The sequence below is a fragment of the Lactuca saligna genome, chromosome 3 (assembly GCF_052625555.1).
Source record: "Lactuca saligna cultivar CGN05327 chromosome 3, ASM5262555v1, whole genome shotgun sequence".
NCBI lineage: Eukaryota > Viridiplantae > Streptophyta > Magnoliopsida > Asterales > Asteraceae > Lactuca > Lactuca saligna.
In genome coordinates, this window is record NC_136419.1 from 53,542,294 (window position 1) to 53,614,382 (window position 72,089).

General features: G+C 35.2%; 3 protein-coding genes and 2 non-coding genes across 7 annotated transcripts in view; 4 read left to right on the plus strand and 1 right to left on the minus strand.

The window, feature by feature from the left end:
* The first annotated feature begins 20,144 nt into the window (after positions 1-20,144).
* Positions 20,145-35,724, plus strand: LOC145036585 (ABC transporter C family member 10-like). 2 transcript variants are annotated; one of them, XM_078985045.1, is made up of 13 exons: positions 20,145-21,499; positions 21,563-21,663; positions 28,712-29,032; positions 29,097-29,183; positions 29,269-29,850; positions 29,926-30,090; positions 33,470-33,764; positions 33,853-34,067; positions 34,156-34,461; positions 34,537-34,600; positions 34,682-34,921; positions 35,157-35,269; positions 35,450-35,716. In XM_078985045.1, the coding sequence occupies exons 1-12, from the start codon at positions 20,206-20,208 to the stop codon at positions 35,267-35,269; spliced, it is 3,783 nt and encodes a 1,260-aa protein (XP_078841171.1). In that variant the 5' UTR covers positions 20,145-20,205; the 3' UTR covers positions 35,450-35,716. The 2 variants fall into 2 exon arrangements, with proteins under 2 accessions (XP_078841171.1, XP_078841170.1); XM_078985044.1 differs by having other exon boundaries at positions 20,145-21,663; positions 35,450-35,724.
* Positions 35,725-35,754: 30 nt separating this feature from the next.
* LOC145036586 (Metallo-hydrolase/oxidoreductase superfamily protein) lies at positions 35,755-39,260 on the minus strand. 2 transcript variants are annotated; one of them, XM_078985048.1, is made up of 13 exons: positions 38,859-39,260; positions 38,235-38,376; positions 38,007-38,161; positions 37,749-37,931; positions 37,582-37,657; positions 37,394-37,471; positions 37,224-37,309; positions 37,060-37,133; positions 36,941-36,986; positions 36,753-36,862; positions 36,494-36,668; positions 36,282-36,390; positions 35,902-36,130 (listed from the first exon to the last, which is right to left on the minus strand). In XM_078985048.1, the coding sequence occupies exons 1-12, from the start codon at positions 39,123-39,125 to the stop codon at positions 36,325-36,327; spliced, it is 1,458 nt and encodes a 485-aa protein (XP_078841174.1). In that variant the 5' UTR covers positions 39,126-39,260; the 3' UTR covers positions 35,902-36,130; positions 36,282-36,324. The 2 variants fall into 2 exon arrangements, with proteins under 2 accessions (XP_078841173.1, XP_078841174.1); XM_078985047.1 differs by lacking the exon at positions 36,282-36,390 and having other exon boundaries at positions 35,755-36,130.
* A 4,640-nt stretch (positions 39,261-43,900) lies between these two features.
* Positions 43,901-43,982, plus strand: TRNAS-UGA (transfer RNA serine (anticodon UGA)). The gene has a single exon. It is a non-coding gene; the product is annotated as a tRNA-Ser (tRNA).
* A 1,586-nt stretch (positions 43,983-45,568) lies between these two features.
* TRNAS-UGA (transfer RNA serine (anticodon UGA)) lies at positions 45,569-45,650 on the plus strand. Its single transcript has one exon. It is a non-coding gene; the product is annotated as a tRNA-Ser (tRNA).
* Positions 45,651-71,785: 26,135 nt separating this feature from the next.
* The window catches only part of LOC145036587 (chaperone protein dnaJ 15-like), a 3,508-nt gene continuing 3,204 nt past the window's right edge, over positions 71,786-72,089 (plus strand). The window contains exon 1 of the mRNA XM_078985049.1: positions 71,786-72,089. This exon is cut by the window's right edge and continues 257 nt beyond it. The gene's annotated coding sequence lies outside the window, so the exon portion shown is untranslated.

A 72,089-nucleotide genomic window follows, 5' to 3' on the forward strand; every position in this document is an offset into this window, starting at 1 on the left:
TGATATTTAATTGATTTAATCATATAAGTATTTTACACTTATAAATAAGTATTTGGTGGTTATAGGTGATGAGAGATAGTGATGATAGATAGGTAATGATAAATCGGTGATGGTAAATAAGTAATGATAAATAGGTGATGGAGATGAGATATGATTAGGAGATGTCATAACCTTGATGTGCGATATTATGATGTAGTCATCTACCAGAGTATAGATGGTGGTTACACACTATTCTATACAGTCCTGTAGAACACTATTGGGTCTAAAAAATGGTTTATACTTTAATTTTCTAAGCAATTGTAGTTTTCGGTCAAGGACCAAAAATACCTTTGGGTTTACTTTTCTAAGAAATTGTTGTAAACGTGTTTATGATTGTAAATGTGTTTACGAATACTATTCCCTATAAATAGTGTTAGTAGATGCTAGATGGAAGAAGTCGTTTATAGTCGTATGTGCGTGTTTCGAGTCCATTGTACCTGATGTTTGCAACCAATATAAACATGTACAATTTGGATCTTTCTTGCTTCTTCTACTTCTTGTTTTATCATTTTAGCTTGTTCTTTGTATTGATCACTAGCTGGTTCTTAGTTTTTGGGGACTTACAATTGGTATCAGAGCTAAAATGATTCTACTTCGTGTGCAGGTAAAGTAGCGGAAGATGAGAACAAGGAGAACACTATTGAAAAACCCAATGTCTCCTTGAACTCTGATTATGTTGCTTCTAACTCGGTACTTATGATGAACGTGTTGTTGGTAAATACAGGCCACCAAAACAAGAGAAATAGACGACTTGTTGTATGTGTGCATGTGGGAACAATCAGAGAAAAGACAAGTACACGCCACCAGGGGCAGACAGAAACAACTCCTACATGAAGAAAACAAAATGTTTTCATGGTGGAACACCTAGACACATTGTCAGAAATTGTCCAAATTGTGCATACGTTCCCTACTATGCACAAGGATGGCAGAACGCATCAAGAAAAAGATTCTCCAAAGGAAACCCTTCAAGGTCACAATCGTGCAATAGTGACTGGAACGCGCAAAAAGACAAGATTCCAACTCCCAAGGTCAAGAAGGGAATGTCGTCCAAGAAGCCAAGCTCAAGAGATGCTCCAGTGAAGCCAAGATTGGTTAGGTAAAGTCATCTCGAAGGTCGACTTCAAGTTCAAAAACAAGTACTGAGCCACCCATCCGATCGAACAAGAAATGGGTTAAACCCAACTGCATATGGGTACCAAAGGTTCATACTCCTAAATCTTCTAATGATCCTAACATTTCTCATCTTTTGTTTGTGATAAACAAGATATGTCATGGGAGATAGTACCTTACAAAGATGACAAAGGTCAACCCAGTTTCGAAATGTACTGGGTTCTAAAGACCAACTAATCCCACACTCTGTGTTGGATCAACTATGGAGGCATATCGTCAGACTTCGGTTTGTTGGTAGTGGCTATTCCAAGCACATGATAGGGGACATCTCTCAACTGTACAACACTCAGGACTTTAAGTGAGAGTATGTGTCCTTTGCAGGAAAGGAAGAAAGGAAAGGATCACACATGGTGTTTGTGCTTAAAGATGTGAAAAATTTTCGGATCTATTATGATATTGAAATATATGTGATGTTCTCAGACCTTCTGGATGTAAATTCAATTGATGACTTACGGTCTGAGTTTTCTTCACAATACTCTTGAGTTTTTCTTACAGTGATTCGTTTTGAGAAGACAATCTTTTATTTTCTTATAGTTTTTCATTTGTAGGTATTGTTAATGTGGAAGTGATACTAAGCAAGTGATAATGGGCAATCTTGTAACGCCCGTGTTTCTAAGCTAGGCATTAACACTGATATATTAGTCTAGGTTAACCTTTGTAACTCGTTTTGAATTAATAAAGAATGTATTATTTGAGTATTATGTGTTTATTGCTTAATTGTGTGATTTAAATGAATTAAGGATAAAAAATAAGCGATAAAATAAAATATTAGATAAGCCCAATATCTATGAAGGAAGTTGTAGTGGTCGTGGCAAGGTTTCCGAATATATAAAGAATGCCGAAATCCAAGTTATAACGAAGAAGTTATGACCTGTCGAAGTTTCGCGACAGAATCGGTACGACACTACGTGACGTAAATAGTGAATTTACGATAGAGTGATAGTTAGCCTTAGTGATCTAAACGAAAGTCATAGAATACGTTAAACCGAGAGCATGCATAAAAAGAACATCTAAATCTGATTTTGTAAGAGGGAGTTATGATTTTTCGAAGTTTCGACTCAACAGTATGCATCCCAAATCTCAAAATTGAGATCCAATGATATTTGACCAAAACAACCTAAACGAGAATCAAAGATCTCGTCGATAGTAGTCCAACGGTGAAAAGACAGACGAAAACGGACGTCAGATGAAGAAGTTATGAATTACTAACGGAGTTTTCCTGTCCCGGCCTACTAAAAAATAATATAATAAAAATAGATTCAAAATTAGCCAACGGATTCTAAATGAAGGTTGTAGAGCATTGTCTCACATACACGTGGATATAAAGAACGTCAAAAATGGAGATCGTATGCAAAAGATACGAATTTTTGAAGTTTGGGAAATGGGAGTACGCCCAACGTACCCGTATGCATGAACTGAAATGGGCCACGTCGACTTGACCCAATACTCCAGTGCATGAGTCTATAAGCCATGACGCATTAGGCCTGATCCGAAGCGTACGCCCAGCATACTGCTTGTGGACGGAGTACGCCCAGCGTACTCTGAGATTACGCACAACGTAATCCAATGTTCAGCCCCCTATAAATAGAGGTCATGGGCAGCCGAGTTTTTTTGCTCATTTCTTCCTTTCTCTTCCATTTTACCTCGTTTTATGTGCAAGCTTTACCCCCGAAGCCCCGATATCATTCCCGAGACCCGAAGAAAGTCCCGAAGCCCCGAGGATCCTGACAAGTAAAGTTTCCAGGCCGAGACTATGCCCTCGTAAAGCCTGGTTTTGGAGAAAACGTCCTGGTTTTATCGGAAAAGATTGTTTTAAGAGATGAGGTGCTGTCCGATCATCGTTTTATCAAGTGAGTGTATAGTTACTTTCTTATAACACATAAATACGAAATATTCTCTACAAAATACATGCTATGTGTTTATATGTTATGTGTTATTTGAAATGAGTATTGATTGAATGTTTTATACATGTTTTATGTTGTGTGTGTGTGTGTGTATATATATATACACACACACACACACAAAGATGTTGGGTAGAACATGGGTAGATAATGGATGTGTGATGAAATAAAATGATGAGAGGCCTCGATGTTGTTGTTGATCTAGTCATCTAGCGGAGTATGGATGACGACCACAGACTCTTTCTAGATAGTCCAGTGGAACGCTGGAAGGTTCATAACCTGTAGGTGTTGTGAACGATGTGTTCACCGGTGTACTCTATCCCCTCATGGTTGCCTTTAGGACATCTATTGTTAAGGAAACCCCTTTGCAATAATGTCCGTCCTAATGAAAATCCTAGATTAGGTCCCTGGTAATAGATGTTGTTTTAGGGACGTAAAGTGAGAATAATGGGAATGGGTAATTGGGTTATTGTTGGTTGGTGAAATTAAATATAATTATTTATTATGGGTTGAAAACCCTATATGCACACCAGGCTCCCAAGACTGACGCACTCATTCTTATTTGCATTACAGGTAGTGGTGTGAGGGCATAAGATGGATGAATCATCAAGTTGTTTTGTTTATAGGCCTATAGTTGTATATAACTATTGTAAGGCTTATGATATGCCGTTTATGCTTTTGTGTCTGTATTGGAACATGACATCCCGAGTTTTGATTATCTAACGAAAATACATTTCTTTACGAAATGATTTGATAAATATTAGTTTATCATATTTTGTTTGGGAACAAATTCCACAACTCTTATAAATCAATGGATTTACTCTGAAATTATTTTAAAAGCATAAATGAAACCGGTCTTTTCTGGCCGTCATTTTGGGGATGTCACAGTTGGTATCAGAGCATTAGTTTAAGGGAACTAGCAATTTGTAGGATTTCTAGACTTAAACTTAGAATGCTATGTGAAGAATGTGAGGTAAGTGTCTATTATAATTTAGACACGAGCACTGGTTTATTTTAGAAAAGATGCCTAAAATGCTTTTATGTGCTAAATGTTATATACATGTCATATATGATACTATTTGTTCAGATCTACGGTTTGTTGCCAACCAGATCTAGAGACCTTATGTGTTTAGGATTCTAAGCGTATGAAGACGGTATTAGAACTAGCATGTAAACATTTCAGAGTGATAAGGACGATTTAATTGTCTATTATGATCGAGGATCTAAATTCACCTTATTCAACCACCTGTGATTGAACGAGTACATGTTGTAGCAGCAACACCTGAGAAAATGACAATGGTTGGTGTACAAGAGATGATCCAAATGATGTTGGATCGTCTAATGGAAGAAACTAGGCGTCCTCTATGGTAGAATCGTGAAGAACCTTCAATGCCAATTGAACTGCCCGAATTGAATGAAGGGCATTGGAAGGAGGAAACTTCATTGGGACTGTTGGTCAAGCCAACCCACCGATAGTTAGACAAAACAACCAGGATGGTTGAAATGATGGACAAGGATGCAAGTACAAAGATTTCATCGCATCCAAACCACCATGTTTATCCGGAAGCCCGACACCGGTAGAAGTTATAAACTGGATCTCTGAAATGGAGACAATGTTCGAGAGTTGCGAATGAAACAACAAGCAGAAGACTGCTCTGGCGATCCCTCTGCTCAAAATCTGGCGTGTTGAGTTGGTGGAACCTGTTAGCTGACTCGATACCCAAGGGAGACACGAGCAAAATGTCTTGGGAAGACTTTGTGGTGTAACTCAAATTTCAATACTGCTCCGAGCAGGACCTTCTAGAAATCAATAATGAGTTTCGGAATTTGAAGAAGGGTAAAATGAGCGTTACTGAATATGCTGCTAGTTTCATGGAAAAGATGAAGCTTATTCCATATTTAGTTCCAATTGAACTCTCTAAGGTCAAAAAGTTTGCCCTCGGAATACCAGTGGACTATAGTCCAATGGTTAAGCAAAAAACCACATTGAAAGCCGCCATCTGGGCAGCTATGAATGTTGAGACTCAGATCAGGGAAAAGGGTCTGGAGAGGTCAAAGGTTGGTGAGAAGAAGAAATTCTACCGATCCTCAGGGTCTAGCAAGAAGGGTAAATTCTTGAAATCCGGTTCGAGAGGAGGTGGAGGATGCGAAGTGAAATGGTGAGACAAATGCAAGAAGAATCATCATGGGAAATGTGGTGGGGAAGCCACATGCTTGAAATGTGGAAAGCCAGGGCACTATGCCAACGAATGTACCCTTACCAAGAAAGTCTGCTATGGGTGTGGTGAGGAGGGGCACATCTCGAGGGAATGTCTGAAGAAGAAGAAGGAGGCAGAAAAGCCCAATATTCCACCAAAGCCAAAGGCAAGAGCCTTCCAGATGACACTGGAAGCTGCTAAATATGAAGCTGATGTCGCTTCAGGTACCTTTCTCGTAAACAAATTGCCTGCCCAAATTTTATTTGATTCTGGAGCCAACTACTCCTTTATTTTCCATGAATTTGGTAGAAACCTAGCTTTGCATGTTGATATTCTAGATAATGTTTTATTAGTCGAAGTTGCTAGTGGCAAGTTTGTACCTGTTAGCCATCATATGAAAACCATCTTAATTGACTTGAATGGGAATAAGTTCCACGAGGAATTATTTCCTATTGAGCTAAATGGTTTCGACATCGTGCTGGGGATGCATTGGCTTAGCGCCAATGATGCCGAAATACTTTACAAGAAGAAGATTGTAAAAGTAAACCCGCCAGGAAAAGAGTCATTTATAGTGTATAAGGACAAACACAGAGTAAATTCTAGAATCATTTCACTAATGAAAGCCAGAAAGTGTTTGGCCAAAGGATGTACATCATATTTGGCATTAGTAATTGATGCAAAGAAGGAGAAAAAAGAGATGTAGAGCATTCCTGTGGTGTGTGATTATTTGGAAGTGTTTCCCAAAGATCTTTCCGTATTACCGCTTGATCGACAGGTAGAATTCCGTATCGACTTGTTACCAGGGACGACACCAATAGCAAAGGCACATTACCGATTAGCACTGACGGATATGAAGGAGATGATGATGCAACTTCAGGAGTTATTGGACAAATGTTCATAAGACCTAGTTCATCATGTTGGGGAGCTCCGATGTTATTCGTGAAGAAGAAAGATGGAAGTATGAGAATGTGCATCGATTACGGAGAGCTGAACAAGGAAACAATAAAGAATAGATATCCGTCGCCGAGGATTGATGACATGTTAGATCAACTACATGGTTCAAGTTATTTTTCAAAGATCGACCTTTGGTCAGGATATCATCACCTGAAGGTGAGAGAGTAGGATATCGAGAAGACTGCATTCACAACATGATATGGACACTATGAGTTTTTGGTTATGTCGTTTGGTCTAACCATTACTCCAGCAACTTTCATGGATTTAATGGGCAGAGTTTGTAATCCGTTCCTTGATAAGTCTGTGATAATGTTCATAGATGACATTCTAATTTACTCGAAAAGCTAAGAGGAGCATGGCAGTCACTTGCGAGAAGTGTTGGAAGTCTTGAAGAAGGAGAAGCTGTATCCAAAGTTCTCCAAATGTGATTTTTGGATTCGAGAAGTCAAATTCTTGGGTTACGTGGTCTAACAATAAGGGATAATGGTTGATCCAGCAAAGATTGAAGTTGTGATGAAGTGGGAACAACCGAAAAGTCCCATGGAGATACCAAGCTTTTTAGGATTAGCCGAATATTACCGAAGGTTTATCCAAGGCTTTTCTTTGATCGATACTCTATTAACAGATTTGACTCACAAAGGAGCTACTTATGCTTGGAGTAATAAACACAAAGAAGCATTCGAGTTGCTAAAGAAGAAGCTATGTGAGGCACCGATTCTTTCTCTACCCGATGGAGTTGAAGACTTCGTTGTCTATAGCGATGTGTCTGGCGTTGGATTGGGTTGTGTTTTGACCCAAAGAGAAAAGGTGATAGCATGTGTGTATCGACAGCTAAAGGAGCATGAAAAGAACTACCCCACTCATGATTTGGAGTTGGCAGTGGTTGTATTTGCTCTAAGAATATGGAGGCATTACCTCTATGGCTGGAAGTGCAAACTTTCCACTGATCATAAGAGTCTCTGATATCTCTTTAATCATAAATAATTGAATATGAGGCAACAACGCTGGCTAGAGTTACTTAAGGAATACGACTGTGAGATACTTTACCACCCTGGTATAGCAAATGTTGTCGCTGATTCTCTCAGTCGGAAAGTCAATCTTGAAAGAAAAAGGCCAAGAGCGTTGAGAATAGAAGTTGTCTCGACCATTGTGGAGAGTAGAAAGAAAGCTCAAGAAGAAACTTCTGAGAAGAATGACCAAAAGGGAGAATGTTTGGGGAAAATGTTAGTGTTCGGTACAAACGGTCAAGGACTGAAGGTATTCCAAGATCGAATTTGGGTGCCTAAGTCAGGAGGAATAAGAGATCTTCTGATGGAAGAAGCTCACAAAATCATGTACTCAATTCATCCCGGTTGCACTAAAATGTATAAGGACCTAAAACCTTACTATTGGTGGCCGACGATGAAGCTTGATATTGCAAAGTATGTGGCCGAGTGTGTGACATGTGCAAGGGTGAAGGCACGACATCAGAAACCATACAGAAGTTTTGAACCTTTACATGTGCCTATGGGTAAATGGGAAGACATTGTTATGGATTTTGTCACTAAACTGCCCAGAACAAAGAATGGTCACGACATGATTTGGGTGGTCGTTGATTGCTTCACTAAGAGATGAGCATTTCATAGCAGCCAATGAGAAATGGTTTATGGATAAGCTTGTGAATTCTTACGTGAAGGAAATTTTGAGGCTTCACGGTGTTCCGTTAACGATTGTGTCAGATCGTGACAGCCGTTTCACCTTGTGATTTTGGAGAAGTTTACAAGAGGAATTGGATACCAAGTTGTGTTTGAGTACATCTTACCATCCACAGCCTGATGGTCAGAGTGAACGAACGATACAAAAACGTGAAGATATGCTGAGAGCATGTACCATGGAATTCCAAGGCAGTTGGGATGACCATTATCAAGCTATGTATGAACAAAAATGTCGTATGCCATCTTGTTGGCTTGAGGCTAGGGAAAGAAGTTTATGTGACCGGAGATAGTCCATCAAACTGCTGAAAAGTTGAAAATAATTAGGGAGAGAATGTTAGCAGCTCAGGATCGTCAAAAGAGCTATGCTGACAACAAGCGAAGACCAATGACTTTTGAAGTTGGAGATTCAGTTTCTCTTAAAGTCTCGTCGTGGAAGGGACTTATAAGATTTGGTAAAAGGGTAAAGTTAAGTCCAAGGTTTATGGACCGTTTAAAGTTCTTCATAGGATTGGGAACCAAGCTTACAAGCTAGAATTACCCGAAGAAATGAATGGAATTCAGAAAACTTTCTATGCGTGTTATTTGAGGAAGTTCACGGGAGAAGTTCCCAATATAACTCCAATTTCTGAATTAAGAATTGATGAGAACAAAAGGGTGATTGAAGAACCAGAAGATATCGTTGACCGAAAGACTAAGAAGTTGCGACGTAAGATGGTTAAATTAGTGCTTGTCCGATGGAAACATGCGAATGGGCCAAATCTCACATGGGAAATGGAGAGTGACATGATGAGTCGCTATCCACATTTGTTTGTTAATGTGTGATTTCAGGGACGGAATTATCCTACAGTGGAGAGAATTGTAACGCCCGTGTTTCTAGGTTAGGCATTAACATTGATGTAATAGTCTAGATTAACCTTTGTAACTCGTTTTGAAATAATAAAGAATATATTATTTGAGTATTATGTGTTTATTGCTTAATTGTGTGATTTAAATGAATTAAAGATACAAAATAAGCGATACAATAAAATATTAGATGAGCCCGATATCTATGAAGGAAGTTGTAATGGTCGTGGTAGGGTTTCTGAATATATACAGAATGCCGAAATATGAGTTATAATGAATAAGTTATGACCCGTCGAAGTTTCGCGACAGAACCGCTCCGACACTGTGTGACGTAAATAGTGAATTTACGATAGAACGATAATACGTTCAACCGAGGGCATGCATAAGAAGAACGTCTAAATCTGACTTTGTATGAGGAAGTTATGCTTTTTCGAAGTTTCGACTCAGCAGTATACAGTCCAAATCTCGAAATTGAGATCGAGTGATATTTGGCTGAAACAATCTAAACGAGAATCAAAGATGTCGTCGATAGTAGTCCGACAGTGAAAAGACAGACGAAAACGGACGTCAGATGAAAAAGTTACGAATTTCTAACGAAGTTTTCCTATCCTGGCCTACTAAAAAATAAAATAATTAAAATAAATTCTAAATTAGCCTACGGAGTCTAAATGAAAGTTTTAGAGAGTCTCACCTACGTGTGGATATAAATAACGTAAAAAACGGAGCTCGTATGCGAAAGATACGAATTTTTGAAGTTTGAGAAATGGGAGTAAGCTCAGCGTACCCGTATGCATGAACTGAAATGGGCCATGTCCACCTGACCCAATACTCGAGTGCATGAGTGCATGAGTCCGTAAGCCATGACGCATTAGGCCTGATCTGAAGCCTACGCCCAACGCACTGCTTGTGGAGGGAGTACACCCAGCGTACTCTAAGATTACGCCCATCGTAATCCACTGTTCAGCCCCCTATAAATAGAGGTCGTGGGCAGCCGAATTTTGTTGCTCATTTCTTCCTTTCTCTTTTGTTTTACCTTGTTTTACGTGCAAGATTTACCCCCAAAGCTCGGTATCATTCCCGAGACCCGAAGCAAGTCCCAAAGCCCCGAGGATCCCGACAAGTAAAGTTTTCGAGCCGAAACTCTACCCGCGTAAAGCTTGGTTTTGGAGAAAACGTCCCGGTTTTATCGAAAAAGATTATTTTAAGAGACGAGGTGCTGTCCGATCAATGTCTTATCAATTGAGTGTGTAGTTACTTTCTTTAACTTATAAATACGAAGTATTCTCTATAAAATACATGCTACGAGTTTATATGTTATGTGTTATTTGAAATGAGTATTGATTGAATGTTTTATACATGTTTTATGTTGTGTGTGTGTGTGTGTATATATATATATATATATTATCTACAAAGATGTTGGATAGAACATGGGTAGATAATGGATGTATGATGAAATAAAATGATGAGAGGCCTCGATGTTGTTGTTGATCTAATCATCTAGCGGAGTATGGATGACGACCACAGACTCTTTCTAGAAAATCATGTGGAAAGCTGACAGGTTCATAACCTATAGGTGTTGTGAACAATGTGTTTACCGGTGTACTCTATCCCCCTGATGGTTGCCTTTACGATGTCTATTGTTGAGGAGATATACTAAAAGTTAATTATCTAGAACTGTGGCTCAACCATTTCCTCGATGTATGGACTCATGTCCTTAATTCTGGTACTGATAGGGCGACCGGCAGTTCTAATAAAGTAGGTCTGTAGGAAATTATTTTCTTGCTTTCTATCTGTTAGCCATATGTTGCCTCTTTTACGCGATTGGAATAGATTTGACCTGGAATGCAACATATGCAACTCTATTTCTATGCATCTCCGTACCTATGCAATTCTTTTTATCTGTTAATCATATGTTGTCTCCTCTGCGTGATTGGAAGAGATCCGACCTGGAACACAACATATGCAACATTCTACTCCTGAATCCTTCTATATTAGTAAGCCATATGTTGTCCCCTATGCGTGATTGTAAGAGATCCGACCTGGGACACAACATATGCACCTATCACTAAATCTGACTTCTTTCTTAATGATTGAATACTCACCTAAAGTACGGAGTTCTTTGGAAGTTCTTGATTATCGGGGTATATCGGGAAGTGGGAAACACGCTCTAGTGCATCTAAAATTGAACAATTTAAGAGGTTGTCTGTAGACCTCGCTGCTGAATTTAAGTGGACAACAATATCATTGGTCGTCGTCAGCCAAATGCTCCCTTTAGGAATATTATTTAGGTATATAGGGTCAAAAGTCTTGTCACTTATAATTTGTCCAAATTATCAAATATCCTTTGTGTTTAAGTGGACCACAATACCGGTGATTGATCAGATCTAGACATGCAGACGTGTGTTGATAAACGATATTGAATTGCTTGACAACTTTGATCCCAAATATTTTGTTTTTGTTAAAAATTTTCATATTTTTCCTCTATGCACAAATTTAAAGGGGAAAATTTTAAAAAAAATCCAAAAATATTGTATGCTAAATTCTCTTATGCTTTTGTTTTTATCTCAAATTTTTCTTTGTCTTGAAAAGTGAATTCAGATGTAGATGAGACTCATGAAGACTATATCGAGAATTTCTTAGCCAATGCTTCATCCGTGATCATTGAAGAATTCTCATTCGAAGGAATAAGAAATGAAGATTATTCTTTCAACATTCAATCTTTCAACCCCAGAAGCAAGGTGAAGCTGCACTTGAAGATTATGTGACAGATTGCATTGAAGCCTCCTCAATCAATTAACTGCTATCTATGTACCTGCTGAAGTGATCCAGAAGATTCGTTCTCTGTTATTTTCTCTAAAGATTCTCAAACTGAAAGCGCCAATTTTCAAGAATCTCTACATGAAGCCTCCACACCCAATATGCGTTCAGAGTCAAATTTTGAAGAGAAGCCTAGATGTTCAAGATGAAGTCATTCACATAGAAGATTCATTTGTTCACCTTGAAGCTGTGAAAAAATCGAAGATAAACACTGAAGCCAAGCTCTCAGAGTGAAGACTGAGAAGAAATGCAAGCCACAATCCTAGAGGAGTTTGTTGGGTAAAAAATAAAAGCAAGTTACAAACCAAGGGGAAGATTGATGGGTCTAAAATATGGTTTATACTTTACTTTTTTAGGCAATTGTAGTTTTCGGTCTAGGATCGAAAACAACCTTGGGTTTACGGTTGTAAACGTGTGTTACGGTTGTAAACGTGTTTACGCCTACTGTTCCATATAAATAGTGTTAGTAGATGTTAGATGGAAGAAGTCGTTTACAGTCGTATGTGTGTATGTTTCAAGTCCATTGCACCTGACGTTTGAAACCAATGTAAACGTGTGCAATTTGGATCATTCTTGCTTCTTCTCCTTCTTGTTTTATCATTTTAGCTTGTTCTTTGTGTTGATCACTAGCTGGTTCTTAGTTTTTGGGGACTTATAAACACTGACAGGTTCACAACCTGTAAGTAATGAATTACAAGTTCAGGTGATGTACGAACTACGTATTCATGCGATGATACTCTAAACCCCCTTATTGACACGTATTGGAGGAGAAATCCCTAAAACAATATTGTCTATGTGATGATCCTTAGGAGAGATCTGCAAAAGAGATTACATGTATACATAAGAATAACGGGGATGATAATTGGGTTAATGGTTTGATAAATAAAGATATTAACTATATTATTGTGGGTTGAAAACCATATATACTCACCATGTTTTCCAACCGGACCCACTTAGTTTCTTTGTATAACAAGTAGCGTACCAAGTTACATGTACGATGAAAGATTCAAGGAGATGTAGACTGTTAGTATAAGATACTGTAAGACTTGTTTATGCTTATGTTTTGTATCAGTTATGACATTACAAGCTTTTTATAAATCAATGAAAAACATTTCTTCAAAAATACTTTTACGGGACCAACTTCCGCATTTATAAAATAAACTTTGTTTTAAATAATAATAAATAAAAAGATTTAAAATGGTCGTGAAAATGTGTCACATATGTATTAGAATATGTTTATGTGCTTAGTTGGTCATAGGTGTTCTTTAGCAATGGAGGTCAATGCAATTTTTATAAATTCTTGATAAATTGTTCGGTTTGGGTTTCTGTGGTACACAAAGGCCACGATGATGTTTTGAGTTGAAAATTGTGAAGAAATCTTGATTCGGAAGTGATGGTGCGTAATGGTGAATTAGTGATTTGAATTGAAGATGAAAATAACTTGAAAAAGATAAAAGCAAGTGATTTCTCATTAAAGAAGAAAAGGGGATGGATAGGATGTAACTAGGGAAGGGGCCTATATAATTTTCTAAAATTGTTAGTCATTAACAAATAAAAACTAAATTAGAAAAAAAAAACTAATGTGGTTAATAATCTCTTTTTAGATCGGGCAGAGGCTAAAACGCACAACAAAAAATAAACAATAAGGGCGAAACAAGTTTTAAAAAAAAATTAAGGATCAAATACACAAATTACCCTACACACGATCATTCCTATAATTTACTCTTAAATTAAAGGGAAAATGACTCTTGAGGGTAATTAACTTTTGCGTTTGTATTTATTTGGTTCCTTTTTTTTGTATTCAATATACCATCGAACTTGTTGTTTGCGTTCACCAAAACCCTTTTGACCGGCTTTTGACCAGTGATAGCCGGTCAAAGGGTTATGGTGAACACAAACAACAAGTTCAATGGTATATTGAGTACAAAAAAAAAGGAAAGAGACCAAATGAGAACAAATGCAACAGTTGGTTACCCTCCTGATTCATTTTCCTTTTACTCATTTACAGCAAATTCCACGTCATCCCCTACTGATATTAATGACTTTATGAGATTCATTCTTGCTTCTCTTCAAAACATAACCCACGAAAGAACATTATTCATACATGTACAACTTTGTAATGCACTTGAATATTTATTAGGAAAATCTTGACTAAGCAGACGCATTTCATGACTAAATTTACATTTCCAATCAAATGATTTATCGTATCATGGATTCTAAACAAGTCTACAAGCGAGTGGAATCACAAGTGCCGTGATTTTTGAATTTACTTAGCTTTAAGATCGAATTCATGGGATAAGATACAACATCAATATGTATAATATCATGCTGCTTTTGTAGATACACCACCATAATATACCTTGAGATAAACGTTTATGCTGATAAATATGTCTCTCATACACAGTCATATCCTTTTGCAGAGATGTGTTGACAGCTAACCACAATAAGCATAACGTAGACCATGTTTTAACAAGGTTACCCCTTTGAAACGCTCTTCATATACGTTATAACCAAAGAAGGTTGCAATCTTTGATAATTTTGCAATTTTAATTTCATTTAAATTTTTGGGAAAAATGATTCAAGAGGGTAACCAACTGTTGAGTTCGTTCTCATTTGGTCTCTTTTTTTTTTTTTTTTTGTACTCAATATACCATCGAACTTCTTCTTTGTGTTCACCATAACCCTTTGACCGACTAACACAGGTCAAAAGGGTTATGGTAAACGCAAACAACAAGTTTGATAGTATATTGAATAAAAAAAAAATCAAATGAGTACAAACGCGAAAGTTAATTACCCTCAAGAGTTATTTTTCCTAAATTAAATTACTTCCACTTCATAAAACAAGTATGAAACTTAAAAATGATAATCAATAGTTTTCCAATACTAAATCATTAAAGTCAATCGGATAGGGTTATAAAAAGTAAAAACCATGAAAAGAGGAAAGAAGATGCCTTGCTGTGACCTATTTTGGAGTTATATGAATTATTTACTTTTCGAGTTTCACAATCGAGAAAAAAGGTTTTCTTCTTCTCTCTCTTTTATTTTAATAAGATTTTCTCCTTTTAGATTTTAATAAATGAAACAAACTAAAAGTCAATTTTATTGGGTGGTTAAAAACGCCAATTTTTGTTATTACTGCTTTTTATGTTATCTTTTTCTTTTCTGTAGCTTTTTACTAGTCTAATATAATTCAAACGTTTAAGAAAAAAAATACCAAGTCATAAAAGTATTGAAATTTAGGTCATGAGAATGATGAAATGGAAATAGCAACAAACAAGCAAATGAGGATGTTTGTTAAATATGAACTTGAAAGCAATGCAAATGCCACGTGTATATAAATGATGGGGTTGTTGGTGGCCAAGATGAAAGTGCACTTGTTGTGGTATCCACGTTACAAGGTGCCATGCTTTTTAGTGCATGTACACAAACGTCATATTTGAAAACAAAATCTTTTAACTTATAAATATAAAACACACACACACACACACATATATATATATATATATATATATATATATATATATATATATATATATATATATATATATATATATATATATATATATATATAACCAAGTTATACAACTTAATTATAGGATCACATGAAAATAAATCATATTCGTTTGTGAACATATGACATTTTTATATTCTTACATAAATATATGTAATATGTTTACATATGACATTTGAACCATCTATATATAAACTTTGTTTGAAGCTTGATCCATCTTTTTATATTTATCTAATAACTTAAGAGTGTGAAAAATGATATACAAGCTAAATATGAAATCTACTTATTGATTGTTATTTTTATGTTGCTAGAAGAAATATGCATAGATAAGACTTATTACAATAACATATGATCGAAAGTTTGTTTTATATTTACTTTGTAACGAACTCAATGTAGATCTTCTATGCTTGATCAGATAAATGAGTGTTATCACTTAATATATTTGTTTTTAAATATAAATAATAACTTTTATTTTAAGTTATGGATGATTAGACATAAAACTTTTTTTTCCAAATATTCAAATATTATTTATTTTACTTTTTATCAAAGTCTATATGTTAATTATTGAATATTCAAGAAGGGAAAGTGGATTCTCCATGAAAGCTCCTCCTGTTGGTTGTTGTCTATGGAATTATGATTCCGATTTGTTTAATGAAAGGAATCTCTTTTCTTAGCCATTTTCATATATCTATTAGTGGAATGAATCATTTTTCCGATTTGTTTAACTAATATTTATCTTTTCCATGTGTATATTTAATGGCGCGTAGTTCTATAAATAATAATTCAATTAAATTTAAATACAAGAAAACATGTAGTGATTTCATATAAGCAAATACCGATTTTAGTTTCTGATCCGATAAAACTTAATGGCAAAAAAATGGTTATAAGATGTGTCATTGTTATTTTATTACGTTTAATTATATATAATTGCTTTGTTGGAATTGTGTATAAAAATAGACATATCATTTGTTAGAGTGGGGATCAATTTTGATGATGGTACCAAATGTCCCCTTGGTTATTTTTATTTGGGGACAACGTTTTTTGTTTATAATATTGCTATTGCACAACTAAATTATCCAGCAATTAGTAATCATTATATATTGCTTAAGTTGCTTATGATCTAAAAGTACTCTTACTTTTAATATAACAAGAAATATTTGAAGTTCTTGATTGTTAGTAAAAATAATCATATATCAAATCAAACGTCATTTTTTTCCTTACAGAATATGTGATCTAATTGATGAAATAGAGTGTCTTAGCAAAAACAATACAAGATATTTCTACCAATTTACCAATCTAATTAACGTATATTTCAACTATTTAACGATAATTGTAACAAAGTGAGAAGACAATACTGTGGACAAGTCTTTCAATTCTCTGTATGTATTATTGATTTAGGATACACGTATTTATATAATAAGAGAACTAACAACCTAACTATGATGCAACCAATAATCTTGGATTAGATAAAATTTACATGAACAAACTTCCTGGACTTGCTCTCATTAACATTCTCCCTCAAGATGGAGAATGTATATTCATCATTCCCAACTTGTCAAGAGAGCTCTGAAAATTCTCTCCCACATATTGCTTTTGCCAACATACAAGCTAGTTGCTCTTTCGACAAAACATGTGGAAGCTCTACCATATGTCAAGTTCCAAGAACACTCGTCGAGTCGATGTTGTCCAAGTCTTGTTTTCTCGATTTCTGATGTACAACACTCATCCAAAAGATAGATCTGAGCTTCTAAAGTCAATCTAGCACATAAAGTTACGAATTCACGTGCATGCATGGGAGTATAAGCTTAATGGACCCAAAAATGGAGTCTAAAGGGGTGCATGGCCTATCATGGCCATAAAGCTTGCATCATTATGCCATGTATTCGATTCTAAGAACTAGATATGAGATATAAATCGATAAAACTGCTTCATCCCTAAGAATTCATGGTTTTTGAGCTCAAAACCATCAATTTAGGGAGTTTGAAGATCTAAAACATACAAGGGTCAAGTTGAGAACTTGATTACCAGAAAAGGTGGAAAAAGGAAGATGGCTTTTGGATCTACTTTGCCCCCTTCGAATCTTCAACCTCTCTTTTCTTCTTCTAGCTTTTAGATGCACCAAAAATCCTTCACAAAGGTGAGAAACACTCAAGAACACTTATATGGAGACTAGGGTTTTGGAAGGAACATTCTAGGGGTGATGGGGGCTGGTTTAAGGCTATAATGATGTTTAAATATGGTGCAATCCCTCAGATTTAGGGTTTTGTCCAAACAGCGCCTACTCGTCGAGTCAGCCCCCGACTCGTCGCGTAGGTCACTTAACTTCCTGCGGATCCTGTCTCTAGTCGACGAGTTGGGCCATCAACTCATCGAGTCCTAGAGAAAATACATAAAATTCTTAAGTAAAATACATACCAGGAAATCGGTGTTACACTTGATTTTTGGGTCGTTACATATGGTCTTCCCCTGCAGTGCCTTGGCTGCCCAAAGGTCTTATACAAAAGTTTCATTAGCTACCCCCATGGTCTTTCATACAAATGTCACGGGCTACCCCTTGGGTCTTTCATGCAAGTATCACATAGACAACTAACACCTACATAGTATAGTGATAAAAACTCACCTAATAGTCTCATAAAAATTCAATAGCTGTCAAAATCCAAGCATGGGTGCTAAACGCCACCTAGATATCCATACAAGGTAAACTCTTAGGCTACCCTTCTAAAGCTAGCAATCTGACAAAAAGTCAATGAGACAAAAAAAGTCAACTTTCAAATTTAGGGTCAAAATTGTCAACATCAAACCCCCCACGTCGTGGCCTTCCTTTGGCCCCGTCGTGGGCACAAAATGCCAAAACAATCGACTGATCCCTAGTGGCCACATCGTGGGAACTTGTCTGAACAGCTCAATCGTATTAAGTTGTTTTCTTCCAATTCCATGTGCTCCAAAGTTCAGATCTAATCCTTCTCAAGGTCTTGATGGATAAAGTTTCCAACTTTATCCATTAAGACATTCAATTAAGAAAATAACTCTAAACCAAGGTCCTTAAAGACATTAAGAAGCATGACTTAACCAATAAACTCTTAATCATCAAGGTCATTCATCCATGTTTTCCAGAAAGCTTTCTTACACCAAATGGAACATAAAAGTTGGTGCTTTACGGACATGCATGTACAATGCATGTCGCTTCCATTTTTAGGTCAAAACATGGGGAAAAAAGAACTTAAATGGGACCAATAACTTCCAAGAAACTCCATATCTACAACATATGTACTTAAAGGGACCCCAAGGATCCATAAAGTTTGTGACTTTATGGAATCCTTCCACTCCATCATGCTCATTCAAGAAGAAAATGGTACAAAACCTTAGATCTAGCAATATAAAAGCATAAAGTTTGGATCTTGGCACATACCAAATGTCCGGAGAAAGTGAAGTCCCAAAGCTTCCCAAGATTCTAACAAGACCTCCAAAGCCTTCTTCTTCCTTCACAAGCAAATACCAAGCACCAAGATGATCTCAATAATCATCAAGAGGTGTTAGGGTTAGGGTTTCTGATGTTTGAGAGTGATGAAGGCTGAGGGTAAACAACCCTAGTCCATACTTTCCCTTAAATACCCGAAAAAATAGGCCTTTTGCCATCAGGTGGTTGCCACGTCATGGCCAACATATGACCACGTCGTAGCGACCAGGAATCGATGTTTGAGATCCTTCCAGCCTTGTCACGTTGTGTCGGTACCTCCACCACGTTGTGGCAATTCAAAATCAAGATTTTTAATTAAAATAAAATACCTCAACGATTCGGGTGTTATATTGACAATTCAATAATTATAGCATTAAAATTAAAATGATAATAGTTTGTAAAAAGATTGTATGTATATTGTGTAATATAGAGAAAAAAAAAAGAATGGTGTAAGAAATGTGGGTGTATCGTGTGGTTTTTATAGATAAAACTTGTGTTTAAAACAATGTTTTTTTTTAAATTAATCGTTCAACAACTACATCACCGGTCAAATATGAAGCAAACTCTTATTGGTCGTTGCATCTCGTCCTTCCCACCCACGGTACACCACGATAACGATGCACAACGAATGGTCAGGCTGGTGTGCACGACCGTTGTCCGTGGCCAGTTAGACCACAAAATGGTTCATCGATGGTATACTAATTGGTCTGATAGACCTAATGTATTATATTCCATCAATATTTAAATATTTTTCATTGAACTTTGTAAAGCGTGCATTATAAAAAAATTGATAGAGTTCATAGAAAAAATGATGTATCAATATATTAAATTTTAAAGAGTTGAATGAATAATGATGTCCTCAAAACATCTCTTATGGTAGGTTCTTAAAAAGAAAAACTTTTGAAATTCTTTTACCATCGGAGAACAAGACTTTTCATAAAAAAACACTCACAAACCTTTATCTTCCACTAACCTTTTAATTTTTTTTTTTCATATGTTTTGCATATTTGATTCCTAAATTAAGTACCATTATATTTTATATCCTAGTGATATTTAGATATTAAATTTTTTTATTAGTTAATCAGTTGATTTAATAAAAAATAAAAATGAATGTACTTTATAAAAAAGTTATATAATTTAAAAAGTAGTTGTAAAATTATCAAAATTAAAAAATAATAAATACTATAAAACATGCATTTCGGTTACATAATATTTTACTGTTTTGTAGTTTATTATCTTTTATGGTTTCGAAAAAAAAAATACCCAACAACGATAAGTTATAAATTATATGATAGAACTTATAAATGATAAATTAGTTGGAGAATTTTGTTTTTTTAAATGTTAACTATTATAAATATATTAACTAAAAATTTTTATAAAATAAAAATTAGTGAACACAGGCTCTTTATAGCCGATGAGTATGTTATGAAGAAAAGTTCTCACAAAAGGAACCACACTTATTCAAAAGCTTATTTAGATAAAAAAAAGCTTTTGAAAAGAAAAAGGATGCTCTAAACTAAAACTAGATCCGTAAAGATTTTGTCATAGCATGTGCACGTAACTACGTAAGTCACTAAGTCACTTCATCGATTTTAGAAGAAAACTTGTGAGCAGGGTTTTCATGGCCCTAAAACAAAAAAACGTCGAGAATATTGGTTGTTTTTATGAACCTCTGCAAGCTATTCCGCCATCTGAAACAAACGAAAATGTTACTCCAATGGTTGAAGCAGGAACGTTAAGCAAACTTACATTCTGGTGGCTAAATCCGTTGATGATAAAAGGAAAAACTAAAGTTCTTGACGACAAGGACATCCCAAAGTTACGAAGAGAAGATACAGCTAAAGAATGCTATTCCAGATTCATGGAGACGATGAAGAAGCGACGTGCTTCCGGTGGTCGTGGTGATTCCAATCCGTCGATATTGTCAACACTGTTCGTTTGGCAATGTAAAGAGGTCGTGATCACAGGCTTCTTTGCACTAATAAAAGTGCTCGCTTTGGCTTCTGGACCTTTGATTCTACGAGCTTTCATTAGGGTTTTCCAAGGGAAAGAAAGCTTTGAGCATGAAGGTTACTTTCTGGCGTTAGGTCTGCTACTAGCGAAATGTCTAGAATCGGTATCGGAGAGACAACTAAAGTTTGGAAGTAGAGTGATCGGACTCCAAGTGAAATCGATGTTATGTGCAGCCATTTATCAGAAGCAACTCCGGCTATCCAACGATGCTAAATTGAGTTACTCCTCCGGTCAAATAATGAACTACGCCACCGTTGATGCTACTAGAATCGGCGAGTTCCCATTGTGGTTTCATCGGGTATGGATGATACCTCTTCAGATATGTCTGGCGATAGTTATAATCTATTTTTCAGTGGGAGTTGCAACATTTGCATCTCTTTTAGTAGTAACGTTGACAGTTGTTGGAAATATCCCGTTGGGTAAGTTGCAACATGAAAACTTAACAGGACTTATGATGACACAAGACCGAAGATTGAAGGGTATAACGGAGGCTGTTACAAACATGAAGGTTTTGAAGCTGTATGCATGGGAGACGCATTTCCGGGAGGTGGTTGGAAAGTTGAGAAGCGAAGAGATGAGATGCTTATCGGCTGTTATCTCACAAAGAGGCGTCTACTTGGCTCTTTATTGGTCGTCTCCGGCGGTTGTAGGAGTAGTTACGTTTTGGTCGTGTTATTTGTTGGGAATTACACTTGATGCAGGTAATGTGTTCACGTTTCTGGCAACAATTCGGATCATTCAGGAGCCTATTCAGAGCATTCCTGATGTTGCAGCTGTGTTTATCGAGGCAAGTGTAGCGTTAGCTCGTGTTGTTAAGTTTCTTGAGGCGCCTGAATTGCAGAAAGAGGGAACAAGTCATGTGAATGTGGAAGATGATCAAGAGCTATCTGTAATAATCAAATGTGAGAGGATTTCATGGAATGATAATTCATCAACACCGACCCTAACCCATGTAAATCTTGAAGTTTCGACAGGCAAAAAGGTGGCAATATGTGGAGAGGTCGGGTCGGGTAAATCGACTCTTATATCTGCCATTCTAGGAGAGGTTCCCAACATAGAAGGCACAGTAAGTCTTCTTAAATTTTGACCTACCAAATATGTACTCTTTACCCATTACTTGTTTTTAGTCCAACAGTATTCGATATTGTCTTCCCTTTTTAAAGTCGAAGCTTCAAATCCCGCAATAACTCTAATAGAATAATTTAAAAGTAGTTTATAATATTTGCTTAAAAAAAACCATTACTTGCTTCAAACCGAATAAAATTGTTATCAGTGCAATAGCAAAAACTAATACCTCTATATAATGTCACTAATTTCAGCCAGCATCATTCGATTATTAGGCTTGATAAAGCCACAAACTGTTCATGTTAATTTTGCCACACAACATAAATAATATGTTGTTTTAGGAACAGATCAACTTGGTAAAAAAAATACGATAAGAAAAAAAAATAAACACACTCACATGCGTATTCTCTCTCCTCTCTCATCACACTAAAATGTCATTTTAGTTTGTCATTATGTCACCTTTGAGGCTAGGTGTTTGTATGGCCTTTCAAGCATATGTCAAGTGTTTTTGTCACCTATTCCCTTGTCTTATAGAGTCTTTACAATTTTTAGTATCGGATCCATATATAGAGATCGATCCCTTTCTACATACATATTATGTGTGTGTGTGGAGAGAGAGAGAGAGAGCAAGGCACATTATAAGTGAAGAGAGAGGAACTACACATCCTACCGCAGACGAGGGTGTTTGCCACAGTTGAAGTGGCGAACCACACTTCCTACCACATCCACACCCTCTAGTTTTAGCCCCACCCCACTAGATACGTCATACTTTTTATTCGACTTACCACTTCACTACATAAATATCATCTTTGTTTTAATAGCATATTCAACTTTTTTTTTCTTTATTACATTTTAATGTATTATTTTTTATAAATTTTAATGTATTAATATGCTGATCTTAATCACATATTTGTTAACGGAAAAATCCAAAACCGAAAAAACACAAAAACTGGACCAAAAAAATACATGCAAAGATCGCACTTCCATACTAAAAAACCAAGACCAGTCCCAAATAGAATGAAATGAAAAAAAAAATGTCAAAAATCAGTCTAAAAAAGACTTGTGTCGATACCGGTGGCCAAAAAAATCGGACCAATTCGAGATTGACCTAGACCGGTCCGTAGTCGTTAATGTGCATAAAACAGGCTTTTGAAAACCCTTTGAGTCGATCTTAAACCGTTTCCAACAAGAACAAAATATTCTTGATATAATTCCTTTTTAGTAAGTAATATAAATTTCAAACATAACGTTTATATTTATTAAAAAATACAAAAAAAAAATGTATATAAGTTTGAAACATAAAATTTACTAATACATAATTAATATTAATCCAGTTGATAATATAACCTTACGAGTAACAAATATTATATATATATATATATATATATATATATATATATATATATATATATATATATATATATATATATATATATATATATATATATATAATATTGTTATGAAAATAATAACTAAAATCAGAATCAACATGTACACATAAAACTTTAACACAATATTTGGTTTTAGTGACTAGTATAATAGCAATCGTTTGTGAGTGTAAACCTACTTGGGTGTGAACCTGCCATGAGTAGCTGCACCATCCTCTTTAGTTGACAAATGAATGCTTCCTTTGTTAACAATAACAACTAGAAATGGCAGCCTCTTTATTTCATACGATGAACACAATAAATTATCACAGTACTTATAGTGGCTAGCTTTAGTATAAATAGAAGTTGTAATCTGAGTTGTAAGGCATCACAAAAACAGAGAGTGTAGGAAGTAATACTTAGAGTGAGTATTAGAGGGTTCTTTCTTTTTCTTGTAATATTGAGCGTGTAAGCTCTTCTCTTTTGTTTTAGTTCTGAATAAAAGTGTGTTTCAACCCCAACAAGTGGTATCAGAGCTTGGTTAAGCTCCGGGGGAGCATTCTTTGTTTTTTGGTCAAAATTTTTTTATCTCAAAAACAATTTCGGAGTACACCATTGGAAAGGTATCGTTCCGAGGATTCCGAAAATATATTTTTTTGAATTTTTGACCACCGGAAGGCTTCCAAATCGCCGGTCAAAGTTGGTCAAAAGTCGCCGGAAAGTTGGCCGGAAAAACCAGTGTTCGCCGGAGAAGACGACACTGTAGCGACTACTGTAGCAGCAATGTAGCAGTGACGTCAGCAGCTGACCAAAGTTCAGAAAATTGCAGTTTAGCCCCTGTTCTTCCGAAAAGTGCAATTTAGCCCCTGTTTTTCAGAAAAATTGCTTTTTTGTCCCGTTTTTCAGAAAATTTTCAGTTTAGCCCCTGTTTTACATCTGTAAAAGTTCTATTTGCCCCCTGAACTTCTAAAAAGTTCATATTGGTCCCTGTACTTCAAAAAAAAAATCATTATTGTGTATGCCCAAGTATATGCCAAAAATGACTACACCAACTACGTCATCTTCTCAAGCCAAAGTTGAAAGTTTTCAAAGGACCGGGAAAGATGGTAGTGTTACGTTACACTATCCAATGCTCACGAAGATGAACTACTCGGTGTGAGCCATAAAAATGCGAGTGAATTTACAAGCACAAGGAGTATGGGATGTAATTAAAAATGCAGAAACGGACGTACGTAAAGATCGGATGGCTCTTGCGGCTATTTATCAAGCAATTCCAGAGGATGTACTTCTAATGTTAGCTGAGAAGGACACAGCTAAAGAAGCATGGGAAACGCTTAAGATGATGCACATGGGAGCCGATCGGGTCAAGGAGGCTAAAGCTCAAACCTTGAGAAGTGACTTCGAGGTGATCCGGATGAAAGACAGTGAATGGTTAGATGATTTTTCCATGAGATTGAATATTATCGTAACCGGTATTCGATCTCTAGGTGAAAAGATTGAAGAAATAACGGTTGTGAAGAAGTTTCTGCGAGCCGTACCGATACGATTTATACAAATCGTAATATCTATCGAGCAATTCGGAGATTTGAAGAATATGACGGTGGAAGAAGTTGTGGGTCGTCTTAAGACCCATGAAGAGAGACTTCGAAGCTATGGAGAAAAAGACCTTCTCTATTGCTTACACATGCCGAGTGGGCATCTCGTTCAAAGCAAACTGAAGAGAGAAACTCGTCAAACACTTCAAGAGGACGAGGAGGACATGGTAACCGAGGCCGGGGACGAGGCCGAGGTCGTGGACGTGGCCAAGGAGGTGGTCGCGAGTACAATACAAATCGGAATGACCATAATCCTTCTCGAAAGGATAAAAGTAAAATCAAATGTTTTACTTGTGAACAATTTGGTCATTATGCGTCGGAGTGTCCAAACAAGAATCGAGGTGAGGAGGCGAACCTCGCTCAAGCCAACGAAGAAGAGCCTATTTTGATGATGGCAGCTGCACAAGAATATGCAAACAAAAAGGTGTCTCTAAGAGAGAAGATTTGTGTTAATCTTCTTACATTTGGAGAAAGTCGAGTCGAGTCCGAGGTATGGTATCTCGACAATGGTGCTAGCAATCACATGACTGGAGACCGCTCAAAGTTTCGCGAACTAGATGAGCACGTTACGGGTCACGTGAAATTTGGGGATGGTTCGTCCGTCGCTATTTTAGGAAAATGGTCGATTTTATTCGATAGCAAAAATGGTGATAATGGATGGGTCGGATCTGACATTGTTTGACGGAAACAAAACTCTACTTTTGAGAGTTAAACGATCCCCAAACCGGTTATATAAAACTCCTTTAAGGACCGGTAGACCGACTTGTCTTTTAGCAACAAAAGACGAACCAACTTGGATATGGCATTCTAGACTCGGTCGTGTTAACTTTCTCGCCTTAAAGAAGTTGTCCGAAAAGAATATGGCAATCGGAGTCCCAAAGATTGAGCACCCAAACCAAGTATGTGAAGGGTGCGTTCTTTCCAAACAAACCCGAATTCCTTTCCCGGATCATGCAGTTTTTCGGGCTTAAAAACCTCTACAACTTGTTCATGCGGACTTATGTGGTCCGATCACACCTACATCTGTTGGAGGGAGTAAATATTTTCTCCTTTTAGTAGACGATTTTAGCCGGTGGATGTGGGTTTACATGCTATCGGAGAAGTCTCAAGCCTTGAGCGCTTTCAAACGGTTCAAGTTGATGGTTGAAAAGAATTCGGGTTATCAAATAAAGATACTTCGAACGGACCGAGGGGGAGAATTCACTTCAAAAGAATTCTCATTATTTTGTGAAGAAAATGGTATTCAAAGGCATCTTACAACACCATATTTGCCTCAACAGAACGGAGTTGTAGAAAGGCGAAATCGAACCGTTATGGACATGGAAAGAAGTCTGCTCAAAGGTAGAAATGTCCCGGGAGAGTTTTGGGGAGAAGCGGTTAGACATGCAATTTATCTTCTCAACCGCCTGCCAACAAAAGCACTTCCCGACAAGACACCTTATGAAACATGGTTTGGCAAAAAGCCTAACCTTGAACATCTAAAAGTTTTTGGTTGTGTTGCTTTTGCTAAACTTGTAGGTGGTCACTTGAAGAAACTTGATGATCGAAGTAAAAAGATGGTGTATGTAGGTGTGGAAGATGGAACTAAAGGCAACCGTTTGTTTGATCCGCAAGACCGAAAGTTGCGAGTTAGTCGCGATGTTGTTTTTGACGAAAAAGAAGAATGGAATTGGTACAAAAACAAAGAAGAAGAGATGGCGACTCCTAAGACCTTTACCATAATTGAACCACAACCCCAAATACACCTCGAAACACCTCAAAATGACCCCTAAATAAACCCGGAACAACCAAACAGTCCAGGAATCGATGTTATCCAAGTTGGACAACCATATGCTGAATTTGACGAGCCTGAACCGGCCCCACAAACTCCTGTCTCAGCCCCGTTTTCTTCAACCTCGCCCCATATGGAAAGCCCTTCTAGTGAGATTGGGCCAAGGGGATTATGTCCATTAACCGATATCTATTTTGAAGGCGAAAATGTGTTCCTTGAACCCGGAGAATTGTTGATGATTGTAGCAGATCAACCCTTGAATTTTAAAGAGGCAATTAACCTCTAAAGCATGGCAGGAGGCTATGCAAGCAGAGTTGGATGCAATCAAGAAGAACAAGACATGGCAACTTACCAATTTGCCACCCGGAAACAAAGCAATCGGTTTGAAATGGGTGTTTAAAGTGAAGAAAGACAACTTGGGAAAAGTGGTGAAGCATAAAGCTCGACTTGTAGCAAAAGGATTTGTACAAAAGGAAGGAGTCGACTTTGATGAAGTTTTTGCACCTGTAGCATGACTTGACACCGTAAGACTCATTCTTGCCTTAGCAGCTCAACATGGGTGGGTTGTCCACCATCTCGATGTCAAGTCAGCTTTTCTTAATGGAGATCTCAAAGAGGAGGTTTATGTCACCCAACCAGAAGGTTATGTTGATAGAGCAAACAGTCATAAGGTGTTCAAGCTTCATAAAAGCTCTTTATGGTCTACGACAAGCTCCTCGAGCTTGGAACATTTGTTTGGATAAAAGCTTAAAAAGGCTTGGTTTTACAAAAAGTTCACAAGACCCAGCTGTTTACAAAAGGAACTCAAAAGACAAAATTCTTATTGTTGGTGTCTATGTTGATGACCTGATCATTACCGGATCGAGCACTAACGACGTTGTCGAATTCAAAGAACAAATGAAGAAAGAATTCGAAATGAGTGACTTGGGATTACTTTCTTACTACCTTGGAATCGAAGTTTCGCAAAAGAAGTGGGGAATATCTTTGCGACAAACAGCTTATGCAAAGAAGATTTTAGAGCAATTTGGGTTGCTGGATTGCAATCCGACAACGTCACCAATGGAACCTAAGTTGAAGGTTAAAAAGGATGAAGATGGTGAAAAAGTTGATCCAACTGAATATAGGCGAGTGGTAGGTTGTTTGAGGTAGTTGACTCACACTCGACCGGACTTGTCATTTTCAGTTGGAATTGCAAGTCGTTTCATGGAGGAACCGACCGTTTTGCACTTCCAAGTTGTGAAACACATCTTACGGTATGTGAAAGGAACTGTTGATTATGGAATCAATTATGGAAGAGGTCGTGAAATTGAAGATTTGGTTGGTTTTACCGATAGTGATCTTGGAGGTGACCCTGTTGATAGCAAGAGCACAAGTGGAATGATTTTCTATCTAGGAAGGAACTTGATAACTTGGCAATCCCAAAAGCAAAAGATTGTTGCTTTGTGCACGTGTGAAGCCGAGTTCATGGCAGCTACAACAGCAGCATGTCAAGCCATTTGGCTTGCTAATCTCGTGAAGGAGCTCACGGGACATCATATCATGCATATCACCTTATATGTTGATAACAAGTCAGCAATCGCATTGATGAAAAATCATGTGTTTCATGGACGAAGCAAACACATTGACATTCGTTATCACTTCATACGGGAATGTGTTGAACGTGGGCAAATTATAGTAGAATATGTCAACTCGAAGGATCAACGGGCGGACATCTTTACAAAGGCTTTAGCATACGTGAAACATGGTGAAATGCGAAACATGATCGGAGTGACGAATCTCGAGCCAAGTTCGGTTTAAGGGGGAAAATGTGAGTGTAAACCTACTTGGGTGTGAACCTGCCATGAGTAGCTGCACCATCCTCTTTAGTTGACAAATGAATGCCTCCTTTGTTGACAATAACAACTAGAAATGGCAGCCTCTTTATTTCATACGATGAACACAATAAATTGTCACAATACTTATAGTGGCTAGCTTTAGTATAAATAGAAGTTGTAATCTGAGTTGTAAGGCACCACAACAACAGAGAGTGTAGGGAGTAATACTTAGAGTGAGTATTAGAGGGTTGTTTCTTTTTCTTGTAATATTGAGCATGTAAGCTCTTCTCTTTTGTTTTAGTTCTGAATAAAAGTGTGTTTCAACCCCAACAACGTTAACTGTATTTGGTTTCATATTGTTCACGAGCATCATGTATAGATATAATGGTATAATAAATCAATCCAATTGAGTTATTTTACATTAAAACACATGGATAAATAGGTTTTGGGCTTCGATTAAAGATCGTATTATTAGTTTGAAATTGGATTTTGAATTTTTCAGGTTGAAGTTTATGGCAAGGTAGCATACGTTTCGCAAACGGCATGGATCCAAACGGGGACTATTCGAGAAAATATTCTATTTGGAATGTTGATGGATGAGGAAAAGTATGAAAAAGTAGTAACACAATGCTCACTTGTGAAGGATATCGAGATGTTTCCATTTGGAGACCAAACAATTATTGGAGAACGAGGCATAAATCTTAGTGGTGGACAAAAACAACGAGTTCAACTTGCTCGGGCATTATATCAAGATGCAGATATATACCTCTTGGATGATCCGTTCAGTGCAGTTGATGCACATACTGCATCCAGTTTGTTCAAGGTAATCATCATTTTCATGTCTCTCTTTAAAAAATACAATTCGTTGAAACGTTTTTTATTTATAGGAATACATCATGGATGCTCTATCTAGCAAGACGGTGTTGCTTGTAACTCACCAAGTTGATTTCTTGCCAGCTTTTGACGATATCCTGGTGAGCTCATGACCTATTTCACAAACTGGTTGTTTTAACGTTTTTAAGTTTTTCCACTCTTAACGACTTTTGATTCCATTTACAGTTAATGGTAGATGGGAAGATCGTGCAAACAGGAACATATGAGAAATTACTTGCATCCTGTAGAGAGTTCAAAAACCTTATGATCACACTTAGGGATACTTCCAATTCAGATAATCAAGAAGCACATGATGATTCTCAACACAGATTTAAAGCTCTATTTCAAGAAACCAAAAAAACTAATCCTAAAGAAGAAATTCTAGGAGAACAATTGCTTAAGCAAGAAGAAAAAGAAGCAGGGGACACGGGTTTTAAACCGTACAAACAATATCTTAGCCAGAGCAACGGTGTTTTCTACTTCTCTATGTTGGTTTTGATAAATTTTGTGTACATAATCGGGCAGGTGTTGCAGAATCTATGGTTGGCTAAGGAAGTGCACAGTTTTGGTGTAAACCATAGGAACATGTTACTAGTATACACGAGCCTCGCTTTCGTGGTTATAATCTTATTATTTAGTAGATCTTACTTTGCTGTTAAACTAGGGGTTAAGACATCGATAACAATGTTTATGAAGTTGATTACATCACTTTTTCGAGCACCAATGGCCTTTTATGACTCAACACCTATCGGAAGGATCATCAGTCGTGTAAGTTGATATGTTTTTACATATAAAATTATGCTCGAATGAACTACAAGAAACTTAGGAATCTTCTTTTGTTAGGTGTCATCCGATCTTAGCATTGTGGACCTTGAATTGGCAATAAAGCTTACGATGTGTGTAGGAGCAACGATGAATGCTTACTTAAGCTTTGGAGTCTTGGCGTTCCTAACTTGGCCTACTTTGTTCATTATCATTCCCACGGTTTATGTGACGATACTTCTACAGGTAAAAAAGGCTATACTTTGATTTCTAAATGCCTACTAAATTCAAAAGCTAAATAATCCATAGAAGGAATGTGTTATTAAATGTAACTGCAAACAACTATCATTGTGAAGAATGACCCAACAACTATCATTATAAAAAAATAAAAATAAAAAACCTAATGACATAAAAGCTTTTAAGGTTGGTTGACAGAAATGTTGGGTTTTATCTTTTGCATATTTTGGTTCATTAAAAACGGGAGTTTGCAACTTTTTTCAGTTTTACCTTTTTGCAGATTTATCTGGTAAAATCGTACATTTCTACGAAACTTAAAGACTTTAAGGAACCATAAAAAAGGGTAAAACCAAACATTTATGTCAACCTTAAAGGGGTTTAATGAATCAGAGAAATACGCTAAAGGGTATAATTGGAAAAAAAAAAGGTGCAAACTTCCAACTTTAATGAAACAAAAGTACGATAAAACGGTAAAACCGAATATTTTTGTCAAACGGACTTTTATATTATTAGGCATATGAAGAATGGCTTCTCTTAAAGACTATGACTTATTTAACTAAAAATGGAGACTAGTTCTAACAAAAATAAAAACCTTGTACATGTATGTTCCGCAACCTAAGCTTTTAGCTTTTGATAAAGAACTAAATTTAAAAATAAAAATAAATATAAAAATAACTCCGTTTTAAAATACAAGTTTAAACTTTTATTTTAAAAAAAAAAACTTCAATCTAAAAAATATCTTAAATAGTTTTCAAAAACTTTTAGCTTTTACTTTTATATAATTCTATAATTTTAAAAACTTAAAACTATTTTTATCGAACACTTATACACAAATATAATATATAGTTTCTAGTTACCACCTACAACCTACCACCCACCACCCACCACTTATCTGTTACCGACTTGTTTTGCCAAACATACCATATACCTAACGCTCCCTTCTTGAGCTAATAATGTATTTGCATTTAGATTAATACATTGAATTTAGTTACTCCAAGCATGCCACGAAGCTTCTCAGATTTTTCTAGCTTCAGTGGATTTGTTATAACATCTGTAGTTAAGTTCTAATTGTTGTAGTAGCTTAGCTTGACAAGTCCATCTTTCACCGGGTCTCATAGAAAATGTAATCATATATCAATATGTTTACTCTTGTTGTGAAACATTTAATTATTTTGGTATCTCCAACTAGGGGTGTTATTTGGTTCGTTTTTTTGGTTTTCGGTTAAATTAGTTCGGTTTTATCAATTTTGGTTTATTCGGTTACAGTTTATTTTGTTTGGTTTACCGGTTAAACCGAATAAATTTTTGCAAGTAAATATAAATATTAAACTAAAAGAAAAAATGTGCTAAACTTTTGCCAAATAAAAATAATACACTAATATATGACATTATATTCAATCTTTCATGTGATGTGTGGAAGAATTGATGCCATAATACAAGTTGAAGAGATGTGTTAACATAGCTTTAATGGCATATGAAGATGAAAAAAAAAACAACAAAAGATTAATTGACATTTGGTTGATTTGTTTTTGATTTTGAATACAAAATAAACATTATAAATTTATAATGGTTACTAACTAAATAATAAGTTATTAAAATATAAGTAATTAATCTATAAATTTATATATAAAATATTAAATCATAGATATAAACTATGACTATATATACTAATATTATAGCTTCTTTGGTTTTTTTCAGCTTAACCAAAATAATAAAAATTTAACCAAAATCAAACCAGATAAGATATCTTTATTTGTTTAACCAAATCAAATTAACCGAAAACCAAATAACTCAAACCAAAACTAAACATCATCTGGTTTAGTTTGATTATTCAATTTTGGTTTTTTATCTTTGGTTTTTCGCACCCTATCTCCAACCAAACTCCAAATAGGCAAATATCATTTTTAACTCCATTCTTCTCGATGTCACCCCATTTCTTGCACCATTTGGTGTGAATACTATAACAAAATATAAAGTGATATTATTCATGGAGTTCAACTTTTGGTTTCAGTTTTAGTCCTTTTTATTTTAGGTTTATAGATTTCTAGTTTATTTTAATTACTAATTAAAAATAAATGCTATTTACTATGTGTGATATAATGTTATATATTAAAGGTTTATAGATTTCTAGTTTATTTTAATTACTAATTAAATATAAATGATATTTAATATATGTGATATAATGTTATACATTAAATGAGATTAGTTAATATAAATATAAAGTTTAATCTTTATGTATTGAATCTTATATATATATATATATATATATATATATATATATATATATATATATATATATATATATATATATATATATATATATATATATATATATATATTACAGCACAAATATTCTAATAAAACATGCAATAAACCTATATAAGCGATATTTTTGACAATCTATATAAATTATAAAAAGATATATGGGGGAATACACTTTTTGCTGTAAAAATAACTTACAAAAGGAATAGAATCTGAAATTAAAGACTATTTGCATCAATTGTTATTTTATTTAGATGTAAAAAATAAATGTGGGCTGGATATGGTTTTAGTATATCGTTAGAGCTTTATTAGGCAATTCCAGTTCATGTTTTCTCTTCAACGCCCTTACCAACCTTACAATATGACCTGCAAACCATATTTCACCTTTGAGTTTTGCCTCTGTTGTGGAAAGGAAACCACGGGTTTTGGTTGTTTATTTGAGGACTAAGAAACAACTTTAGTCCCCACCATTAAAACAAACCCGAAAGTACTTCTATATCATCCCTTAAAATACACCTACTTTGAAATTTTCTTTATGCTATTGAAACTTCATTTTTCATAAAATATTGCAACGGAAAACTCCAGACATTTTCAAACATTAACAAAATATAAATGTTTAGAAATTAAAGAGAACATAAAGATATGTATTAATCAATCATCAAACATCAGTAAATAATAAATACCAAGTCATGCCAAAACATCGAGAGTACTAAATACTAAACTATCTCCAATCTTTCAAGTAAACCTGTGTCTCTATCCACAAGTGACTCTGACGCCACTATTTCAAACATCAAAATAATATCTCACACTAGCAAGCATGACCGGTTACATAGATTTTGACTCGATAATATATATATATATATATATATATATATATATATATATATATATATATATATATATATATATATATATATATATATATATATATATATATATATATAAGCTCATATGAAATAGCATCAATATGGAATCACTTCAAGTCTTTAATTTCAACATCAACATCTAAACACTAGGACTTATTTATGAAATAAAAGATTAATTCAAACACAAATAAAAAAGGACATATACCCAACATGTATTTAATACCTAAAAACAACATGCCATTTGATTATTTTTCACATAGAAATTGTACAACGCTTCTGCAAAGGAGTTAATGCGATTGGATGGCACGAGTAAGTCATTAGTAGCAAGCCATCTCGCACAGTCGATCGCCGGAGCTGTAACCATCCGTGCATTTGGCAAAGAAGATGGTTTCTTTCTAGAACATATGCACCTTATTGATGGCAACGCGAGTCCATTTTTTCATAGTTTTTCAGCAAATGAGTGGTTGATCCAACGTCTTGAAATGCTATGTGCACTTGTTGTTTCAATGTCTGCCTTGGCCATAACTTTGCTTCCATTTCAAGCTTCTGACTCAGGTTAGTGATTAATGATTTCAAAACCATATATATAATCTCAAAAACGACTAGAAAGAAACGGTGTTTTTGGTGTAATTAATAATGATAGGTATCATTGGAATGGCTCTTTCTTATGGGCTCTCATTGAACGCTGCTCTTGTTGCTTCCATCCAATTTCAATGCCAACTTTCAAATCAGATAGTTTCTGTCGAAAGACTAGAGCAACACATGCATATTCCTAGTGAAGCCCCAGAAATCATAGAAGCCAACCGACCCTCAACAAGTTGGCCAAGTATCGGTAGAGTTGATATTCAAAACCTTAAAGTACGTAACATTTTCAAACTTATTTCCAAGCATGTATTATTCACTCTTGTAACTTTTGTTGACTATTTGTTTATGTGTTGATATGCAGATTAGATATCAACCGAATTCCCCATTGGTACTTCAAGGAATCAATTGTGTATTTGAAGGAGGACATAAAATTGGAATTGTTGGAAGGACAGGGAGTGGAAAAACAACTTTGATAAGTGCTTTGTTTCGACTAGTTGAACCTACACAAGGAAGGATTGTTATAGATGACTTAGATATCACTTCTATTGGCCTTCATGACCTTCGATCAAGTTTTGGTATCATCCCACAAGAACCAACTCTATTTAGTGGTTCCATTCGATATAATCTTGATCCCCTAGCAGAACATAGTGATCAGGAACTGTGGAAGGTAACAACATATCACAATCAGACATGTTTTAATCAAAAGCCATCAACAAATGCTAATGATCATTGTGTATTCTAGGTTCTTGAAAAATGCCAACTTCGAGAGGTGATTCAAGATAAAAAAGAGGGGTTAGACTCGTTAGGTAAGAAGCTTTATAACTTCTACATTAGACTAAAGATTAAGATGGTGTTTTGGTATTAATTATATAATGATGTAAATACAGTTGTGCAAGATGGCTTGAATTGGAGTTTGGGACAACGACAATTATTCTGTTTAGGAAGAGCCCTTTTGAAAAGACGAAAGATATTGATACTTGATGAAGCCACAGCTTCAATCGACAATGCAACAGATACAATTATCCAAAAAACGATTCGGGAAGAATTTCAACAATGTACAGTAATAACAGTTGCACACAGAATACCAACCGTTATAGACTGTACAATGGTACTTGTTATGAAGGATGGTGAGTTCTTTCCTATATCTTTCTACTAACTAGCTACCTTTAACTTTTCACAAGCAAACAATTGCTCTTACAAAAATTGCCCACAAAAACATGTATTTTGCAAGTAGTACAAATTCGAAAATCCTCCATCCTTTCACAAGTTGTGGCTTCTTACAATTTTCAAGAACGAGTAAAGGAATTCAAAATGCATGCTGATCCTTTTGAAATAAATGAGAATTATGCTTGTATGTTACAGGAAAGGTGATGGAGTATGACAAGCCCATGAAACTAATGAATGAATCAGCTTCCTTATTCGCACAGCTTGTTAATGAATATTGGTCACAACATAAAGCCTCCGGACTGGACTAGGTAAGATTTGCGCTACAAAAATAATCCACATATATATATATATATATATATATATATATATATATATATATATATATATATATATATATATATATATATATATATATATATATATATAACAAGGACTTTTCTTGTAGTGTGAATTGTGTATGATTTCATATCCCCTTTCTCGTTTTTCAGATCAAGTGAGACCTCATAAGATGCAATGCCAATCAATAATTAGATTTTCTCCTTGATTATGAAGAAATTGAGAATGATCTCCATGTAATTTACCTTTTTACATCGTAAGATGCAATGCCTTACGATTTGTTTTGAAAAGGAACAACTATATATCATCTATTTTAAGTTTTCAGCATCTCTTATATCGGCCACGTCTTTGGTACACTCAGGTATGTGCTTTTTTTAACAAGCTAATTCATCTGTTTATGATCATGGATAATCTGATCTTATTATAAAACCATAATTTTATAAGAATTAACGTAACATGCTTGAATATTCTCATATATGCCACCAAACGAATTTTTTTAATACATTTGGGTTGGGGGTGACGTATGTACATTATCGGATCAAATGTGCACATCCCAAGCATTGTGATCTAAAATATAATTTTTCCAAACCATTCTCAACATGTATTTAAATAAGTTTAAATTTAATACATCATATCATTTCTAAATTCTAGAACCTTCATCTAGAATTGAGATTATTGCGTACACAATACAAGAAAGCAACACCAGAAGCTGTTAGACCACCAAGCAGCATCAAAGTTGGATAATTAATAATGCGGTTTTGTACATATGTCCACACCCACCGTAACAAGAAATGAACTCTACATGTTGACTCAAACTTCTTTACACAAAACTCCTACAAAAATAAAAATTGTAATCATTTTTTATATGTTTATTTAAGATCAACAAACTTTAAATTTTCTTTTTATCATATATAAGGTGGTGTAACAAATTTTCAAGTTTAAATATTTTGCAAAGTCTTCGGGTTAAAATGCAAAAAGTTTAACCTAAGGTAAAAGAAGGGGAGTCAGCAGATGACGTGGCCTTGGTTTATAATTTACCCACGTGGATAGTAAATTGAGAACAACTGCGCCTGTAATTTTCTAAAGAGAATTCCTGCATAATCTCAAATCAATTTATGTAAAATTCATTTTTATCAATTTAACTATTATTTTATAGGTTTAGTGTGAACGTTTTTTTTTTTTTTTTTTTTTTTTACCTTAGGCAATTTGTTTTGATGAGCAAGATGCTCAACATGAAGCCTCACATTAGATGCAGCAATCACCCAAAGATTTCTGTCCACGTCAGCATATGTATATGCAACTATATCAAACAAAGTTTTTGACCCTGATTCTATAGCTTTCAATATTGTAGATTCTCTACTTCTACGATTCCTGAAATAAACATTTTACTATAATACCCATCCAAACAAAACACCAATGTAAACTTTTTTGATAATTAATATGTTTTTTCCATACTTAAGATAACCACAAAGCATGTGTTTTGGCCATAAATTAACCCTTCCATGCATTGAGATCAAAGCATTTGGTGAGAGGTCCATAAATTTGTAAGTTGTTTGGAAGTAATCCTGAAAAAGAATAATTTAATTTTAATATAAAATTCACATGAAAAAAAAAATTGCATAAACTGAAGCGCACTCTCTTACATTCATATTACCACCAGAATTTATATCCAAGAAAGCACTTCCTTGTCTGAAAATAATAACAATTTTTATAAAAAAATATATTGGAATGCAAATAATAATTAATTTTAATTGGATCTTACCCCACACAATGATCACCAGCAATCAATGAATTAGTGCTAACATGCAACAATGCTAGATGTCCATCTGTATGCCCCTATATATTTATCACATGTTTTAATTTTTAACTTTTTAGTTCTTAAATAAGTGAGAATTTAAGTTAATTAGATTATTAAGTCGTGATTACTGGAGAAAATATGATTTTGAATCTCTCTCCACCAATGCAGATCTCTTCTGTTCCAGAAACTGTTGTACAACCAAGAGTCCAATCGTCTGTATGCCATAAAGCAGAAAATAAAGTCAAGTACTCAAGCTCAAGGGTATTTTCGGTAATATGTAAATGTAAAAAGTTGTGACCTTTTCTAATGCGGCTTATGGTGTTTTCATGAGCCAAAAGATGAGCATCAGGATTGGTTTTTTGAACAGTGGAAAGCCCTGAAAGGAAACATCAAATTTTGATCATTATTCATCAAAAGAAATATGATTTTTTAAATTATAAAACATGGGAAATGTAATTAAATTTTTTTTTTTTACTTGTTGCTTACCATCAACATGATCACGATGATGATGAGTGACAAATACAATTAACTTTCGTGGTAAAGCAGTAACAATTTCTGCAAGCTGGTTTTCACTTTCACTATTAAAATTACTTCATATTTAAGAAACTAAAAAGATAATTTAAAAATGGTATCTAATCAATATATACATTTACCTCTTTATTGAACTCTGATCGACATCCAGGATCTATAATCATTGCCTCTCCATGAGCAATAAAGGGACTACTTTCATGTTTAACTTGATTATTCCCATTTGTAAATACAATCAAATTTGTTGTATGAAAAGGTTGTGCTGTTTTGCTTCTCATAGGTATAATGTTTACTCCAGGAGGGTATTCCTGTAATTTTATGCAATAGCATTAAAAGTGGAGACTTTGCTTGATTTATAGAACATTTAATTGAAGCCTACAAACCTGACATGACAATGTTGGAGGCAATTTTAAGGAATGAGATTGTGTTGACTCTGTAAGTAGAGTGTTGACTGCTAATGGCCCAATTCGATTGCCACCTGGCTTTACTTGAAGAAGCAAATTGGAGCAAATTTCATTGGAACTCCATTGACAATGGTCTGTAAAAGTCAACCCATAACATTCATTGTTTACAATATGAAACATTGTAATTGAAATTAGCATGTTGCTAACCTTTTAAAGGCTCAAGAATAAGGTCTCCAGTAACATACACAGTCTCAATTGGGAATCCTGGTCCAAAATTAGGTTCTTCCACAAACTTCAAAAACTTCCATTCTACTCCATGAACTGATTCAGAACCTACTTGTCCCAAAACCTAAGATCAGGAAAGCAACTTGGATATTACATTGATATGCAATAACATCGATTAGAAGTTCATATCATGATAATTTCAGAAGCCCTACTTTCTCCCTTACAAAATCAGAGATGTGGCTTTTGGTCCAAAGAAGATACAGTTTGATTTTCAGGTGGTAGATCAAAGTGCATAAAGGGGGAGTTGCATTTACCATTGAGGGAAACCATTACTAAAACTATCTCTGTTCGAATAACTGATGCATGTTTACTGGATTGAATCGTAGTGCTTTTTGAATACACAGATTACTCCTGTTTAGTTGTGCTACTTATTGAAACAGAAGGACTATACAATTCCAAAACGAGTTTATTCAGATAACAATCACCTAGTTTAAGACCTGGTGTTTTATAGAAATCGAAGGAGTGCATCTGAGCAATTCGATTCTATAATAAGTTTACTGTACGGATTACAACCAATTCGTTGGTATAAGATAAACTCACTAATACCTCGGCAAGAGCTGAAGGAAGATCAAATTTCCTCAAATTGAGCTTATGCGAACACGCTTCTTCGCCTTGCAGTACAAACTGAGGCGAGGAATCTACTTCCGGTGATAGTGAGGTCAACTTCACTGACGGCAAGTCCCAGAGGTCGGAGTCAGCATACGAGTCGTATTCTTGATCATCGTATTTGGGAGGCGGAGTTTGCTTAACAAGAAGGAACTCGTCGTTGTTGTTAGGGTTCCTGATGATCGCTGCGAGCTTGTATGTCGCCATTGATGGATTGAGAAATTGGAATAAAACGAGGGTGGAGCTTTTGGGGGATTTTTGCACCAAGATAAAGTTAGGTGCACCGGTTTTGGTGCCACCTTACGACCTTCATTATCACAACTATGATCACAACAAAAATGTCTTACGTCGATAGTCATATTTTTTGTGGTCCAACATCAAATATAATATGTGATACCACTTATTATTTTTTATTTAATTTTTATTTTTTTCTGATGGTTTTTTAATGTTTATTTTTCTAATTCGTTTTATTTTTTTAATTTATATCATATTATTTAAAAAAAAAACATTTAAATTAATAAAACATAATTAAATTAAATATTTAATTAAACATATCATTTTAAAAATAAAACAATATTACAAAAGAAAAAAACATTGACCGAAAACATACGATAATCCTAATAATTTTAAAAGTATAAAACGGACACACTATTGATCGCCTAAATATTTCCGCTCGATCTTCGCCTTCATTTTTCGGAACACTTTCGCTGGTCTCAGTGGCAAATTCTACTCGCTAGTTTGAAGAATTGCCAAATCTTTCACAATATAATTCTTCGGCTTCACGGCAAAGGAACTCCAAATGCTCACGTTGAGTGCAATTTCGTTGTGAGCGTCAAATTTCTATTTCATTTCCGCTTGCTCTCGAAGTATACTTTTGTTTTCCTCCGCATGTCGTTGAGCTCACCACGCTTTTCGCTACCTATCGGTCGTCGAGGCGGGGGAGATCTCTTTGATGTCGTTGAAGTCATCCGGTATATCATCAGTGTCCGCATTAAGGTTAATGTTAGTGAATCCGTCTGAAATGTTGATCGAACCCGAGACGCGAGTGCTCTTGGATTATTGTTCCGAAAATGTGTCTGTTTTATTCCATTTTGGGTCTTCCTTAACAATCTCTCAAATCTTTTCATGCTCGAAAATATGACCCGTCTCAACATAATATTGGTCCTTTGCTGCTCTATAAACATCAAAAATCGATCGCACCACTTTGCTTATGCGAGGAAAGTTTGTTGTAGATGAAATTGAACTTGGTGCACTTCTTGCTTATTTGAGTCCACTTGCTACTCTACATTTCGTGATTGCCATGATTTTCATCATTCTTCAAAATGGTCTGAAATTTCCCGATCACAGCTTCACAAAAAGCAATTTTTCTCATATTGTTTCTTTGAGTAGGATTTTATGATGTCTCGCACCATGACACCGTCAACGCATATTCTTCCTCCGCAGTCCACCATGTTGGAGGTTCATCTTCCGATTGCTCCACCGCAACCGCTTTCCCTTTCCTTCTTGCTCTCCCTTTATTGGCCGTTTTATTAAGCTCCACACCCCCGCTTGCATCTCGGGTGCCATTTCTTACGTGGGTGGTGGTTGTGTGGTATTTTGTTGCATTGTAGCGAATGTGTTTAAAAGGTTTTGTGGAAGGATTGTAGGGAATTGTGGTGGGGTGAGGCGGGATTGAAAAAGTTTCCTTGAGTACTAAGGATGTTCGCGTACAACTCATATTGTGCAAAACCAAGAGGCGGAGATGTATTTGTGTTTAGGAGATGAGTGTTGGGGTTTTGATCGATGGTGACAGAATGAGTAATTGTTTGATGATTTAAAATATGATGAGAGAGATAATTTGGATTGTAGGTAAAAAAATAAAGTTAGATGTGTCTATATAGGTGTAAAAGTTAAAATCAAAGTTGAAAAAATATATTTTTTTTTTCACATTTTTGACTGTTTTTAAACGGCCCAATTTATTACCGTTTGAGAATCTCAATCCAAATCAAGTCATTTTTACCACACTAGCGCCTCGTAACACAACGCCGGATAACACCTGCCGAGAGCGGTGTAGCCAGCGTTATACCAGCATTTCTTTTGAGTGTGATCTCGTATAAACCGGAAGTCACGTTGCCCGCTCCCACATGTCTTAATCCTCCAAAAAAAAATCAAAGAATAATTTTAAACAATTTTCATATTTTCTTTCAAGAAGCCGTGTTAAAGATTATAAATTAATTTTTTTTATTAAAATGATGATTAATAATATTGACTATAAATTTATCTAAAAAGTAAAAGGTTAAAACATAAAAGTCCAACGATTACCTCATAGATTCCAACTACTCACCTCTTCCATAACTAAATTCAAAGAACTTTGTGGATGCTTTGTGGATATTTCATTTGTATAGCCTTTAATATTTAATAACTTTACTTGTAGAATCTGAGCATTTTTAGAAGGGAGATGATTTGTACACAACAAATTTTTTCCATACACAACAATTGATGCTTTAAAATGTTGTACTGTACAACTCTATAATACATAAATTGTTGTGTATGGTAAAAAATTGTTGTGTACGAATCACTTCCCTTTTTAGAATTAAAATTATTAAATCGATCACTAATAATATCTTACAATCTAGTTTAACTACTTTACGTTATTAATATCAAATGTTTATTAATATGGTATATAATATCTTACAATCTAGTTTAACTACTTTACGATATTAATATCAAAAGTTTATTACTATGGTATATAAGTAATAAGTTACATTTTAACAACTATTAAGGAGTGTTTGGCTTAGTTTTTCACAACTCAAAAGTTATTTTTGTAAAAGAAAAAAAAAACAAAAGATGTTTGGCAAAACTAGTTTTAAAAGCCACTTTTGGAATTTTTGGGCGTGTTTGGCACGGAGCTTTTGAAAGCGTTTGGGAGCTTTTAGCTTTTAGTTTTTGATAAAACACTCTAGTTTAAATAAAAAAATTTGTCTAGCAGTACGAGTGTTTAGCTTTTAGTTTTAACAAAACGCTCCGATTCTAAAAGCTACTTCATGTAGCGTTTAACAAAACGCTCATGAGCTTTTGAAATCAATTTTCATAATTACCCTTAAAAATATATTTATATATTTATTTATTTTTAATCAATTATCTTTTTATGTAATTTTATATATTTCAAAAGCTTTTAGCTATTTCTCTCAAACATTCATATAACAAATAAAAGCTACAGCTTCCCGCTACCAGCCACCAGCTACACGCTACCAGCTACCCGCTAACAGCTAACAGCTACCCGCTTCCCGCTAACATCTACTTTTGCCAAACATGCCCTTTATACAAAGAAAAGGAACATTATGGAAAAGTCAGGAAATCCTGATTTTTTGTAACTTTTTCCAAAAAAAACTTTTGTGTTATGAAAAGCTAAACCAATCACCACTTAAATTTGTTTGAGATATATGATATTGTAACCCAAGAGGATATTTATCAAAGGAGGATATTTGATTTTTTAGTAAGTTTAGATGCTAGAACTTCGAAGTGGAATTTGGACTTACCATAGCTAACAAATTATTGTAGATAAATACGAGTTAATAACCTAAAAATATAACAAACTTTGGTTTTGTCGATATTTAATTAACTATAATTTGTTTGGTCTGTTGAAAAGAGAAATATTACTGAAAGTTGTGAGTCTATTTGGAGCTAAGATGGGTTTATATGGTCCACCTAAATTTTAAATATGTACAATGAATTATATAAGAAAAAAAAAATAAGGATCTATTATAAATATTTTAAAGGATATAACTTAATGTGTTTGAGAAAAAAAAAATATAAACTATAGATAATAAAGTGTCCTCTTCCAAGAAGAACTCTTCCAAGAAGAAAATGATGAAGGGTTTTTTATAATAAATAAATATTTTATTTTCATATTTCTACACCATAAGCTCATAAAAGCTTACTTCAAATGCATTTGCTCCAAATATAAATTAATGATTTTAGTTTTTTTTTAAGTAATGATTGATATGGGCTTGATCCTCTCATAACAAATTTTTATACATGTTGAACCATTTGAAAATGTTAATGGAACCATATGTTTTCTTATTATAGACTTTCATCTTATTACTTGTAATTATTGGTGATATTTACCATATTATCAACAGGTCAAATGTGTACGAAAACAACAGAGTTATTTAAATCGGGGGCGGATTTAGAGGGGTTCCGGGGTGGTACCAGCAACCTCTAAATTTTCCGGCTGCAGTGGAAAAATTTTCGAAATTTTTTAAAAAATTTATTTTTTCTACTATCGTGCAACCCTAATCTTTCCGTGCAACCCCTACTCTGAAATCTTACGTCCGCCCCTGATTTAAATGTGAATAAAACCTAAAGTTCTTTACCTAAAAAATATATTTTTATCAATAACAGCTGAAACAAAATTTTAATGAAAAATGATTAAAAAGTAGATAGAAAATCTTGTTTTTTCATTAAGAAGACGTCTCTCTAACTTAACTTTTTGTGAGCAAGTTTCTTCAAGTTGCTCAAATGAGAAGCAAGTGGAGACAGTTTTGTTGTGCAGCTAAAATATAGAATTTCAAAAAATTTATATATAACTACTTTTTATATAATAATTAATAGGTGACTCTATAAACTTTGCAATTTACATAACTATTTTTAATAAAATAGGTGAGTAAATTCGATTCTTCTAGCTTTCCTCTTATTGAGATAAAACATAGCATAAGGAAAAATTATTTGACTAATTTTTCGATATTTAAAACATTATTTATCAAAAATAAAGAAAAAAACAAATGAACATCACGTGTTGTTTACCATAAATGGCATTCGGTTAATTTCATAAGAAACTAGTGACTAGTGATACCTGATAAGTTTCGTATAACATCACATTTAAAAAGTAAAAACAATTTTGTAGGAATATTTCCAATTCAGGAGTCTTATATTTCTCCTCCAAAACTTTACCAATGTTATTAGCTTAAATTATTAAATTAATCCGATTGTTAAATACAAATGTCGATATGTCCGAGTGGTTAAGGAGATAGACTTGAAATCTATTGGGCTTCGCCCGCGCAGGTTCGAACCCTGCTGTCGACGATTTCGTTTTTTGTATTTTTCCGTCCTGAATTTGATTTTCTATCACGTCTAATTAAAAGTTGCAACCAATAAAAGAGAAATATTTAATGTTTAATTTTCCTCCACTAAAAAGAAAACTTTTTAAGCTTGATTTTATTTAGTTAGAGGGTGTTTGGATAAATGCATTTTTAGCTTAATTAGCTTATTGCTTATTGTGGTGGGAATAAGCATTTTTTTAAAATGTGTTTGGATTATTTTATTGCGGTGGGAATAAACAATAAGCAATAAGCATTTGAAGTGTTTGGCAAACAAAACAGCTTATATGAGTAAAATGACTAATAAGCAATAAGCAATAAGCATTACCCCCCTTGCTTATTAAAATCAGCTTATTTAGCTTATTCCCACCGCAATAAGCTAATTTTTTAAGCATCCTATCCAAACACTTAAATTAGCTTATTGTGGTGAAAATAAGCAATAAGCAATAAGCTGTCATTTTTTTCCCTATCCAAACACCCTCTTAGTAAAGAATTTGTGATCAAATTCTCAATACGAAAAGACGGAACGAATTTTTCGGGTTATAATTATTCTTATAGCAAATTAGCAAAGCTGTTAATTTCTCTTGGATATATATAAATTAATAAATTTGAGAACATGTGTCATCTTTTCGTCTAAAAAGTATTATATTTTGGATAGTTTGTTATTAATCGATCAGTTCATACTCAGTTTTTTTTATCTATTAAATAAGAATATATTTTAACTTTTTATTCATACAATAAAAAGTTAGAAACCATTAACAAAAAACATGGTTATTTATTTTAACTTTTTGTTGATCATAAAAGTTGTTGAAGTGACTTTTCCTGATTGACTTCGCTGCCATATGGTTGCCATGTTATTTTCATTTATTTTCAGTTCATTGTTTTTTTCTTTTGTATCAAATCTCTTTTATTTAGTTTTTAACTTTTTATAGATTCAAATGTCATTAGGGTAGTGTTTGGTGTTTAGTTTCGAATACGCTAACGGAATGAAACATACTTCTGTAATGGAATGAAACGTAACGGGCGTAATTATTTAAAAAAAAAAATGATTGTTACAAGGTAATTGAATGAAACATTACTCACAAAAATGCTATTTTTTCTTCTGTGGTTGTGATTTTCATTCCATTAATACAAGTGTTTTCTGTTTAGCTGCTTAAGAAAATAATATGATATAAATTACTTCTGTGCATTTAATCTTTAATAAATGTTTTTTTTTTTAATTTCAATCAAATCATTTTTATTTAAAAAAAAATTAATAGAAATATTATTTATTATAATTATATTTTATGATTTCATGGTATCCATCTTTTCTACAATCTACAAGTAATTTTTCTTCCCCCCCCCCCCCCCCCCCCCCCCCCCCCCCTCTTTTTTAGAGGACTTTACCCATTATTTGAGTATTACAAATTTCCTTTATATATTTTTGAAGTTACAGATTATCTTCAGGGATAGTAACACACGATTTATTTGGTAACTAATGTAGTTCAGATATTATACAGAATAATACGAGACATGAATGTCTTATAGATATTTATAGGTTTTAAAATTTAAAAACTTCCAAATAACATAATAGTCGATATGTCCGAGTGGTTAAGGAGATAGACTTGAAATCTATTGGGCTTCGCCCGCGCAGGTTCGAACCCTGCTGTCGACGAATTCAATTTTAATTTTTTATTTCTTGATTAGACTTATCTTTTTTTCCTATATAAAATCTTTTATGCAGGAAGGACGATAAATATCATGCTGCACAGTTTCAGTACCAGGCTACAAAATAGAGAGAGGTGTCTTCATATGGTGAAGGTACTTAATTGTTGGCTTATTATAATATTCTTCCATATAGTGGTTGCCATTATTCGCTTTATAATGGAAAAAGGTAGCCTTGAGTGAGTCAATCGCAAACATGTGTCATCATTTGATTCAACTATTTTTGGAAAAGATATTGAATTTGGTTTACGGGAGAAGATTAAATTTTTTAGGAACATGCTAGTCTTTTTATTAAGACAAGTAAAAGGGTGTGTTTGGTACGGAGCTTTTACAAACGTTTGAGAGCTTCTAGCTTTTAGTTTTTAACAAAACGCTCTAGTTTACACAAAAAGCTTCGTTTGACAGTACGAGCGTTTAGCTTTTAGTTTTAACAAAACGTTCCGATTCTAAAAGCTACTTCATGTAGCTTTTAACAAAACGCTCCGGAGTTTTTGAAATCAATTTCCATAATTGTCCTTAAAAATATATTTATATATTTTTTATTTTTAATCAATTGTCCTTTTATATAATTTTATATATTTCCAAAGCTTCCAGCTACTTTTGCCAAACATTCATGTAACAAATAAAAGTTACAGCTTCTCGCTACCAGCTACCAGCTACCTGCTATCAGCTAACCGCTACCCGCTTCCAGCTAACAGCTACTTTTGCCAAACACACCCAAAGTCATTATGCACGTTGCGACGAAGAACTCATTTATTATTTGTCTACAAAATATGATTTTCAAATGTTAAAAATTCATAAATAGAATGATGACGATTATATCATATCATATGGAGTAGTTTTGCTCCGCTGATTTTGAATGACCTATATGAAAATTAAAAATGAACCTCTAAATATAAATTTTTTATATAAAAAAATCATTAATACTATAATGATAAATGTTACAAAATTAATAAAAGAAAACTATCACTAATAGGTCATTGATTTGTCAGTAATTCAGTCTCTAATCCATTACAAATCTTTTGCTAAATGTACGTAAAAGAATTTGTCGTTTCGTGTCGTTAATTGTCATCACTAGATTGGTCTTCATTCTGTAACTTGGTCTTCCTTTTTTGAACTAATCTTGATCCTATGGAAGAGAATTGACTAAGGATTTATTATGATTTAATTACTAATAGGTTGTTTGATAGTTGCTGATTAAGTTAGATCTGACTTGGTCATGACCTAATTAGGTCTGAAGCTTTGATTATATATGTCTTTAACTGAAATTATGTTGTTTGATTATGCATCTGAAGGACTGTGTTGATTGTTGAAATTCAGACTTTTAACATTATGCTATGTTTTGTGCTAATAAAATGTATTTATTTGATACAATATCTTAGTATAACTGATAAATTCTTATATATAATAGACATGATTGCAAAAATGATCCCTATGGTATGTATTTTTAGGGGTTTTAGTCCAAACCTTGACTTTTTGTGACATCCTCAATTTCACGGCCAGAAAAGACCGATTTGTTTATGCTTTGTTTTTAAAAATCAGAGTAATCTTTCAAAGAAAACAGTTGCGGAATTTATTCCTAAAACAAAATATGATAATAATTTATCAAAGCATTTCTTAAAGAAATGTATTTTCAATATATAACAAAATCTCGGGATGTCATGTTCCGATACAGACACATAAGCATAAACAGAACATACATTTATTACATCTCCTTTAAATCTCTCAGTGAAATATATCTTCGTATTAATACATGTGATAAAAAGAAAACTGAGTGGGTCAGGCTTGGGAGCCTGGTGAGCATATAGGGTTTTCAACCCACAATGTTATATATATATATATATATATATATATATATATATATATATATATATATATATATATATATATATATATACAGAGTTAGGTTCATGTGAGACGGCCTAATTTTGTGAGACCGTGAGATGCATTTTTTTATTTTTTTTATTATTTTTTATTTTTTTTAGTTAATTCAAGTTCCGGAAATAATATTTAAAAAAAGAATTTTTTGATTTTTCCATTTATTTTGCATTTTAAAATTATTTTTAAAATATGTACAGTGTAATATTCTATTTAGAATATTTCACGTATTTTAAAAAAAAAATATGATTTTTTTTTTTTTTTTTTTTTTTAGTTAATTCAAGTTCCGAAAATAATATTTAAAAAAAGAATTTTTAGATTTTTCCATTTATTTTGCATTTTAAAATTGTTTTTTTAAAATATGTCAGAGTAATATTCTATTTAGAATATTTCACGTATTTTTCAAAAAAAAAAACGGGATTTTTTTTATGTTTTTTTTTTATTTTTTTTAGTTAATTCAAGTTCCAAAAATAATATTTAAAAAAAGAATTTTTGGATTTTTCCATTTATTTTGCATTTTAAAATTATTTTTAGATTTGGTCTCACGGTCTCACAAAATTAGAATGGTCTCAAATGAACCTGAACCTATATATACATATACATATAGAACTCACAAACTTATTAAATTTCACCATATAAAAACAACTCTTATCTTACCCCATCGATCCCCACAACGACACAATCTAACTCTCGTATCTAAAATTTTCCTCTTTACCTGATCCCTACTCATGGATCTAAAACTAATCTCTTTACCTGATCCATATTTCCGGATCTAAAACTAACCTCTTGGTCTGATCCATACTCCTGGATCTAAAATTGTGCCCAATCTATACTCCCAGACTAGGGGCAATTTACTATACCCAAATCATGATCCGATCCATACTCCCAGATCTAATAACAAGTTTATCTTATTTATTGACAGTATCATTCTCAAGATCCCTCTCGCAATACATGTCAATGGATTTTCTAGAATAGTATGTGGTTGTCATCCCTACTCTGCTGAATTATGGGGGCCATCGTTTGGGTAAAGGTTTCACTCATTTTCGACTTGTCACCCTCATATCATGATCTATATCACCTCTTATCTCATTATCCAAGTCATCCTTTTATTACACACTAACTATCTCATCTACTCATGTTCTACCTAACATATTTGTAGATATAAAATACATATGCAGTTTAACTCATTTAAGAACTATATAAAACATCCATTCCACACTCATCTCAAATAAACAACAATATATAAACACATAGCACGTATTTCATAACAAATACTTCATATTTATGTGTTAGAAGAAAGTGACTACACACTCACACAAAACATATACTTAACACATTCAAACAATACTTGTATTAAAATCGTGTTATGAAAGGGACTATACACTCACTTGATCAAAAGATGATCGAGCAGCACTACGGCTTGTAGAAGTAGTATTCTTCGGTGAAACTGTGATCTCTTTACACACCGGGCCTCTCGCGGGCAAAGCTTCGGCTCGGAAACTCTTTTCTTCTTGGGATCTTTGGAACTTCGAGACTTGCTTCATGTCTCGGGATGATACTAGGGCTTCGAGGGGTTAAAATAGGGATTAGAGAGAGTATCGGGAGTGAGAGAGTGATAAACTAGCAACCTAAATCGGCTGCCCTTTGATTTCTATTTATATGGCTGATTTTATGGATTCACGTCGTGAATCTCAAATATTCACGTCGTGAGTTCAGTCGTCACTGGATGCGTCATCGCAAGTTGCGTCTGTCAGGCTCTAGAAGTTATAAATATTGAGTTCACGTCGTGAACTCTAACAGTTTTGGGGTATCGCGCCTCGAACTTAAAAAATTCATAACTTTCGCATACGAACTCCATTTTCGACGTTCTTTATATCGACGCGTAGGTAAAAACAAGATCTACAATTTTCATTTAGATTTTGTCAGCTAATTTTGAATTTATTTTTATTATATTATTTACATATTATTTTTTAGTAGGCCGGGATAGGAAAAACTCCGTTATAAACTCGTAACTTCTTCATCTGTCGTTCGTTTTTGTCTGTCTTTTCACTGTTGGACTACAATCGACAAGATCTTCAATTATCGTTTAGATTGTTTCGGCTAAATATCGCTCGATCTCATATTCGAACTTCGGGTTGTACACTGCTAAGCCGAAACTTCGAAATATCATAACTTCCTCATACGAAGTTAGATTTGGGGGTTCTTTTCATGCACGCTCTCAATTTAATGTATTCTACGACTTTTGTTTAGATTGCTAAGTTAGATTTGTCGCGAAACTTTGACAACCATAACTTCTTTGTTATAACTCGGATTTCGGCGTTCTTTATATGTACGAAATCCTTGTAACATATACTACAACTTAGTTAAGATTACTCCTTCTAAATAATCTTCCATAAAAAAATCATTTTTGATGCTTATTGTCTCTAAATTGACTAGTCTGGATTTATGGGCGTTACACTTTTTAAGGTTCATGTTCATTTTGGCCTGATTTATATGTGGAAATGGTCCCTGCTAAACTTGAAAAAGCTAATCTGCCATTTTAATTTGTTTTTTTCTATTTTCTTAAATATCTTTGCCTATTACTTAAATTTTTAAAAATAAAAACAAATAAAGAAGGGCTTCTCTCTCTCTCTCTCTCTCTCTCCTAATCATCTTCTTCCTCAAGAAAACCTAAACAATTTCACACATAGATACGCATTGTAATTACACACACACATATATACACACACTAAATGTAATGCTCGGATTTCTAGCTAAGCATTATTATGATGATGTAATTGTTAGGTTCAACAATTGTAACCTATTTGACTTAATAAAGAAGAATTATGTAAATACTATGTGTTTCATGATTATTATAATATAATAAAATAGGAAAAATCAGATGAATCATCTGTAAATCGTAAAAATAAGTGCGCCAAAACATATATATATATATATATATATATATATATATATATATATATATATATATATATATATATATATATATATATAAATTACACGTCGTCCCGATCCCGAAAATATAAATTTCATCGAAATCCGAATCCGTATGAATTAAATATGATTTTTTATAAGATATAAAAGTCAGTCGCACATAAGGAATGTGTGATGTAAAAAGCTATGAAGAGAATGGTTGACTTTTAGCTAATGTCACCAAAAAGAAAATTGTAGTGCTCCTTAAAATAAGAATTTTGAAAAAAAAATGTCAAAAATGGAGTCCGTATGAAAGAATTATGATTTTAGCAAAATTATTTAATTTTATAAAAATATGGAAGAAAAAATAAATTCAAAGTTAGCCACGGAGTCCAAACGAACGTTGTAGATCTCGTCGATAGCTATGCGTGGATATATAGAACGTCAAAAACAGAGTTCGTATGAATGAGTTATAAATTATACTAGCATATTTACGTATTAAAATAAAGTATAAATCATATATACTTATACATATATATACATATGTATATATCATTAGAAAGGTATCGACACATATGTATATATCATTAGAAAGGTATCGACGATACAGTCGTTATAAGACTAGTGTTGAATACTTTCAACATTAGTTTAGTATAAATATCGTTAAATCTATTTAAAATAGTATTATAAAGAGGTGTTTAGTCATTTAAATAACTATAAAGTCATTAAGTAACTATAGATGGTGGTTTTGAAAATTCAATTACTATAAATAAGAGGCTCTAGGCTCTCATGCTTCTTGCATCATTCTCATGATTCAAGAGTCTTTCTCTTCTTATCGTCGAACATTTCGGTCCCTCGTGATTCGACTTCTCTTTCTGTAATTTTAGTATAGCAATGTGAGCGCAGAAGCACTACAAGAATCTTTTTAGAAAAAAAGATTCAACGACAATGTTCTGACCACGGAGTCCTAAGTTTTCGCTAGAAACCTTGTGAGTTATGTTTACCCTAATTTAAGAAACCTTGACTCCTGTTCCTTGTTTGGTTGTGGGCTTAGGGTAGGATACACGAGTCCGACTGTCGATTAACCCATAGTTATACATGCTAAATACGTAATGGAATATAAAATTTTATCTTTTAAAAGTTTTAATTAACTCAATTGTTAAGCTGAGCAATTGAGCCTTTTCTACAAGTTAAAATCAAAACAAACATCTAGTAAACTATAATATGTATAGTTTAGTGAACATATACAAACAACGAAAGCGAACATATACATATACATTTACATATACAAAGAACAGAAGCGAACATATACATATGCATCTATGTATACAAAGAACGGAAGAGAACATATACATATACAAGAACAGGAACGCACATACACATATACATATACATACAAGTACAGTAAGAATACGATAACTAGAATGTGAAATACTACTTCATGGTACAACAATACATTGTAGTGTCACATTTGTAACCAGAGTCTCCTGTAGGGAGAGCAGGCATCATGTGTATAGATCTATACGGGACAGACACTCCCACACCCTGAATGCTAGCTACAGTCCCAACAGGTAAGGCCAAGGGGTGACAAAATGTCACCTTACTGTTTTATGACGCCAGAAGGTCATCAGGTATTCATCCGTCAATCAGTATGGTTACAACTAATTCACATCTAACCCTTTAATTAACCAAATTGGAATTAAAGGCAATAAGACTCTCTAAGGAGTATAGTACATTTAATACGACTATGAGTCTTCATTTTTATCCTTTCATATTCAGTAGTGTCACTGCTGAGATAAAACATTATATTTTCCTAATAGACGATAGTAATAAATGGGAGAAAACATACTTTTACACAGATATAAAGTACTACTATATTTTTTCCATTTTATTCCAAGTATACATGCAAACATTACATTTTTTTCACGAGAACAAACATGTAAAATAGTCAGGCCTCGGGTAGAAGGCTACTTTACTTATAAGTAGGAAAGGTAGGATTTTCTGGGAAAACTTTACAAACTTTTCAAGGTTTTAATACAAACATTTCGAGGTTTTTAACTACTAAATGACACTAAACACTTATGAACTCACCAACATTTTATGTTGATACTCTCTTTCAAAATAACTTGTATTCTCAGGGAACCAGTAAGACTGGTACACCCATGAAACTTTTGAAGGACGGAGTGGATTCAAGACTCGTCATTATTTTGATTATACATTTTTGGTGTCATTTAAACCTTACTAAAGAACACACATGTATTTCACTATTCTATTAATGCAATGGATGTTGTTGCTTATTTTACTATTATGCATTGTTATGAATACATGATGTCCTCCACTCCCAAATGTTTCCGCCAATTCGGTTTGGGGGTGTGACAATGTTTAAGTTGATTCAGTCATCTAGCAGAGTATAGATGACGAATACAGACAAGTAGGTGTTTTTTAACTACATGTTCACCAGGTGTACTTGTCACACCCCAAAACCATTGAACGACGGAAACGTTTTGGGGTGGAGGACGTCATGTATAGTATCACAACAATGAAAAGTAGTAAACAAGCAACAACATCATCCATTGCATTAATAATATAATTTTAATACAAGTGTGTTCTCTCAAATTATAATAAACACTACAGTATAATTCAAAATGAAAGATGAGTCTTGAACGAGCACCATCTTCTCTAAACCTTACATCGGTACCTGTCTATGGTTGACCTGAGGATACAAGTAATTTTGAAAGCGAGTATCAGCTTTGAAGCTGGTGAGATCATAAGTATTTTAGTGTCTTAATTTGTATGTAAGAATTTGTATGTATAAGAATTGTAAGTATTGAAAATGTATGTAAAACAACTGTAAACGTTTTAAAAACTCTAGGAATCCCTATGATTCCTACTATTATAACAGGGAGTCTTCTACCAAGACTTAACTGATCTATATGTAGCCTTCTACCAAGGCATCTAGTGTCTGTGTGTGTGTCTCTTGTGAGAGTGTGTATTTTCCCAAGTCTGACTATCATTAACCAAAAATATAGTTTCTACATTACCGTGCGTCGTGTGAATGTTTACGAAGTGAATGTAATGGGTAAATGAAATAGTACTATGGTGTAGTGTCGAACTACAACCGTATTAATTACCTTAATTCTAGGGTAATCTCGTAAGTACTGCAGTATTTGTAATAAGTGACTGCCTCTGTACTCCTATTGCCTTATTTGAGGGATAAGGCATAATGTGATGGCTAGATCCCAGGCTAAACGCTCCCCTATCAAAGGGATTTTGAGACCTTTACACGCCCATGCATGTATGCATGCCGTGAACATCCACATTACTATGATCATGTATACCCGATATAACTATCACAATGCGTTGCAATTCATCGATATAGTTAGATCCTGAACTTGTTCTATGCTATAGCACCTAGTGATGTCTGTCCTATCAAAGTATATGTAATCGCACTCATGTAAACGTATATATGTAAACGTACTCATGTAAGCGTAATCATGTAAAAACATATCTATGCAATAGTATAGTAATGTATTGTAATGTTCTGCGTGTGCTAGTTGTAACGTGTGTTCTCTCTCTATCTAGCATGTATAGTAATGTACTGTGTGTACTAGCTGTAATGTATGTTCTATCTATCTAGCAAGTATTGACTCATGAATGAACTGACTCATTGTATGATATCGCGTTCTAGTAATAGTCCTAGTATCTTCCTAAACTACCCCTATGGTAGCTTACTAGTAATATAACTGGTACGTAGGAACATGGGCGTATACCCTTGCTCCCCAAGGGTATTGAATGAACTGGAAGAACCTTTATGACTATATATGTACACATGATATATAACTAATATTTAAACGACCTTCGGACGGGTACCCGATATCCCACCAGACCACATCTCAAGCACGAAAAGGAAATAGGGTGGATAGCCTTCCTAAGTCTTTTAAACATTCCTTATATAAATATACATATATAGGCATGCAATTTATAATATAAAAGCATAAAGTAGGTTTTGTAAAACCTTTGAACATAATTATTATCTAAGAAAAGATTGACTTGATGTCAATCTAGAAAACGGTTTGAAGGCATGGGTTTGATAAAACAGTTTAATATAAAGAAACATTTGTTTGAAACACAATTGTAAATGAGCTAGAAATGAAACATACATAGTAAAATGTACAGTGTAATAAGGAGTTTTAAACACATAAAGTGTTTATGAAAAACATTTGAAGTAAATTTTTTGGTAAAACAACTAATGAGTAGCCAATCATTTGAATGTTGCTTACTAATCACATGTGATTGATATAGTAACTAGCATGATTCTACTTGTATCCCCCCCCCATAAAACATTTAAAAACAATTAAAACGTTGATTAAGGGGTATGAACTCACCTGTTGTGGGTGATACGAATGAACTAAAGAGGTAGGACTGCTAGGTGTCAAGTGAAGACTTTAGACACACACAATGGTCCTAATTACATATGAAGACATATGTATATAAACAATTAGTGATTATAACACAAATTAAACACGTATAAACATCCTAATGCGAGGAAAACACTTTTGGTTAAGTGCTAAGAGGCTAATGGGTTGCAACAAAGGAGTGCAAGACCTCATATGGAAGTTTATGGTCAAATTACCATGTGTGTTGGATTTTACGGCCCAGGGGAGTAAACTCCTGGCCATAAACTCTCAATAGGGTCTCTAAATGAAGCTTGGAATTATTATAACTTAAGTGGTGAAGTGCTTCTAGGCTTAAACGAGTGTTTGGGCTTCTTTTTAACTCCATTTAGGAGTTCACGGCCTTGGGACCACTCCCCCATGAGTTTACGGCTGTAAACTCATGGTAAGGAGTACCATTTGATGTTTTGATCAAGTTCCTAACACTTCAAAGATATGATCTGAGTTGGGTTCTAAGCATAAGGAAAGAGTTAGGGTGTCATTTGTCCCATTTATAGGGGTTTACAGCCCAAGAACTTCTCTTGGCCGTAAACTCCTTTATCCTTGTGATTCCTTATGTTTTCTAGGCTATAAACACTTTAGGGTACATGTCTAAATTAGTCTCTTGCCTTAAGGAAGGTTTTTAGGGCATTTTGGCACACAAATATGGAGTTCACGATCCAAGAACTTCCTTGGCCGTGAACTCACTTTCACCCTTGATTCGTAATTGTTTTGGTGGTCTAAACATGTAATGGTAGTCCCTATGTTAAGTTCCAAGGCTTTGAGGGACATTAGGCACACTTTTGGCCCTTAAAATGGAGTCTACTCTCCAAGTGTTCTTGGGCGGTAAACTCCCGAATCTTGGGGTTTTGATCCAATTTTGGTGTTATAAACTACAATCTAAGCTATATAATATAACTAGATAGAAGTACTCATGATTTGGGATAAAAACCTGAAGATCTGTGAGAGAGAATTCGGCTTTTCTTTAGTTGGAAATGCAACTAATGAATGAATATGATTCAGATTTCTATATATAGTCCTGAGATTTTTGGCAGAAAATATTTTATTCCCAGAATGAACTATAATATCATAGAGTATTGAAATAACAGTGTTGTACAAAACCCTAGTGCATCCACTCTCCTGATATCTCCATAAGTGCTAACCTGAAATACTCAAACTTATACCTAAAGTCTGAAATTTCACTGTAATTGTTCTAACTTCTATTGGCTTGATGTGGTTTGTTCAGAATGGAAATTTTGGGTTGTCACAGTACTCCATCTCCCTAATTGTTACCTTATTGACATATATTGCTGAGGAATCCCCTACATGGTGTTGTCTTCCTGATTATAATCCTTAGGCTAGGTCCCTTAAATTAGATACCTTAAGGATAGAAAGTGAGGATAATGGAAACGGGTAATCGGGTTGAACGATTTGATGATAATAAAGGACTTAATTATTATGTGTTGAAAACTCTATGTACTCACCAGGCTCTCCAGCCTGACCCAATCAGTTTCTTGTATTACAAGTAGTGGCACAAGAGCATAGATGCGATGATCTAATTAGAGATTATGGATTATAAGCCAATAAAAATAAATAAATGTTGTAAGGTCTATGTTGTTTCTGTTTATGCTTTTAATCTGTATTGACAATGACATCCCGAGGTTTTTAATATAATAAAAACACATTTCTTCGAAAATGATTTGATAAAATCTTTATCGTATTTTTGGGAACAAATTCCGCAACATTTTCTTCAAAAAGGTACTCTGATTTTTATATAAAGCATAAACAAAATCGGTCTTTTCTGGCCGTGAAATTGGGGATGTCTCAGTTGGTATCAGAGCATTAGTTTAAGCGAACTAGGAATTTATAGGATTCTAGACTTCAACTTAGAATGTTAAGCGATGATCGTGAGATGAGTGTCTGCTATATTTAGAAAATATATAGACATGAGCACTAGCTTATTTTAGGAATGATGCCTAAATTTCTTTTTTGTGGTAAATGATTTATGATACCTTATATGCTTTATGATGTTATTATTTAATCGGATCTATGGTCTATTTCCGACCGGATCTAGAAACTTTATGTGTTCAGATTTCTAAACGTTTAACTACGATATTTGAACTGGCATGTAACTTTTTGGAGTGAAAATGAGGTTTATATGTCTATCATAAATAAAGCTTTCCCTATCTTAATATTCTCGTCTCGAACTTCTACCTGGTTCCTACTAAACTCTCCAATATAGAGAGGTTTGCTAACGGATTATCAACAGACTTTGGTCCAAAGGTAAACGTGGCAACTACTTTAAAGACATTTGTTAAAGCAGCCAAGAATATGGAGACCCTACTTCATGAAAAGGGTTTAGAAAGGATAGGGGTAGGGAAGAAAAGGAAGTTTGATGGATCTTCAAGGTCCGACATGAAGATCATATTTTCAAAATCTAGTTCCAAAAAGTTTGGAAGTGGAGGAGAAGCAAAATGGTGTCAGAAGCGCAAGAAGAAGCAATTTGCTATTGTATTGCTATGTCTCTCTATGTATGTCTATGCAACACGGAACATGAGAACTTATCGTACTAAGGCCCTTCCCTTATCTCTAACCATTAACTCTTTGAGCCAATGGTCATTATGGATAGCGCTATTAGGAATTGACAACTCCTCACTTGCCCTATTGCTGGAGTGCATAATACCATATTCATCTATGGAACGATAAACATAGATCATGATAGGGCTTCAGTCATAGGTTTGGTTGAGACTCATTGTTTTCTTATACACATACAAACTCGTTTCTCGTTATAGCAATAAACTTGTTATCAATAATAGCAATCAACTTGTTTCTCATTAAAGCACTGTACTTGTATTTATGAAAAGCCATATTCCAAATCTTGATTTTATAAACTTGTGAAATCACCAACTATTTTCATAGTTGACGCTCGTTTTACATGCTTTTTCAGGAAATAATTAGTAAGTGGATATAAAGATTCATCATCATAGAGCATGTTGCATCGTGTGGAAGTTATTTTATGAAGTTATATTTTGAACAATGTTATTTTGGGAAAACTTGTACTTTTTTTTGTTTAAGCTATGGGTTGTAAACTTTTAAATATTGCTATGGTGATGTATCTTTATCTTTTGCAATGAAACCGTTATCGCTGTCATATCTTGTGTTTCCGCTTTAGCGGGGTGTGAAACTAATGAAATAGACTGAATACTCTGGTATATTTTTGGTTGGATCAAAAGTTGTTATTGGAGATCTAATGGAGTACAGAGGATCTTGGTGATCTCATCTGTTCGGATTGTCTCGGAGGATTAAGCTTATTGGATTGGGTAATACTCCAGTTGGGGACTGGGAGTAGATCCGAATGGGTATTCATCAACCTTAGGAAGCTTGGGATTAAAATGTCCTATCATTCTGGTTTTGGGAACTGGATTAGATCTTTCTCTTAAGTGTCTATGGCAACACATTATATTTGGATATGGTTGATGTGGTCCTGCTCTATGCAGTAGGCCAAGATACCTGATGTGGGTCGACTGAAATGTAGCGCCTGGTTCCTAGTATGTAAATCTTATTTGAGTATTTTCCATTTTTAGCCTTGGACTCGGCGAGTCATAGATCCAACTCGCCGAGTAGAGACGGGACCCGGGACACGTTTAAGTTGGCGACTCGGCGAGTCCATATCCTGGACTCGGCGAGTCACCGCTGTTGGATGAAACCCTAAGTTTCAGGGGTTTACACCCTATTTAAACATCATATCCGCCCCATGCCAGCCCCCATTCACCCCCAGAGCTCCCAACCCTCGTTCTAAGCTTGTTCCTTGAGAGTTTGAGGCTATTGTGTGTGTTCTTGAAGGTTTTGAGGCAAGAAGGGGAAGTAGATCAAGAGGAAGGAAAGGAATCCAGACATCTTTGCACTCTTTCAGCAGTTTCTTTGAGGTATAATCTGTTTTTCCCCTGTTTCTATGCTTATTACTTCATGAAAGTCATTCTTGAGCCAATCCCCAAGTTTGTATGTGCAAATTATCTCGTAATAGGCTGATTGGCCCTTAGATCTAGGCATGGTTGAGCTCCAGGAGCTCAGATCTGTTGCCTTTATGGACCCTCATTGCATGAAGACCCTAGATCTACCCTCTTGAGTACATTTTGAACCCTAAAACCCTCATGGGTGAATATCTACACGTAAAGTTGGAAACTTTACGTGTGATTCGTGTTCTAGGAGTCCAGATCTGTGAATGGCATGGACTGGAATCGAGCAAATGTGTGTATTTTGTAGGTGCATGGCAACGACTCGACAATTCGTTCATGTGACTCAGCGAGTCTGCTCGCGAGTCTCCGAATTTGTCCCCTTTTCGTAGTGTCAAGTGTGCAGTGAGTCACGGGGTGTGACTAAGTGAGTTGGAACCTGAACTCATCTATGGAGGAACTCGGCGAGTCGATTCCCTGACTCGGTGAGTTCAAGGCAATCTCCTTAGATCAAGAACAGACTAGGCGAGCTGTTCATACAACTCGGAGACTCTCCGCATAAGTGTTCATCGGATGAAGATGAACTCGACGAGTTGTTCATAGAACTCGGCGAGTAGGATGAAGGACTTGAATGTCAGTTTAGAAGAAGAACTCGTCGAGTCATAGCCTAACTCGACGAGTAGAAACAAGGACTCAGAACAATCGTCTGGATAGGGACTCGGCGAGTTAGAGAGCCAACTCGGTGAGTCGGGTCAATTGAAAGTTGACTCTGACTTTGACTTAGGGCTAGACCTGGGGTAAAATGGTCATTTTACCCAAAGGACAGTTAACAGTGTTTGATTGAGTATGTTGTGGGAATTGCAGCTGGAGGATTTCCGGAGCAGCAGCAACAGCAGTCAGTCAGTTCCCGATCAGTTCAGCAGCTACTTTGAGGTGAGTTACTTTCCAGTAGCGGTGGGTCTACGGCGACAATGTCGGCCCACCAGTAGGAGTCGTATGTTAGATGATTGTCTTTGTGATATCATCTTGGTTGCTACTACCTGTTATGTTATATGTTAGCATGAGATGTTATATGTGATAGTAGTAGAGTTCGGTTGTTAGGACCGAAGGGTAGTCAGACACCCCAGAAATGTCTGACAGTATGTGATGATATGTTTGTATGCTGGCCTGTTATGTTATGCGATAGAGGTAGTAGGAGGGGACCAGTCCCCGAGGATCGGTTGTTAGGACCGATGGGTAGTCAGCGCCCCAGAATGGCTTGACACGGGTAGGACGGCACCCCAGAATGGACGTATGGGTAGGTCGGCACCCCAGAATGGTCGTACCGGGTAGTGAGGCACCCCAGAATAGCCTGGCAGTATGTATGTTATGTGTTTGTATGGTATGTGGTACGATGGGGGAACTCACTAAGCTTTGTGCTTACGTTTTACAGTTTTGGTTTCAGGTACCTCTTCTTCAAAGGGGAAGGAGCTGGCGCGGTAGCGGCACATCATGCACACACTCTAGTTTCCGCATTTACGAGATTCACTGGGATTTGTACTCTGATATTTTGATGGGTTGTATGGTTTGGCTTTTAGACATGGTTTATGTTGTGTTATGGTTTGATCAAACAATGTTTTTAATTATTAATGTTTTCTAAGGTAATGTTTTTAAAACGAAATTTTCGGACGTGAAAATTGGGTCGTTACATGAAAGTCGTAGGCATGGAGGCTTAAGGGGAGCGGTAGGGTTGAGGCGGTAGGCCAAAAAACCCTAAGAATTTCAACTCGATGGTTGAATTGATTTGGCATGTTGGTATTTCAATCTAGGGTATTCCATCCCGAGGATGACCAGACCCTATGATCATTTGGACTTGGCATATTGGTATTCCAACCTGTAGGGTGGCATGGGTAAGATTTGAGTGTCGTACAGGTTGGCCAGTAGTGGTAGGTATGTTTGTTAGTGGTAATCGCTTGCGGGACGGTATTTCATGGAAGTGGTGGGCGGCAAGGAGCGACATGGCATGTTATCGTTATTATTATGTAGATATCTATCCTGATGGTCTAGTAGGTGGCATGTTGTGCTTCATCGGGCTGAGACCATCCTGCTCTATGCAGTATGCCAAGATACCCAGTGTAGATCAATGGTAAGTCGTTGGCATAGGGGTTCCGCAGGATATGATCCATGGTTCTATTTCCAATTAGTAGCGTCGGGAAGAGAACTATCGATGGTTAGTATAAGTGATCTGTCAGGGAGTCATACCAATTTCAGGCTTCCAGATTGCGGGTTTTTAGGTAAATCAAGGTTGTGTGTTGCTTGGGTTTGTGGGTTCGTCTTCTCTGAAATGAAAAGATTCACATTGGGTTCAATATCCTTTTATAGTCATTGAATGTGATGGTTATGGGGGTGCCCTCAGGATGTCCAGTTGTCGTGGATGGTAAGGAATGATTTCGAGGACAAAATCGAATTTAAGTGGGGGAGAGTTGTAGCATCCCATTTTTATAGTAGCTTCAAATTTATCCCTCGGGTTTTAATTAGGTCATTTTGGCCCTTGGTTTAGAAGGGAGTGGAAAAAGGAGGCCCTAGTGGCAAAATGGTAAGTTTGGAAGTTTAAGTAGTACGTTGGGCGTACATGTGGTACGCTAAGCGTACGCATGTGTACGCTAGGCGTACATATGCCAGGATGGAACCCTAACTTTTAGGGTTTGTGGAGTATTTATGCACCTTATGGACCCTTCCCTCTCATCTCTTTCAGCCTCCATACCTCCCTTAGCCGTCTTGAGAAAACCCTAACTTCCTAGTGATCATTCTTGAGCTTATAAGTGTGTTCTTGTGCCTTTAAGAATAATATTGTGCATCAAGGGGTCAAGAAGGGAAGATTGGCTTGTAGATCTTGGTTCATCATCTGCTTTGGGAGCTCCAGAAGGTATAAATTTGTTACCTTTGTGCCTATTTCTTCTAGATCTAGGCATTCTAGATTTATGGAACCATTTCTTGTCCCAAAACCCCATTTTGGTGCATGTTGCATTTTGGACAAGATAACTTGTCTTTCAGACCCTTGTAGAGGTCTTAAGTTGTAAAAATGAGGTCCCAATGGCTTAAGATGTCCCATGCATCTTGTAGAAAGGTCTTAATGGATTAAGAGCTTTTTGGACGTCCTAAGTAATATAGTTCGAGACTTTATGGTTCCCAGACACTTTTGGTCGATGGATTTAAGATACGGGCTTAACTGCTTAAGATATTAAGCACTTAGGAGAGTTTTGGTTCAGTCACGTGTACGCCCCGCGTAAATCCAGTACACTCAGCGTACTAGGTCAACCACCCTGATGGTGGTCAACATTTGGAGAGTACGCCCTGCGTACTTCCTCTGTTGGGCTTTTGTCTTTTGGGCTTCGGGTTATGGGCTGTGTTTGGACTAGCTGGGTTTGGGCTTTGTTGGACTCTTTGAATAATTGGATTTGGACCAAGTTTTGATAATGGATCTTGGATTTAGGCCTAATTACGGAGTTGGGCCCAATTTGGTAATTTGGGCCAATAGTGGGTTTTGTATATGTGAACTTCTGGATCATGGATTAGGTTTTGGGCCTTGGCCCAAGTTAGAGAAAAGATAAAATAGACTATATGGACCCTTAGTCAGGATTGATAGCCCATATGTTGACTCAACATTTGTTATTTTGGATAGTTCGCGATTTTCGACGTGAAAGCACTTCGGGAGTTGGTACTTCAGTTCAGATCAGAATTGCAAGGTGAGTTATCCACACTATATAAACAGGGTCTAAGGCACCAAGGCCGACCCTTTATTGGAGTTATATCCGAGTATTTGCTTGATATGTTTATTGATCTGCTAGATATGCATCCTAGTAGTTAGAATGGTATTGTATTAGTGACCTGGTTTAGGTCGGTATCCTGGTATATAGGATCATATTATGTTAGTGACTTGGTTTAGGTCGGTATCCTGGTATATAGGATGATGCTATGTTAGTGACCGATTAGGTCGATATCCTGGATATAGGATGGTTGTTATGTTAGTGATCTGTTAGATCGGTATGGTTATCTTTTATATACATGCTAGCGTATGATATTTATGTGTACATGATTGTTTGATTGGTATGGGTGTTGGGTTGAAGCAGGTCCTGCTTCGTGCTGTAGGCCAACATACCCAGGGCGGACCAGATATACTGTAGGCCCAGGAGGGCATATAGTTAGGCCGAAGGCCCAGCAAGCGGTCTGGATAGGCTGAAAGCCTCGAGAGGGCGGCCAAGACGTGTCGATGTTCGGAGAGTGGGCCAGATAGACTGAAGGCCCGGTGCGGGCAGTCCAGTCATATTGTAGACTCATAGAGTCGACCAGGTGGACTGAAGGCCCAGTGCGGGCGGACTAGTCACACTGTAGACTCGAGATGCATGGCTGTTCTGTGTTTGTTATATGATATGTTTATGGTTTTATGAGATTGGTATTTTAGGGGAACTCACTAAGCTCTCGGACTTACAGTTTCAGTTTATTGTTTCAAGTACATCAACGGATGACTGTGGGAAGGCGAAGGCATGACCTCCTCATATTTTGATTTGGATTTATGGGATACTCTAATTTGAAACTATTTTGGAAACCTTTTTGTAGTAACTATTGGTATTTGAATTGTTTTTAAAAGTTTAAAATGTGCATGAATTTTATGGGCGTTACACCATAAGCCCTTATTTCTGCCTCCCTCATCACCTTGAGCACTGTGAAGGACCCTCATCGAGTTTTAGCTTGTTGTGTGAGAATGAGAGGCTATCTTGAGAATTTTGGTGTACCTTGAGAGAAGAAGAGGAAAACATCAAGGCTTGGAGCAAGGAGGGATGTTTGGATCTAGAGGTTATTAGTGGATCGCTTCTGTTTGAGATAAAAAGATGCTATCTTGATCATTTTTCTTGTGAGATCTTAGTTTGGGGAGTTTTAGGGCTTTTCCCCATCCTTTTTTGTGTTATTAAGTCCTTTGAGCATATCTTGAGGTTGAAACCTCATATCTGAATTGTAGGAGGTCTTATGAGCCGAAAGACCCAAGCTTTATGGAGCTAGAGGCAAGCCTATGAGCATCAAACCCTTGTTGGAGCTTGTATTGACATTATGGAGAAAATATGCCATGCATGAACGTAAAGATTGAAGATTTACGTGACATTCAAGCATTGGGAGACTAGATCTAGAGTTTGGAGTGGTAGATCTACCTTAAAACATCTGAATGAGAATACAGACTGAATGGAATCGCCGAGTCAATGAGCTGACTCGACGAGTCGGCTAGTGTTTTCCCCGATGAGTCTAGACATGGGTAACTCGGAGAGTTGATGTGACAACTTGACGAGTTAAGTTGGGTTTTCACGACAATCCTGAGGAAATTGGGGGACTCAACGAGTCACATAGATGCACTCGACGAGTCAGGTCAACATGGATTGTTGACTCGAGTGTTGAATAATGTTGACTTTAGGGTTTGGTCAAGGCAGGACTTATGGGGACCATGGAGGAAAAAAATGGTCTTTTACCCATTCCAAAAGTGAGATAGGGAGAGAGAATAACTTAGTTTATTTAGAGTAATTATTTAAATGTTACTTAGAGATAATTATCTTATGTGTTATGCAGAGGCTAGTTCGATACTTGTGTACGAGATCCTTTACTTGCATGCTTACGAGGTGAGTCTTCTCACTATACTTACCTAGAGTGGTAATGTTTGTGTGATCGGAGGGTCTTATGTGTTTATAATGAGTATTGTGATATCCTGCATTATGTCTTTATGGTTTATGATGTGTACTATTCTAAGCTTACTGATTTAGGACTGGAGGGTCCACCCGAGTTGTGGGACTGGAGGATCCCACTGAGACATATTGACCAGAGCATCTTATTTGATCATAGCTATGAGAGGCTAATGAGATATGTGGTATTTTGGGGAACTCACTAAGATTCGTGCTTACCGTGTTATGTGTTATGTGTTTCAGGTACTTCTCAAGATCACGGGAAGGCACTGACTTGATTGTATACACACGAGTTGGAGATTTGTTTTGGAGGATCCTGGATTGTGATATAAACAACTTTTAAACATGTTTTTTTGATAACTTGATATAAACTGCGGATTTTGTGATTATGCTAATGAGATTAATGTAATTTTAAATGAAAATTTTGTTTGAAATTTTACGGTGTTATAAGTTGGTATTAGAGCCTTGGTTCGAGGGATTCAAATATATCTTAGGGTGTGTCTAGACTCAAGCTGAGGATTTGAGAAAAATTTTCAAAAGAAATGATTTTTCTAAAATGAGAAAGAGTTTAAAGAGAAAAACGAGTTGGATAAGTGTGTACAATCAGCCAGAGCCCGAACGGTGATTTCCAAAAATACCCTACTTAATTGTGTTATGAGATATTTGTGTGATGTTAGGGATGCATGCTAGAGGATAGGCTAGGTATTTCATATTTAGGGCTAGAGTTTCCTGATTTGTGATGCCTTAGCCTAGGAGTTACTGCTATATGATATTTGCTTTGAGTATATGCTGAATAGGAGTATTTAGCAGGAATCACTTAGAGAGAGTTTTGAGTTGATGGATAAACTAGGAGAGATACCTAGATGAGCATATGAGAGGTCTATTAAGAGGGTAGTCTATTATTTGTGAGAGTTAGAGTACTTGTGAATTGGGACCCTACGAGGAGGACTTGGGGTGACTACAGGTTGCTGTGGAAGGTAGTATTGGCCTCATACTACTGAAAGTACCAGATCTGTATGCAACCCAAGTAAGAATCCTTAGGATGCTAAGAAACAAGTAAGGATGGGTGATCGAGTATGAGTATGCTCACGTGAGACTCTGATGATTTTTGTGTTGTGTTTCAGATACATCATGGTGGGTACACGCCACAATCCGGGGAGCAGTGGGACTAGTGATGATGAGATTCGCAGGATGATTCATGAGGAGATGGCCACAACCATTCGAGAGGCGATACCTGAGATGTTTGGGTCTATTAAGACCACACTGATTGAGATGTTTGGCTGAATGTAAGTTATGTTTGCTGAGCGTACTAGGTCGGACCTTAGTAGGCTAAGTGTACACCGCGTACGTAGTGCGTATGTAAAGAAACCTTAAACCCTAATTTTAGGGTTTGATCTATCTCTCTCTCTCTCTCTCTCTCTATATATATATATATATATGCATCATTATCACCTCATTTCTCATTCCCTCATCAACCTCCATCTAAGAAAATGTCCCTCTAGCAAACCCTAAGTGAGAAGAGTGCATTTGAGCTCGTTTGTGTGCTTTGGTGGTGTTCTTAAAGAATAAGAAGTTGGCACCAGGATCTTAAGGCTTGGAAGCAACTTAGATATGGGATTCTTTCCTTGCTAGCAAACTCCAGGAGGTAAAAAGCTCATAACTTGATCATATTATCTTGTAGATTTAGCTATTTCTTCATTTAGGGCATTTTTAGTCCCAACTATGATGATTCTTGAGCATGACATGCTCTTGATTGAATTAGTCATCCTTTCAGACCTAATGAGGCGTCTTGAGTCATAAAAATGTGGTCTTGATGCTTAGTTTTTCCCCATGCATGCTCTAGAAGGTCTTAAGGTGTTAAGAAGTTGGTATTTTGTGTATTAGGCACTTAATTTGCATGCAAAGTCATAAAGTTGGAGATGTTATGACTCTTAGTGGTATTTTGGCATTGGATCTAGAATTTGGACGTGATAGCTTAATGCATTAAGCTCTTATTGATGAAATGAAATTATATGTGTACGTTGTACGTACCCTCGCGTATTTCGCGCGTACGTGGTCAACCTCGCGACTCCGGTCAAAACTTGAGTATGCTCTGCGTACCTCCGGAGTATGCCCCATGTACAATCCCCGAGTTGACTCGGATGACTTGTTGATATTGACTAAGGGTATTTTTGGAAAATGTTATTAATTTAGAATGGGGAATGTTTTGATATTCAGAATTTGGGTTGATCCGGTTGTCGGAGCTGGGAGTTATTCAAACTTTATTCAGATTGTGAGGTGAGTTTTCATCACTGTACCCGTGGGTCGAAGGCCCAAGGTCGACCCACTAGATTATTTATCCTGGTCAAGATAATGATATGATAGTTCTGGCTATGCAGTAGATCTGTATGATTATTTGTATTTTCTGGCTCTGTGTTAAGTAGTTGTGGCTCTGTATTTGTGGTTTCAGGTATTTCTAAAGATTGTGGGAGGGCGAAAGCGTGATCGTACACAACTTCCAATTTATATATTTTTGAGTATTAGGCAAACTCTGATTTGAAATAATGCTTTTGAAATAATGACTCTTTTTGTAAACAATATTGATTCATGGTTGATTTTAAAAATTTTAAAATTTATTGTGATTTCGGGAGTGTTACAGGAAGTAACATACTAATAAGTCATATTTGTAACGTTTTTTATTTCAAAACAAATGGTCTGATGTGAATGTTAATGCATGAAAACCATGATATCCCCATTTTCACGGCCAGAAAAGACCGATTTGTTTATGCTTTATTTTAAAATCAGAGTAACCTTTTAAAGAAAAGTATTGTGGAACTTGTTCCCAGAAAAACATGATAAATATGTTATCAAAACATTTCCTAAGAAATGTATTTTATTCATTTTAAAACTTTGGGACGTCATTGTCAATATAGAAACATAAGCATAAACAGACCTTACATTCATTTACACTAGTGATCTACATCTCATTAATCTCTCGGTGTAATGTAGCTTCATATTGACACATGTGATACAAATCAACTGAGTGGGTCAGGTTGGGAAACCTGGTGAGTATATAGGGTTTTCAACCCACAATAATATAGTTATTATGTTTCATCATCAAATAATTAACCCATTTACCCATCCCCATTATCTTCTTTATTCTTAAGTATCATCTCTATGAATCATCTACTCCTCATTATTTATTCTTAAGGATTCTCCTAATTATTTATTCTTAAGGATTGTCCTAAGGAATAGGCACGGAGTCCATCATCGCTAGGGTTTATATAACATTCACTAAGTCCATAGTCACCAGGGTTTATATAACAAACACTTAATCCATAGTTGCTAGGGTTTATCTCATTTATTGACAGTATTATTTTCGAGAGTTCACTCACAATACATGTCAATGGGTTTTTAGAGTACACCGGGTGAACGTCCCGTTCACAACACCTACAGGTTGCGAGCCTGTTAGTGTTCCATCGGACTGTCTAGAATAGTCCGTGGTTGTCATCCATACTCTGCTAGATAATAGGGCCAACACTTGGGTAAAGTCTCCTCTCATTTATCACCTATCACCATCATCTCATGATCTTTATCACCTTTCATCTCATCATCCAACTAATCTTTCATCTTCCCGTCTTTACCCATCATAATTATAGGTATAAAATACATATACAGTTTAAAACAATTCAAACATGTATATATTTGTTCATCCAACATAACTATTAAGTACACAGATAATATGCACACATAACACGCAACTTATATTAAATACTTCATATCTACGTGTAAGATGAAAGTAACTACGCACTCACTTATCAAAGTGATGATTCTAAACTCGGACAACACTTCGATTCTAACGATTTCCTTCGACGAAACCTAACATTATTATCGCTAAGTTTTAGTCTAATCTTTATTGCGACTAATTAATAGTCTAGATTCATCATTAACTCAAAGTCTACTGTCATGATCTATCAAGTAAGGAACAACCAGGTAGGATCATATCGGAGGTAGGGTCCGTTTGGTATACGAAGTATACTGTTTGGAAATGCCACTTTAAACACCTCACTAAATCACAGCCTAGACATCATCCCCGTAAGTAGATCAATCAGTATAACGACTTGGAATCACTAATAAATCTTGTTTATAAGTTCATAATAAAGATAATGAACTTAAACATAAGTTATACTTAAAGTAGGGTAAACATAACTCACTTACTGGGGGGTTTGGCTAGGAATCGTGCTCTGCGGGGGCAGACCTTCCGAGCCGAAAAACTTTTTTTCTCGGAGCCGTCGGGTGCTTAGGAGCTTTCTTCTAGCGCTAGGGGAATTTCCTAAGGTTTTAGGGGGTGGAGGGTTGGTGCCACATGTCACTATCTGGTGACAAGACTTGGGAAGAAAGCAATGACCCAAATTCAGCCACGCCACCCTCTTCGTAGTAGCACCATACCGACTTCTAACCCCCGTAACTTTCGCATACAAGCTCTTTTTTCGATGTTTTTTTATATCCACGTGTAGGTGGAGACATAATTTACAAGTTTCGTTTAGACCCCGTCGGCTAATTCTCGACCGATTTTCAATTTAACAGTATGAGAAGATTACACTTTTAAATGACCGTGTAAAATTCATAACTTCTACATACGTACTCCATTTTCGTTTGTCTTCTTATTGTTGAAGTCCTATTAATGAGATATCAAATTCTTATTTAGGTTGTGTCGGCTAAAAATTGTTTGATCTGAAATTCGAATTCCGGGCTGTATACTGATATGCGAGATCATAGAAAAATCATAAATTCCTCATACGAAGTCAGATTTTGACGTTCTTTTTATGCATGCTCTCGGTTTAATGTATACTACAACTTTCATTTAGATATCTAAGACGAAAAGTTAGTTGAACAAAAATTCACTTTTTACGAGTTTCGGTATCGTGCCGTTTTTGGCGTAAAACTTCGACATGTCATAACTTCTTCATTATAACTCGTATTTTGATATTATTTATATGTACGAAACCTTTGTGACATATATACTATAACTTGATTAATATTATTTATTCTAAATAATCTTCTATCAAAAAGTTATTTTTTGATGCTCACTATCTCTAAATTGACCAATCGGAATCTGCGAATGATACAAAAACAATTTTAATATACGTGATTGTAATATATTTTGAAAAGATTTGATGTAAAATAACATTAACAGGTTGATGGTAAAAACATGAACTTTGATTTATGACTTATATTTAGAAACTTGGATCATTTTTTAAAACAATTATTTTTTTGCCGTTTTTAACTTGTATTGTAACGAACTAGTTATAATATTTATTTCGTATTTCAATGGCTAAAATTATTTTGTATTTACAGAACTAAAAAAAATGACATAATCGTGTTACCTGCTCCGAGAACCTGAACAGCTGGTTCCGGGATTGGTTCCAAAAATTTAGGAACCGTCTAGACTGGTTCTGGTTCCGGTGCTAATTTGATAGAAATCGTCGGTTCTGGTTCCGACGAAATGAGACGGGTACTCGCCTATGCTCATCCTTACTCTCATGGGTCTAGGAGATCGCTTTGTCTTGATATGTTTCGTCCATGTCTCAACTTTTCTCTAAAAAAGTTAATTTGTTGTCTTCTTGTAAGAAAGTGGTGGTTAACGAGGATGACACAATGGTGAGTCTTAGAATAAAAATTAGATGGTTCACTAATTTTTCTATAGAAAATTTTCTATACGAATTCAAAGATTTTATTAATAAACTAATTTTTTTTTTTCTAAAGTAGATCACAATATTTTTTCTACAGAAATTTTACATAAATTAGAAAAAATTAGGTAGGTCATTGGACACACCTTACTTATGCATAGCCTCGGCCACCGGACACACACAATTGGGAGGATATTTGGTTAGGTTATGTTCCTTTAAAATACAAATTTCCTAGATTGTTTTTGCTTGAGCTTAACAAATAGTATATTACACTTGCTACATTCACTTTTTCTTTATTTTCATAGATATCCTATGGGAGCTAACCGAGACCAAGCAGGGAGAAGTTCTTCTTACTCTTTTGAGTTCGGCTTCTCTTTCTCTTGTAGTGGATAAATGAGTTTGGAGGTTAACGGGTGATGGGTTCATATTTTACCTATTAAAGTTAATACTTTTGCGTAGAGTTTGTCCAAAGATTTCTTGCCTACTCTATTGCTTCTTTCTAGAAGGGGGATGGAGATCCCTACATTGCAGTGTCCTTATTGTAGTATTGATCTCATCTTTTCTTCATGTGCTCCTTTGCATTGGAGGTGCAAGCTACAGTTTTTCGATGGTGTGCTATTGACATGCATATTCTTTTTTGTAGTGGAGATTGGTTAATGGTTATTATGGTTATCGGGTTTCTTCTAGGTAAAATTCAAAAGGAATTTTTTGAAACGATTGTTCTAGTTATAAGTGTTCTAAACTCTTTTTATAAGTAGACACTTGATAATGGACTTGCAAAACAACCATCATTGTGGATTTTCGTGATTATACTATTGTCAAAGGTGGCAACGTGTTTCTCATGTAACCATTTAATGCAAAGGAGAAACAATAATCGATGAGGTATACACTTTTTTGTGTTTGACTTTCTTGACTTTTAGTGGTTGTAGGAAACTTCATTCTTTAGTATTTGGATGTTTAGTTATTTAATCAACCAAATATAAGTTTGATTTTCGAACTAAAAGCTTTAAGAGCTCGCATGCACGTCTTCAAAGTAGTTATCGCCACAACCAAGAATAAAAAAACAATCCTAATATATTATTTTAAAGTTAAATATGCTTATAACAACATTTAACATGTTTTGCAAAAGTGTTATTACTTACTTATGTAATGAGTTATATCTTTTTTATTAATTTATACAACAAAATAAACTTTTTCAGTTTATGTAATAATGTTTTCGGTAATAAAGCTGATTACCTACCAATTTATACACAAATCGGCAAATCTTAACAAACAAAATGAAACATGAAAAAAAAACAAATTGTTATATATATATATATATATATATATATATATATATATATATATATATATATATATATATATATATATATATATAATATATATATATATATATATATATATATATATATATATATATATATATATATATATTCTAAAACCCATTCTTGCATTTTTTTAATTTTTTTTTATATATATAATAACTCGTATTTACATATGATAAATATTTTAGGTCATAAAAATATGGAGAGTACAAATTATGGGCCAATGCTTTTTCATCATCATTCATCGCTGAACCAAAGCAAAGGGAGGTGAAATCTTTTTAAATTTAGACCAATTCATCTCTCTGTCATTGTTTCAGAAAACCCCTGTGTTCACCTTGTCCATTTGCACACAATTTTTGTTTTGGATCTTGGTCTTTTTCAATTCTTCTTTTGACTATACTCGATCAATTATCATTTCTCTGGATCAAAAAAGAAAGCGATCCGATGCTCTGAAGTTTGTGCACAGTCGATATCTTTCAGATAACACCAGGGTTTATAGAGTTCAATAGCTTTTCG

Coding starts and splice junctions, on each gene's coding strand:
- LOC145036585 (XM_078985044.1), top strand. CDS start 20,206: ATGGCCCTAAAACAAAAAAACGTCGAGAATATTGGTTGTTTTTATGAA. Junction 34,068..34,155: donor TTGATATTCAAAACCTTAAA/GTACGTAACATT, acceptor GTTGATATGCAG/ATTAGATATCAACCGAATTC. Junction 34,601..34,681: donor AGAGGGGTTAGACTCGTTAG/GTAAGAAGCTTT, acceptor ATGTAAATACAG/TTGTGCAAGATGGCTTGAAT.
- LOC145036586 (XM_078985047.1), bottom strand. CDS start 39,125: ATGGCGACATACAAGCTCGCAGCGATCATCAGGAACCCTAACAACAAC. Junction 37,932..38,006: donor CTCCAACATTGTCATGTCAG/GTTTGTAGGCTT, acceptor ATAAAATTACAG/GAATACCCTCCTGGAGTAAA. Junction 36,669..36,752: donor ATGCTTTGTGGTTATCTTAA/GTATGGAAAAAA, acceptor TGTTTATTTCAG/GAATCGTAGAAGTAGAGAAT.